At 38.6% G+C, this 61,890-nt stretch overlaps 1 protein-coding gene across 1 annotated transcript; it reads left to right on the forward strand.

Moving 5' to 3' along the window:
• Positions 1–4,694: 4,694 nt before the first annotated feature.
• On the forward strand, positions 4,695–55,092 carry tmem131 (transmembrane protein 131). Its single transcript, XM_042483674.2, has 41 exons — positions 4,695–5,030; positions 10,412–10,473; positions 11,428–11,468; positions 16,450–16,518; positions 19,063–19,183; positions 28,621–28,737; positions 28,828–28,950; positions 29,918–29,998; positions 30,124–30,274; positions 30,369–30,425; positions 30,530–30,591; positions 30,678–30,786; positions 32,691–32,799; positions 32,888–33,041; positions 33,127–33,297; positions 34,428–34,538; positions 35,510–35,644; positions 36,055–36,159; positions 36,953–37,039; positions 37,195–37,347; positions 37,436–37,511; positions 37,595–37,709; positions 38,357–38,495; positions 38,980–39,089; positions 39,178–39,250; positions 39,394–39,545; positions 39,633–39,775; positions 41,999–42,185; positions 46,681–46,866; positions 46,994–47,149; positions 48,155–48,591; positions 48,684–48,868; positions 49,888–50,018; positions 50,108–50,226; positions 50,308–50,460; positions 51,262–51,412; positions 51,847–51,962; positions 52,054–52,135; positions 52,226–52,329; positions 52,436–52,584; positions 54,102–55,092. The coding sequence occupies exons 1-41, from the start codon at positions 4,859–4,861 to the stop codon at positions 54,363–54,365; spliced, it is 5,418 nt and encodes a 1,805-aa protein (XP_042339608.2). The 5' UTR covers positions 4,695–4,858; the 3' UTR covers positions 54,366–55,092.
• The last annotated feature ends 6,798 nt before the right edge of the window (positions 55,093–61,890 follow it).

A 61,890-nucleotide genomic window follows, 5' to 3' on the forward strand; every position in this document is an offset into this window, starting at 1 on the left:
AATATTCAAACCATCTCAACTCACTCTGTTTATGAGTGAAGCAACACTTCTCTAATAAATCAGCTCTGAAATGAGCACCTGTGTGGCGCTCTGATGGATAAATGATGGATGATGGATCGCTTCACTGAAACTTGAATGTTAACATTCCTCTAAAATCTCTCAAATTTTTACTTGAGTGAAGTTATAATAAGGCGGCTGTGACTGTTTCCCCGCCTCGCTGTCAGTCTGGATTCCTGTTTATTTTAGTGCTTCAGCCATCAGACCGGCAGCCGCAGGCTACAGCAACAAGTCAACGATCCTCAGCTAACCTCCTGCGGGGCCCCGGGACCAAAATTAACCCTCTTTACCCCGACTATACACGGCAGTTTCAGTGTTTCCTCAGGCGCCCGCTAAACCAACAAGTGCTCCACAGCTGAAGACATCAGCTGATCAAACAGTCAACTGACACAAAATGTTTCAGTTTTAAGCAAAAATACAAAAAATTTAATGTGATTCGATGGGATTTTTTTGGTAGTTTCCCCAGTTTTCTGTGGCAGTAAACTCACCATCTGTGAGGACTGTTGGTCAGACCAACCGCTCTGTAAAATAAACTACTTGTTTTTACTTATAAAAGCTAGTGTCTGAGCTGCCTTTAATTTTTCTGTTGACTTAAGTTAGTTGATTTATTGCAAAATAACCTCAATGTGTTTTCTCAAATTCAGTCAACTTGTAATTTTAAGGCAGCCTGGACACTGACTTTTTTAAGTTAAAACAATTAGTTTCCTTTTTACGTAAGGTAGTGTTGTAATCAAGCCCATACTAACCAAGACTATATATATATATATATATATATATATATATATATATATATATATAGTATATATATATACTATAGTATATATACTATATACTATAGTATAGTATATAGTATATATGATCAGTTCTGATCATTATGAAGTGAATATATAGTCTTTATCTATCTTTTTTCTTTTTGCCTCAACATTTTCCATAGCTGTTTAAAAATAATTATCTAAATCCACTCATTTCTTGCAATTTGTTGCTCATTGTCATGTTTTTGAACAAAATTGCACCAATTTGTCAGGGGGTCAAAGGTTAAAGTACTTGTGAAAGGCGTCTGAAAGCAGCAAAAGAAAAGCAATGTTGCACCTGTTGGGGTTTGTTATACTGATGATGCAGCTGATGAATCACATATCCAGCTCACAGCTAACTGTGTGGAAAGAGAGCTACGTCATTTTAATATCGTAAATGAAAATCTGATAATCACTCGCGGTTTAGTTACAATAGCTCAAAACTAGAACAAGTTGTCAGGAATCATTCTTGATCCTCGTTTTTCTTGATAAAAGCATAATGATAGTGTCTTTACTGCACTGTAAAATCTGAGGAGTTAATCTTACTTAATTATTTTTATTATAAAAAATCTTGAAAAATTATTGAAAAGGTAAATATATATAAATCTTAATTTATATCTACTCTGTCTTTATGTTAAGTTTACTTGAAATTTTGCTGTATTTACCTAATTTGGTAAAGTTGTTGCTACTTAAAAATGATAAGTGGAATTTCATTGATCTTTTTAAGTTTTACTAACTTAAGTAAACCAAGTTAGTCTGACTTAACTGATAATGACAAAGAGGATTTCACCCATGTTGAAGTTAGGAGATCAGTGAGTGAGTGACTGAAATATTGATTTGATTAAACTTGTCATTTTTTAGTTGCAACATCTTCACAAAATTAAGTACGTTACTAAATCTATGGAAAATTAACAATATGGATATAAAGCAGAATATACATGTTTTAATTAAGTTGTTAAAATTTTGAAAGATTGATTTAATTAAACTTGTCATTTTTAGGTTGCAGCATCTTCACAAAATTAAGTAAATATGACAAAATTTTACATTAACTTAACAATTATATATAAAGTTAACAGAAATTAAGACTAACACTTAAATTTACTTACATTTTTCAAAGCAGAAAGTTTCCTCAATTTGAAAAACAGAAGAAAAATCAACTTGTCATATGTTACAGTGCAAATCAAAGCGTTATTGGGCACATAGTTATAAAGTTTATCAATTCAAATTGTAATTTTGTAATTGTAATTGTAATTTTTAAGTTTCAACAACTTTACAAAATTTAGTAAATATGACTTAATTTTAAGTAATCTTCACAATTAGATATAAAGTAAACATGAATTAGAATTAGTAATATTCACGTACATTTTTCAAGGCAATCTGTTTCCTAGATTCTTTATTAAAGTCAAATTAACTTGTCAGATTTTACAGTGTGAGCATCAGAGGCAGCGTCACACCCAACAGAAAACAGCCAACCTTTGTCACCCTGTAAATATCAAAACGGTAATAAGTTTGTGATCGTTATCTCATTACGAGCGCTCTCTACTGTTATTACAGTCTGCTGATGTTGGTCACGAATCAGTCCTTCTGACACAAAAACAGCTGGAAAATCTCCCTTCATTGTTTATATTGAATTATCAGCAGCAGGTTAACACGACTCCCGTCAGCATCAGATTACCAAATTACACTCCTGTTTCTATTCATGGTTCACTTCACAGTAAAAGGACGACTTACTGTTTAGCTCGAGGCCAAACAGTAATCTACATGCCCAAATAGTAAACAAGAGTTAATAGAAGAGACAGTTATAGCATTATCTTTAAGAGACGACTCAAAATATCCTTTAAAATAAAAAGAGCAAAGTTTATCGTGCTTTAATGGCTGCTTGCTTGTTATCTTGGTTTATCTGCTATTATCTGGATTTATTGCTGTCAAACATTAACCGTTACCCTGATTTCATTTTCCATCAGCAACCACATGCTTCGTTAATTATCCTTATTTTTAATTTTATTTTCTTGTCTATTTAGTTTTATGGAAATCCTTTGATTTCTCAAGTGGTGGAATTTAAGTTTATTTACTGAAATGCTGTACTTGAGTACAATCTGAGGTATTGTACTTTACTTGTGTATTTTCTTTTACTCCGCTACATTTATCGGACAGCTTTAGTTACTATAGTTACTTTACTCAGTAAAAAAAAAAAAAAAAACATTAGAAGAGGTTATATAAAATATGATGTTTTGTTATAAATTAAATTACCAAACCGTTTATTCAAGTACAGCTGAAATGATCTGTTGATTAATTAATCAGCCACACAGAAAATTCATTACCAACTGTTTTGATATCAATTTAAGTCTAAATATAACTAAATATAAAATATAATATAAAAAACACCCCACAAAAATCAAAAATTTATATATACATTTTTAATACATAAACTACAATTTTTCTTTTTTTTCTTTTTTTTTTTCTTTTGTGGGGGTGGAGACGTGCGTTTCCCACTCAGGGAGGCTCAAGGAAATATATTTGCAGCTCCGGGGAGGGTCATGATGTAAAACAAACAAACAAACAAAAAAAATAAACATACAAAAAAACAGCCATCCCCCTACTCTGATAAATAAACTACAGTCCCTTATTATGTTATCATGGGCCCGTACTTGATATGGAATGCTATTTTAGTCTAAAATAAATAAATATCTAAATATATACATACATACAAGCAGGAAAAAAATAAATATGACTGAAATAAAACCATCAATAAATCAATCAACAAATAAATGGGCAAAGAGATTAAATAAAAAAAGAACTCAACGTATGTATGTTTGTAAATATGTATGTATGTATTTGTATGCATATCAAGTATGGGTTTATAATAACATAATAAGGGACTGTACTTTATTTTTCAGACTGGGGGTAAGAGGATGGTTGTTTGAGTTCGTTTTTTTGTTTTGTTTGTTTGTTTATTTTTTGTTCCACATCATGACACTCCTCGGAGTTGCAAATATTTTTCCTCGAGCCTCGCTGAGTGGGAAGTGCATGTCTCCACCTCCACAAAAAAAAAAACAGAAACATATTAAACAGTCAATAAAAAGTACTAATACCACAATGTGAAAAAAACACATGCACAAGTAAAAGCCTTGTATTGAAAATGTGTGTATATATATATATATACATACATATATATATATACATAATGTAATGTATTGTATGCAATGTATCTTATAAGTAGGCATAGTACTGTTTTTAATTTATTGTAGTGCCCTGACCGGCATATTTACAGTAATGTTCATCATTATTTTAGTTAATTTAATTATATATATATATATACACACACAGAGAGATACAGACATAGAAACTCACACTCAATTTTAAATAATCAATAAAGAAAAACTGACGCTTAATAAACATTTTTTAATACTTTTTCCTTGGAAACTGATTATGGAATGCCTTTGTAGCCAATATCTATTAAATAAATAAATACACACACACACACACACACACACACACAGATATATATATATATATATATATTTTTTTTTAAGAAATATTGACTAAAAAGGCATTCCATAATCTGATTGTTTGCTTGGAAAAAAATATATTATCCTGTACTGTTATATGAAAAACATGTATTATTTGTCAGTTTTATTGATGTATTAATAATCCAGTGTGAGTTTCTGAGTGTGTGTGCATGTGTGTGTGCGCGCGCGTGCATATGTATATGCGCATGTATGTGTGCGTGCGTGTGCGTGCATGCATGTGTGTGTGCGTGCGTGCGCGCGCGCGGCTCCGCTGCAGCAGGCAGCAGTATACACCGCCGTGTGTCAGCCTGTGACGCGTCACCATGGAGCGGAAGAGGAAGAGTAGAAGAAGAAGAGGCAGCAGCAGAAGAAGAAGAAGCGAGGCCGCCGTCCTGCTCGGTAGTTAGCTGCTGCTGCTGCCGCTGCCGCCGCCGCCGCTGCTGCCGCTGCTCAGTTTTTTCACGGCGATGATTGACAGAGTCAGCGGAGGTTTACACGGGCATGTCCGCACACTCGCTCGGTTGTTATCGTAACAGAAAGAAGTGCAGCATGGCGAGCGGAGACGGAGCCCAGAGTCCTCGGCACTCACTCAGCGGAACCAGAACACCGTGTGTCGGATTATTGAGGATGTTATTTATTGCTTTTATTCACACGACGCGGGCCAATAAACAAGGTTTGTAACTTAGCGGGCTACGTCCGCATTAGCTAACTAGCGCTAACTTCCGTAGACATTTGTACGAAGTGTGGATTTGGGTTACCTCCACGGGCCAACTTTAACACAGCTAGCCCGCCGCCTCGTTAACATTTACACCTCTGAAACGCAGCTGAAATGTAGTTTATTATCTTTGCTGTTAAACACTTGTCATTTAGCGGGGGTGCTGGTTTTAAGTGATAGTAAACATAGCGTCAGAGTAAAAGTGGCACCTTTAGCCAACTGTATGTGGCCTTTACAGTGAGTGTTAGCTCAGTTTGTAGCTTGTTGTCATGTTGTCAGCCGTCCATATAAGGCTGAGTTAGGCTAACAGCAAACATTATAAACATAATAATTAATAAATGGCAGAAAGAGCAGCTGGTTAGCATTAGCTACGACTAATCTTAGCTCACTGTATGATGTTAGTGCATTTCAGTTAAGACAATGTTTATGTTTACATTTCATGTTGGAAAGAGGTACTTTATACTATAAATAATAATAATTATTAATATACTAATAACGAGTATTTTATTTACGACTAATCTTAGATCACTGTATGATGTTAGTGCATTTCAATTAAGACGATGTTTATGTTTACATTTAATGTTGGAAAGAGACACTTCATACTATAAATAATAACAATACTAATAATTAGTATTATTATACTCATACCGAGCACTTTAGTTATGACTAATGTTAGCTCACGAAATGATCTGAGTGCATTTTAGTTAAAAGACAATGTTTATGTTTACATTAAATGTTAGAGAGAGACGCTTCATGTCATAGATACTAACAATAATAACAATAATGATTGTAGCTGCAACTAATGTTAAGTCACTATATGACCTAAGTGCATTTCAATTAAAAGACAATGTTTATGTTTACATTTAATTTAAGAAAGAGACACTTAATACTATAAATAATAACAGTAGTACTTATTAATATTCTAATCATGAGCATTTTAGCTACGGCTAATGTTAGCTCACTATCTGATCTTAGTGCATTTGAATTAAAAGACAATGTTTATGTTTACATGTAATGTGAGAAAGAGACACACTTCATACTTTAAATAATAACAATAATTATTATTATACTAATAAGAAGCATTTTAGTTATGACTAATGTAAGCTCACTATATGACCTAAGTGCATTTCAGAATGTTTATGTTTACATTTAATGTTAGAAAGAGACACACTTCATACTATAAATAATAATAATAATAAACTTAAAACTTTTAACATCTTTCATACAAGAAATGCAGCCCAATGTGCTCTACATAAAAGAAATTACATTTGATACTGATTTGATTTTTGATTTGATTCATTAATTTGGAACATGCAAAAAGGGAAATAGAGAAATTATTATACAAAACAGACATACAAAAAAGTAAGTAGTAATCGAGTGAGAATAAGTAAAAATGTATTCAGTCCCACCCCTTCTCCATAAGTCATTGAATTTATTTATAACATTGAATGCACAGAATGCATAACATAAGACGGAAAATAGATAAAAATAAAAAAAACCTATTGACGTTATTAATAAAGAAAATAAGGCTAAAAATAGTGTATAAAATTGAGGAAAATACATAATTTTTACATTATTCATATAATTAATGGACTATGCTGACATTGTTTACTAGAATGGCTCTAAAAATGATATTCACTCTCAACCCTCTGAAACCGAGATCAACATCACTTTTCTTGTGCTGCGTTCAGATACTTTCACAGGAATTTAAACCATCAAAAACTGAGGAGATTGGTTTGATTTCTCTGAAAACAAGAAGAAAAGGGGACATTATGCAACTTGTCAAGAACTGTTTTGCAAATTGCAAGAAATTAGTAGATATGGAAAGTAATTTTTAAAGACACGAGGGACATACTTTAGTGAGCTTACAAACAGGTTTGTCAAAACCATTAAAAAAGTAAATAATATAGAATAAAATCACTTTTTAAAGACTTGTCCTGTTGCAGTCTAATAGCAAAAGTATTCCTCTCCATCCTAAAGTTGTCATATATATATATATATAGTGCCCATGTTTTCATTGTGCTTTGACTGTTTATGTATAGATTTATAGGTAGTTTAATTATTATAGATTTTCTTTTGTACTTTTTTGTGTTTTCTTGAATCTTTTGTTTGTGACCCCTTCAAAACTAAATAATACATTTCTGATGAAACATTAATAGCAGCATTGCCTCTTCGTGGCTGCCAGGGTGCCCTGTACCACTTCCTCAAACTAGAGTCAATGACGGAAATGTCTGAATCAGTCGGGTCAGGTGACTGATTCAGACATTTATTTGAAAACGTGGCTGCCTGATTATGACTCTGCGTTTGGCTCCGGTCGTTTAGGGGCCAAATGACAGCCGCATGTTATTTATCCAGCGGGCTGAAGTGTCCAGCTGTCAAATCTACTGATCATGTCAGGTCACAGTGATAAGTCTGTCCGTCGTGAGTGGACAGCTGCAGTCAACGTCCGAGATAAGCTGTGCCAACCCTGAAACGTGTCTGGTGCCTATAAATTGTTTACATTGGCTCCATGTGTTTGCAACACAATCTGAGCATTTATCCAAAAAGAAATGTACTTGAGCGATAACGGAGGTTATTTGGCAGACATTGTGATGTCACTTTGTCTGCAGACTCAGGAAACAGTGTCTGAGTTAGTTAGATCACTGCTGGTTGTGCTTCACTATTCAAATTATCTGTGCAGATTCACACAGGCCCAAGCCAGGAGAAATGACGTGATTTATGCTTACTTTCAGTTTGACAATCGCTAAAAAACCCACAGTTGCATTTGGCCACCTTTGATTGATGTTTTAGATTTAGCCCCAAAGCTTATTATTGTCGAGAACATTTTGAATTTTGTCCTATTTGTTGTTTTGATAGTAGTTTTGTTATCCACCTGCTGACTAACAAGAAACATAATGATTCAAAGTAACAGAAAAGTTTCATTTTCTGTTGAGCTGCATTAAAGCTGGAGTAATTCAGTGTAACTTTCACTATGACTTTCCTTCACAAAGTCTTGGAAAAGTTATTTCTTTCCACTATATTCCTGCCAAAGAAGTTAAGTTGGACTTGGAGAAATTTACTCCAACTTTCACCAGATGCTTACCCATGGCAGAGTAGCTCTAATGTCAGCTGTGTGTGATGTAGTACTCGTGTCATGTCAGTAATGAAATCTAAAACGGAAATGAAACCGAGTTGTTGCATGAAGTGATTAGATCACCAGGTTCAGCTGATGCAACTTAACCTAAAACACACTTAATAACCAGCAGCAGTTACAGCTGTAGATGGTAACTTTTAGAAAATTACCTTTTTGATATATTTGCTGAAATTCTCATGTTATTGCACAGTGGTACATGAGACAAATCTGTGGAAAAAAACATATACTCTTCCGCCTTCTCTTAGTTCTTCTAACGCTTGCATGTGAACAAAACTACCAATCAGAGCCGAGGAGTCTCTGACGCAGCTGTCAATCATGCCTCACAACTCGTGAGTTGTGGTCAGACTGTCAAACTAGGCACTAGTTACTACACTGTTACTACATTGCCTATTTCTCATCTCAAATATTTTCTGAAATTTTGGTGTACTGTTTAGCTGTAAAATGAGAAAGTTTGTGACCCAGCTGCTTGATATAGTCAACTGAAGTACCAACTTCCCACTAGTGTTGTCATGATTGTGTAATTTCTAACTTTGATACATACTTTGATAAATACCATAGGGAAAAATTGACGCTTTTCTTTTTAAAAATAGTTCGTACTGGTGTATCGATATTCTGGAAGAGAGTATTGGAAATGTTTCAAATAATCAGAATCGATATGTATTGATAAATAGATATTTTTGACAACACTATCCCCACCAGCTGGAGCAAACTTTCTTATTTTACAGCTAAACAGTTCACTAAAATATGTTACTGAAAACATTTGAAGCAGAAAATAGACAATGTAGTTACAGATTTTTGACTCATATTAGATCAGCGCTGCCTAGTTTGACCACAGTTTACAAGTTTATTGACATCATAAGGCGGGTGTCCATTATAGATTTGTGCTAAGCTTGAACGATATGTTCGAAATGTCGATAAAACACAATTGCAAGATGACTATTTCCACTGAGCGATGCTATGCGACTTCTCCTTTGGCGATAACATTTCAGTAACCATGGCGATGGATGTTCAAAACATTAGCAGCTTTATTTTGATTGCAGCCACCACACGAGCCGTCATTATTTCCAATCCAAGGCGACGTAGGCGTGGTATGTGAGTGATATTGGAAAGGCAAGCCCTTATACGTGGGAGTGGCCACGTGTAAGTGGTGATGTTATGAGATGCAATAACGCCTCTTTTGGTGACTCTTCAACTCTTTGTTTCGAATCATGTGACCTATAAAAACAAAAACAAGTGTTTCCATTGCGGTTTTGCAAAATATGTCTTTTTCAAATCGCCCAAAATACCACCCTATGCGAGTGGATAAACGTTTTTGCAATAAAAGGGAGTTTTTTTCAAAGCTGATGTGTTTCCAATAGGCATGTTTTATATTTGAAATTTCATTAAAGATCCAGCTGTTGCTTCAGAGCAACACGACAGTTTAATTGTCAAACTTAATAACAGGTTTCATTGCTAAAAGTGTGCAGCGAACATGATCTGCAAAGGTTGTTGTTGAATTTCATTGGTGTCAGGTGTAAAGCTGCTCACTGAAGTGAAAGCGTTATAAATGCTGAGTATGGAGTTGAATTTTAGGCTCTCCAAGCTTGTCGATTCATTCTTGGAACGAGTCATATGACACCTAATGCAAGAAACATCCAGGCCTTAAAATCCTGTTAATCATACTGAGGATTTACTACCCGTTTAACACACTTCACTAGAGTCAGAGGGTTTACTTTTTTTTTGGCGACAGATACACAATGAAATGCTTCATGGACTTGCGAGTATTTTATGTGTTCATAGATTAAATATTTCTTCCTTGTAGACGCTGACCTTCACCAAGCAGAATGTGAACACAGTTACCAAGGCTGATCTTTTCTCTTGTCTCTGGTCTGCACTGAAAGTACAAGAGATTAAAGTTCACGCAGGGAGTTATCTTAACTAATAATATAACTTTGTGCTGCAGGAAGATATAATGACCGCAAACTGCTGGGTAGATTTAGGAGGAGGAGGAGCTGCTTGCAGAAAGCTATTTTTAGACCCGTCCAATTCTGCTGTAGTTTCACCTTCCAGTGTTCCCACCAGTAATTCAAAAGGGTTAAATGTTCAAAATGCTGCTGTTATTAGAGACAGTTTGTTCTCCTTTTCTGTGTCAATGATGGTGCTAATAATAATAATAATAATAATAATAATAATAATAATGTCTTCTTTTTTTTTTGTTTTTTTACAGCATTCATTCAGTCAGACACAATTCTAGAAGTTTTACATTTTGGTGAGGGAAGCCTTCTACAGGTGAGTACTGTTACCGTCTTCTTGTCTTTGAAATTGAACCATCACTCACTAGAGGTCGACCGATATTGGTTTTTCAGGGCCGATACAAATACCAATTATGAGTAGTTAATGAGACCGATAACCGATGTTTGGAACCGATATACATTTACAATAAACAGGAAAATCTTTCTGTCATTACTCAGAATTTGGAATACGACAAACTCCAACACGAAATGTGACATCCCCATAATCTAAAACATATATAAAAATCTGATTTAACTTTTCTTTTTATGTGAAAAACGAACAGTTGAGGTGAGAGTTTTCTCACCTTCTAAGGCTGCAACGGAAATAGCAACAGCGCTGAATCGAGGTCTATGTAAGAGGCCGGCAGTAGAATAAAATCATAGGCATCATGGGTGTGACGTTTAGATGGCGTGTTATGTTTGCAACCCAGCGTGGGAGGTTTAAAAAGCAGCTGTTAGAAGTTAGCAGCTAATTCAAAGAAGAAGAACAGCAGCTGTAAATGTCCACAAATAAACTGCTGCCATACATATAACAGAGACAGTAAACGATTGTTATTGACATGTCATGCCATTATTGTTAATAAAGCACAGCCGACGCATATGCTATATGTCACACTAGAGGCAGACGCTGTTGTGTTAAATGTCACACCTCTTGTGCTTCTGCGATGCCAGCTTGCTGTCTAAAATCACACACTGGAGTTCTGTGTAAAAATGCAAAGGCGGCATAAAGAAGAGACTTTTTAGTGGCTCTATGGCACGATCTATTTGCAAAAAGGGCTTTTTGTTTCACTCCATATTTTCCCCCCAATTATCCACGTTCAGCCTGCAGTGACTCTATATCTCCCCAGCAGGGACTGTCCCACAGTTTGACAACCACTGTCTTAACGTGGTGATGTAATGTCTGTTTAAAACACATTAAGGTAATTTCTTATGTCTTTGCTCTTTTTTGCAGGCAGAGTCTGACATTGATTTTAGTTTATATCACCAACAAAGGTAAGTTTTTATTTTTCATTTCAGAAATATCCTTCCTTCTCATGTTGCAACTATGTCAAACAATTGTGTGTTTTTGCAGTTAAATGCCATTATAAAAGTTTGGGTGTAGTCCGGTATGTGAGTGTTGTTGTTACCTGTGTCGATGATGTACCTGGATGGTATTCTTTTGTTAGTGTTGCTACAAGCTAAATGAGGTCTGAAGTGAATTGACACAGCAAGTTAAAAAAAAAAAACAAAAAAAAAAACAGCAGCACACTTGAAGTGGAAAAGGTTTTTGTTTTAACTTGTCATTAGGAGGTACTGTAATGGCTTTAAAATAATGACACCATCAGCGTTTAGATTGGTTTCCTATAATCCTCGCTTTCACTCTGCAACTCTGTCTGTCACCGGGTACGATCTCCCAAAAAACAAACGCTTGATTTTCGGCAAATTCGGAAATGCGTCAACCATTGTGCATCCAAATAAAAAAAAAATTGTGCTTTTGTTTTGTAATCTCCAGTTACCAAAGAGCATCAGTGTAAACTCTGTGTAGGTGCTTTCCCCAGAAATAGTAGACAGTGAAACAATTGATACAACAGCTGCGACTGTGGTACCATTAGGTGTTACTAGACTCTAAAGGGAAAACAGAAAAGTATTTTGTTGTCTTTGCAACAGCATCGCCATAAATAATACCACTTGGAAACGTTAGGAGAGGAAAGGTTAAAAATGTTTCCACTTTAATTTTGCTTCCACCTTTAACATGAAGACTGACAAAGTAGAAAACAACAAAGATGCTGCAAACATTTTACTGTAACTAATGCAAAATCAGTCACCGTGTTCATGTGAACAAGCAAGCACAAAAACTTTCTTATCAACAAACCTGGGTCAGCATTTTATTGTATGTGCCAGGCTACAAGGTATCTGTTATATGTACAATATCATAATCATTTACAAGACGACAACAACTTCAAGCCACTCTGACAATTTTGGTTAATAGGATCTTAGGATCATGCTGGTTTTTAGGATCCAGTTTATTGCCAAGTAGGTTTTCACATGCAGGGACTTTTCTTTGGTGTATTGATGCACAATATAAATATAGCAAGGGGAAATGAAAATAAAGCAGGCATTGCACAAAGCTAGAAACATAAATATAAATCAGAAGACATTTATAGTTAGATTAAAAAAAATGTAAAATATTTTCAGTAAAACCGAATTAAAATTAAAGAGGTGCAGTTTTTAGAGTTTGTACGGATCTTTGCAAAATCACTGTGAAAAAATATGAATGCATGAAAGACTGTGTAATGGACAGTGCATCATTTGTATTTAAGCCAGCTACAAAAAATAAAATTAGATTATTTTCACCGCTTTACCCTGCCATCATAAAGCTCTTCCCAATGAGTAACTAAAGCCGTTTCCTGGCCTTTTTCAGAGGCACCAGACTCCATAACAAAAACAGTCATTTTACCTCGCAGCACAAAGGAGTTGCTGGTCTGCCTCGGCCTCGATCATTTACTTTGCTTGTGTTATTATGTGACTTACTCTGTCAAATTTGTGGTATCCACAGCTGAATGTGGGATTACAACATTATGCAGAAACCTACGCCTAGTCCCGTTTTTTAAATTCTTGAGAAGAGTTTTGGAAAAATATGGTATTTAGATGCGTAATTGCGTAATACTTTGACCAAAATTTGAATCAACTACTGGAAAGCTACAGAAGTACAGAAATACTTCAAAAATGAATGTAACTGCCCTTAAATGTTGCAAGAATGCAAAGATGCAAAGAAGTGTTAGTTTTCCTGAGATCTTACGACCCCCTCAGCTCCCTCAAACGTGCTGTTCGTGACACGACTCGTAGGGGAAACTGCTCGCTCTGTGTCACCTGTTGCTGGAGCAGACCGCAGTGCGCCTCTCTGCTGCCACAGCGACTTGGAAAAGCTGAGATCTGGCAGAGCAGACCGCACAGACAGCTCATATGAGAGTCTGACAGTTTGCACCCACAGCGGCGAGGCCGAGAGGAGCAGACAGGCAGATGGTTGTGTGGTTTTTTTTCATACTTCAACCAGCAGAACCGTACCGCTGGTGCTGACAAACGTCCCTGATTGGATCACATTGCCTTCAAGGACTGCCTAAATACCTCGAGACAAACATAGCAATAGTGGCTTCACTGAAATGTTTGGATACAACTCAGATTTTGCAATGCAAGTCTTAGGTGCTGCTGGAAAGGGCTACGTGGCGATGTGTCCAACAGGTAGAACTGCTCAAACAAGTACGCGCTGTGTCCGAGGCAGGAAACATTTACAAGTCAGTTAACTTATTAACATAATGGCCTTCAAGTAAAATCAATACTCTGTCCTTAATTGTCCCCTTACACGTATGTTTTGTCTGAGTGCAGCATACAGCAGCAGGCCGTTACTGTTTGTACAGTATGTTCTAATCCATAAAAGGGTTATCTCTCACAGGCGTAGTAAGACCACTCCCTGTCAGTCAAGGGGGGAGGGCATTTTTCTATTTGACTGTTTTAGAGTTTTTTTAAAAGTTCAGCTTCCCCTTTTCCTCGTTGTGTGTGTCTAGTATGTTTGGAAATGGTTGGTTGGTAGTTATAATCTCGCCGTTATTAGTCACCGTGCTCCTCTTTTGTGGAAACACCTCTCAGCATATTCATCACGACCGCAGGAATTCTTTTCACAGTCTTCATGTTGTCTTTTAATGCGCCGGTTTTAAGGTTAGCCCGACACTGGGCACATGCACATCTGAGGCCAAGAGGCACAGCCTTCCTCATGATCTCCCCAGCTCCTCCAATTACACCCCTGACATTCAACACATTAGCTCTGAAGTGCAGAGCGAAAGGCCGCACAGAATTCACAGCCGTGCGAGTCCTTAATCCCGCAAGAATTTTGTCAGTAGTTGTTATATTAATGGGAGAAGCGCGGACAGGCTGCAGATGTCAGATTATCCGGGAGGAACAGTGCTCGGCTGGGGCTCTGTCTGGATTACCGTGCGCCTCAGGGGATGGAAATCCATCCCGTCTCCTGTGAGCTCTGCTATTGGAGCACGCTGCTGCAGCCATTGTCTGCTCCCCGTACACGTAGGCCTGGTAGTAAATTGGTGAAATTGATCTGTGGTTAATTGTCCGACTCCAGGGTGATATCAGAGTAATCGCATGTGCGTGGTGTGTTAGTGGATGGCATTGATACCACAACATTAATTCTGGTGCAAAAGAGTATAAAAGATTTCTTTTGGGGCTGTCTTAAAGGGACGGTCACCCCAGAATACGCATTTTTCCCCTTACCTGTAGTGTTTTTTATCAGTCTTGATAGTTTTGGTTTGATCTGCAGAGTGTTGGAGATAACAGCTGTTGAGATTTCTGTCTTTTCTCCAATATATTAGTATTAGATGGCACTCGACTTATGGTGCTCAAAGCGCCAAATAATACCTCTGAGAAACTCAACAGCAGTGTTTTTTTTCTAGAAATCATGACCAGGTTACCTAAAATAATCCACAGACCTTCCTCTGAGCAGTTTCATATAGGAACTATTTTCTTTCTATCAAACCACACCTGTCTTGTTGGTGTCTCTGCCGGTGTCCTCTACGCTCATTTTCTCTGCCGGTGTCTCTGCTGCTGTCTCTGCCGGTGTCTCCGAATGTCTGCTGCGCTCTCATTCGCCACTAGTGTCTCTGCTGGTGTCTCCGTCTGTGTCTCTGGATGTCCGCTGCGCTCTCATTTGTCTCCGTCGGTGTCCACTCTGCTCTCGTTCCCCGCCAGTGTCTCAGTTGGTGTTTTTGTCGGTGTCTCCGAATGTCCTCATCGCCGGCAGTGTCCGCTCCCCTGTCATACTTCACTGGCGTGTCCGCTGCTGTCTCCGAATGTCCGCTCACTCTCTGCTGGTGTCCTTGCTGGTGTCCGCTGGACGCGGTGTGAGTTCAGGTGTAGTGAGTTTCCAGCTCGGCTCTGCTGAACAAATAAACTGATATCTGATGTTTGATTCCTTCAACAACAAGCAGAACATGTAAATCTGCAGAGATCACGACAGAGCCGTTATTTAGGGACTGTGCTGTAGCTGCGCTGCTTCAACAGGTTTTTTTTACGTATTTATTATGTTACAGCACTTTTTAAAAGTATCTGTCATATTTTTATTGTATTTTTTCTACGTTATTTTCATGTTCTAAAGTGTTGTAATACCTTATTAATATTCATCTTAATATGTTTAAATGTATGCACCAAAAAACCAAAGCAAATTCCTTTGAAGTGAAAAACCTACGATCCTTTTCTGTTTCATAACCACAAAGTCTGTAGATGATCTTGAGCAACTAGGTCATGATTTTTGGAGAGCAACATCACAGTTGAGTTTCTCAAAAGCTTTTTTTTAACCACTGCAGGCTGAGTGCCACAACTGGTTTTAAATATTCTCGGTTAAAAGAGCATGTGACTTTCAGGTGTTTACTTTTTCAGCCATCAAACGGCATAAAGCTTGATTATGTGCCACACCCGCGTCAATGATGAACTTCTCCCTCCCTGAGATTTACATAAAGGCTCTCATTACACACACTCTGTTGTACATTACAAAGAGGAGTAGCTTCTCTTTATGTACAGCCTTACCTATTGTTAAGATACACCTGTGGTGAAACAGGTTTGGTGAGTTATGACTGTGTCCTCACCAGACGGGTGCAGCCGATGCTCAAAAGTAGTTGCCTTTGTGTGAGAGAAACACCAACACGCCAAAGGCTGCAAAGAGAGGAACGTTTTTTGTTTGGCTTTCTTGTCCGGTTGATTTATTTTTTTTGTACTCTATGGATTTTCATGGCGTGTTTACACATGGAAACAGTGCGCTTTATATGGGAGCGGTCCCATGGCCATCTTAATGTGCTGTTAAAAATGCCAGGGAACAGACGCTGGTGTCTGTGCTTGTGTGTTTAGCCTCTTATTTGTTTGAATTGCACACAAACATGGATACTATTTTCTCTCTCCTGCTGTTGCTGCTGTCACATCTTCATGTCTCTCACAGCACGTCCCCGCACCGTGGGAACTGCCGCCCTATACGATTTGAACCTCCAATGTTGGATTTTCATGAACAGTGAGTGTTTGATACATTCTTACACTTTTTAATTGTTTTATTTTTAAATTATGTGTGTTTCTTATTGCTTTTTGACGTTATTTGAGACTTTAAATTGTCTTTTTTGATATAAAGAGATCCCTTTTACTATAATTATTTGACCCAAAGCAATTTAGATTAACTTTATTAATCCCAAAGGAAATTAAAGCGCCCATTAGCTCACAGTAAAAAAGATTTACACAGCAAGACAATAAAAAACAATTTGAAAACAGCAGATAAAAACAAAGACCGATTTAAAAAAAACACAAGCCTGGAAAGCAATAAAGGACTAAAACCTAAAAATAAATAAAATCAGAGGGCAGAGGGTCAAAAGTAAAAAAAAAAGTGCTTCATTTCTGTGCAAATTGGCCTCGTTATGTGCAAAGTACGAGGACTTAAACCTTCTTATGTAATATTAAACATTTTCAAAACTCAGTGTGTAGTTTGCAGATTGGTGCCAATGCACTTTAAAATGTATCCGTAAAAGTTTGAGTTACTCTGAGGTGAGAAGCCTCAACCTGACATCACTAATTGAGCATTTAACTCGAACACTTTTAGCTCCACCTGCACAAGATTCATTAGATCACATTCCACTCTGACAGTCGGTGCACACCCATGCAGCGGGACCGTGCCCTAAATGTAGCTAACCCAAACAGGGCGCAGAGTGCGAGCGACTCGGTAGCTCTCAGAGGAGCGGGGGTATCCCAGCTGACCCAGCTGTCTCAGCCTGTCCTCCCCTGTCCTGTGTCCTCCATAAACATCCACTTATCAGCTGTGAATGTTTGCAGAGCATGAAAATAAAACCTTGAGAAATTCTCACCCCGACTCTAATACACTGGACAGGACGGGTTTGATTAGCGGTCTTAATACATCCAAAGAGGCTCAAATTTAGATGTTAATATGACGGACACGTTTAGATCTTCTCTCTTGTGTCGGAGGAACCAGCAGCCTCCTTTTCCACTTTGTTTCAAGGACAATAAAATTGATTTTTCAGGTTAAACGTGGAACAACATCATTTTTCTTGTGCTGTGTTCGGACGCCTTTCGTATCATTTAAACCTTTGAAACTTGTTTTTATAAAATGGCTAAAAAGGCAACAAGCAACTTTGCTAATGATGTCTTACAAATTGAAAGAAATTTTAAAAAGGTGACAAGAAAATTACCTGAAAATTAGTTTTAAAAAACAAGATAAAGAAATTATTTAGAAGTTAATAATGATGGACATAAAGGCAAAATGTGCAAAAAAAATTATTATTTTTATTTGTTATTATTATTTGCTGTTTATCTATATGTTTATATGTGTATTTATTTCATTTTTATTTTAATTTTACTTTTTTGTGCCAAATTTCAGGTAATTTTCTTGAAACTTCTTGAAATCAAGCCCATTTACGCAGGTTTCAAAGGGTTAATGAGCTGACCTAGAGGTAGTCCATCATAGCATCTTTTCTTCTTAAGCCAAACGTACTTTTTTATTGCAGTCGAGCAGAGAAAATCATAAAAACTCCCCAAGTTTCAAGTCCCTTGGAGCTGATTTTCTTGCCTTATGAAATGAAAGAAAGCACAGGCTAAAAGTTTATTATTTGCTTTGGATGTAAACTTAAAGGGCAGCTTTTACAACAAATGGTTTTTAAGATGCAGAGCTACTTGTACCAGTCTTTACAAAAAGTTAATAATTTGGGGACGGTAACCTGAAGGAATGTCAAATACTGATTGGCTACAAATGAATCAGAATCAGAAATACTTTATTGATCAGTGATTTCATTGTGAAAAAAACAAACCAGAGTTCTCTAACAGCATGTTTAAAGAAGGCACAGTTTAATAAGTTACCAGTTGTAAAAAAGAACAAATACTATAAGATAGGATTGTAAAAGTTGAAAAAATATTAGAAAATGAGAAAGAATGACTTCAGCAGACTGCGTGCACTAATGTAGGGACATTAAATCTGAGTTTCTGTTCACATTTTCACTATTGAGCGTATATAAAGATGGATTTACTTAATCTCACTGTACAAAAATGAAGCTAAAATATCCCGGATATCTACATATATATATATCTATCATGCGCTAGTGATACAGGAATGTTTAGGGGAGACCGGGGACAATTGTAACAACTTTTGTTTTTGATGTCACCCTTAAAAAAACCTCTTGAACTAATTGGAGACAGTTTTCATGTAGGCAGCTTTTCTCTGTTTTACTTGTTAATAGTCATTTATTGTTTTTTTAAAAGCAATGTTAGGTGTCTATTGTTACATCTTCATGTGCCGGAGCGACTTTAACATCACCTGGAATATAGGAAGCATTTAATAAAACGTAATTTGACATCTACGCATCTGCAGCTGTGTACAAATATGTGTGTAAAGCCCCTCTCTTGTCAGTGGATGTTCTACACAACTTCCACCACAACTGGGACTTTTTTAGGGGAAATACTGTACAGTGCATCCATATGTTCTTTTACATTAAGGTTTTAATTTCTGTATATATATTGTTGTTTACATATATTATATTGTTGTTCTTTTCTTTGTTTGCAGGCCCGTTGGAATGCCAAAAATGGAGAAAGTTTATTTACATAATCCTAGCTCAGAAGAAATTAGTTTGATATCAATATCAGCAACAACAGCACATTTTCACGCATCCTTTTTCCAGAATAGGGTAAGTACTCATCGCTCGGGAAATCACCTTGCAAACATTTGTTTTTGTCTCAAAAGACAAGAACTTTGAAAATGCTATTTTTATTATTTATTTATTTGTTATGTGTTATTGTTAAAGAAAGAGGTGGTTCCTGTCGTCTGTGTAACATGGCTGTGATGATCTCACAGTGTTTGATTATCGTGCTTCATGCAGCATTTTTAAGCATTGATAAATCAATGTGATGACGTGTTTTGATTATTGTAAATAAGGGACTAACCTGAAAACACAATTTACTGTATCTTTCTGTCTCCTACATGCCATTTGCTGTCTTTTTTTCTGCTTAGACTCGAGTAGACTCTTGTAGTCATGCACATTGTTAAAGCTGTAAACTGCAGCATGTAGACACTAAGAAATAGGGAAGTCCTGACGCAATTCATGAGTCATTCGAACATGTGACCACACCAAAGAAATGAATGATAGCACAAAAAGAGGCAGTCCAAACGGACAAGGCAGAGTAAAGGACAATATAATTAAGTTACAGTGCACACAGTCTTTAAAAATGACGCATACTCTTCACTGGCTTCATGAGAAAATACTTAAATCCTGACTTAAATGTACAGGATACAGTTTAACAACAGGATGAGTCAAAAATAACCGACATTGTAGTTGTTGAAGTAATACAGCTCTCCTTTTTATTCATTCCCTCCATTTAGTCTCTAATGCTGCGTTCATGTGATGCCAGAATAATCGTAATGACGACTTTCCCGTTGGTGAAATTCACTTAAATGGGCTCTCATGTTGGAAAAACAACTCTGAGATAATTTTATAACACGAGTTGCCGACTTGATGTCATAAATACTCAAACATGGCCGGCAAAAGTCGATATTTGGTCAGTGATAAGAAAAAATATTATTATATATTTTTTATATAATAAGAATTAAATATCAATTATTTGATCACAAAATATAAATGTATAACTATAACTATATAATATATACGTAAATATATAAATATAAAACATAAAATAATATGGAAAAATATAAATAATGTAAAAACAGCTATTAACCCCCTTTTTTTAAAAATGCTCTTAGCATTAAAATGCAACCCACCTTCTTTGTTCCCACTGAACGACCTCCGAAAAAGTCGGACATCACATGAACGCAGCATAAACCTCCACTTTCTGTTGCCAGCTATTGTAAAATACAAGTAAAAAATTCTGATCAGTTCACACAACCTACTATTTCCCAGCGCTGAGGACACGTCCATATTTATGAAGACACGACCACTTCTACCGCAAATATCTGTTTAAAAAATATGATTTTTGGCACCCATCGACTATCAGTCTGATGGAAATTTAGCCTCTGAGGTCTCTGGCCATTATTTTTTGGGGATCCAGTGAAGCCAGGTGTGTAGCTGCAGTAATCGATCAATGATTATTATAATAGCCAACTCATTTGATATTTGCTTTATTGGTTTGATTCGTTTTTTAAGGAAAAAAAAGTCAAAATTCTCTGACTGCAGCTCCTTAAATGTAAATATTTTCTTATTTCTCCTCTTCATTGTGACAGTAATCTGAATACCTTTGGGTCGAGAATAAAAAAACATATCTAGACATCATCTACGGCTTTTGGCCCAAACCACTTATCGATTTATCAAGACAATTATCGACAGGTTAATGGAAAACTAAAATAATCCTCAGCTGCAACTCTAGTCGGCGGATATCCAAAAAACAAACATTCAGACCAAGACTTCCTCCTCTGTGCGCATGCCGGTTATTGTTCACTGTCAGATTAGCAACTGCTACTGATACAGCTTTATTATCCCCAATTTATTATTTATTTATTACAATTATTCTTGCCAGAAATTCCTTAAAAATTACATCAACATCAGGACAGAAACTGCAAAATAAAATAAATAAAGCTAACACAAGTGCCTGATAGAATACCAATTAAGAAAAGATACATTTAGTAAAATAAATCAACTAAAATTGATTAAAAGTAATTTTTTGTAGGTGTTTAAAGCTACATTTTGCTTAAACCTTAACAGGTATCAGACTCTAAATTAAAGGGAAGCTAATGAATGTTGTCAATAATGAGTCGTTTTAGTGGAAACTGGACTGTGCAGTGTAGCACTCAGCATGTTTACATGCACGTTTTAGTTGAGCTGCAGTCATAATTGTCTTTGTCGCAGTAGATATGTCCTCTTTCAGCCAGTTTCTATAAACCTGTATTATTTATACAGTCCAAGATATAGACAATCAATCAATCATAACTGTTTATTTACAATAACTTTGGGTTAAAAAACCACCACGTCATTTACACATAAACAGCGCTGAGCGAACTTGGCCTTCATTGATTAGTCTTAGGTTTATGCTATATTTAGAATATTTGCAAGGTAAAGCAGCCAGCTTTACCTTGCCGTAAGGCAGCCCTTAGCGACGGGGGTTTGAAGCCGTTGTGTCAAAAACAAACTGAGATTTTACTCCACTGAACGGCGCAGCTGCTGCTCTACCGCTGCCTCCATCAGCTGCTGTGGGAGGTTCAAAGGAGAAAGTATTCAGATATAGGGAACATTTAAACTCTGGTATTGATTTTTTCAGGCGGCTAAAACATGTTTTGCTGTGTCTACAGCACGACATCGCTTCGCCTCTGTGTTGTGGATCTGCACTTTATTTATCAGAGGAGGGGCGCGGCTGGTGTAACTTTTTTTATTTAAAATAAATATAAAATACTTCCTTTTCAGAAGTTGTAAGTCCCTCACCTGAGCCAAAATTAAAAACACCAGTCCCTCCTCAGCGCTTACATTTTTGATAAAACGCCTGACCCATTTTTCAACCGTCCCTCTCTCTAACCGCAGAGGGAGGCCAATGTGGTGACCAAAAAACACCAAGTCCAGTCAAAGTCTGACTGAGGTGTTTACATGACAGAATAACTCGACTACCAGTCAAATTATCTGGGTGTGTTAGTCTGACTCAGAGAAATGATATTTAGTTGGATTTCAGTCAGTCTAACATGTTTACGTGTATTTTAAAAGTCCAGTTTTAGTCAGATTAACACAATAATTCAACTTTTTCTGACATTATTTAAACATACTGACTGTTACGAATCAAATGAGTGTGAAAACGCTCAGACAGCTTTTCTTATGATGTCACAGTTTTACAAGCACATAATGAAGCAGAAATACCATCTGACCAGTCACCGTGGCTGGGATAACAGTAAGACGACCAGCTGATCCCAGAGCGGTGCGGGGGAACTGATCTTATCAGCGCCGACGCGTAAATAACAGTCTGTTTGTCAGACTCAGAACGTCTCATTTTCCTGCAGCTGCCCTTCACATTGGATGTTACTAAATGGTCAAATATTTGCTAAAATTCAGGTTCAAAGTGATCACAGGCTGCAGATGTCAATCTGTGCAACACATTCCCACTATCAAAAATTAAAAGACGAAATAGCAGATGTGATGCTTGCATAAAGTCAGCAGGATAGAGAACTTCATTTGTTTGTTGTTAGCAGTAATGTGACTCTTTCCAACATGTATCTTCTCACATGCACATGTTAGCAAATACATCATGTCTTCTTTTCTGCATGTGGAGACTCCCGTTACAGGAAAAACCAGTTCTGTGGCTGTTTTCCTGCACTCATAATTTAGTTGTTTGAGAACTCTGTGTAGTTTTAGTCAATGTATAGCCGTGAGACACTGATTATAGAAGTTAACTGAAGAGATGGGTTTTTGTTGTTGTTCTTTTTTTTTTTTTTAAACGGCATGTGCCTCAAGTGTTTTTAATGGTACGCTCGTGTCTGTAGGGCGGTAACGCGCATATCAGCGGTGAAAAATGAACTCAACCTCAGGACACGACAGTCTAGTTTACAGAGACGTTCAGTCAGGAGGAATTCAGAGCGGGTTTGAAGATAACAACCTGAGGCCTCGACTCCTGTCATGAGACACGTCTGCATAAAGACTTTCCACATTTCAGTAGATAAAACAATACCTCCAGGGTGCGTCTTCATTTCACAGATTTTGTTTTATTAACATCATCGGTCGTGTTTAATTTGAGGTCTTTAGGTGTACAGTTTCGTGTTGTAATTATTATGATTTTATGGGGAAGCTTGCAGACGACAGAGCAGGATTAAAGGTTGTTTGCAGTTAAGAGAGTGTGTCTGCAGGTCCTTAAAAAGTCGTAAAAGTCTCGATTCAGTTTTTGTCTCTAAATAGTCTTAAATTTTAAATTTTTTTGTTGAAATTAGTCAAGCTCTTCTGTGTGAAAGTCTGCATATCTGATATTAAGACCTTCACTGAAACTGATAGTTTCTTTTTTAATTAATAATCACACTTGTGTGTTTGAGTTTGTCTTTTCATTTATTCTTTTATTCTTTCTATTCTTGGTACTATTATTTCTGTTTTTACTGCTAATACTCTTTGAATTCTACTTACTCTTATTGGTGTGGGTTGTTATTGTTTTTGGTTTTGGTAATTTCTTTCTCTCTTGTGTAATTGTACTTTAAATTTTGGCTGGCCTTAGTTCAGCATTATTGTTTGGCTCTTATAGTTATGTTACTTCTGCAGGAAACCCTTGTGCTTCTGCTTTGCCTTGTTTGTCAAAGCACTTTATAAACTCTGTTTTTAAAGATAAAGTTATTATTATTATCATTATTATCATCATCATCTGTTGGCAAAATGTAGATTAATAGATTAATACAGTTTACTCTGAAAAGCCATCTTCCTGCAAACATCTGCACAGGACTGCATATATACTACTGACCTTTAAACGTATTGCAGGGCATGAATAAGAAAAGATGATTTTTCCAAATATCAGTCTTAAATTTAGTTAAAATTTATCTTTAAGATGTCTTAAAAAGCGTTAAATTGAACTGTCTGATAGCTGTAGACACCCTGGAAAGTCTCAAACTTTGCAAATTCTTCCTGCTCTAAAGCACAGAGCCGATTTCCCAGCCTAAAAAAACCTGACAGGAGAACATACTGTACGTGAAAGCTTTATTTTGGACCCGTCCTCTTGAGACACGCCATGTTTTCATTTAACATTTGTGTTTTTCTTTAAAGAGAGCCACATACATTTATCTTAAATAACTGCATGGAACCGATGCATATCTCTGAATCTATTTGTGTTTATTTTGCAGTTTTATTTTGCAGTAACATTCTTCTCAGCGCTCAGGTCCATATATAGTTAGAGCGAAAAATCCCCAGAGATCTCTGCTGTGGGCGCGTGTTCAAATTACACATGCATCCGAATTTGCCAAGTGACTGTTGGCGTTTTTTATGCTTTGTCCCAAATTCAGGATTTGTTCTAATACTCAGGAGAATACACCCCAAGTATATATTTATTTATTTACCATTGTTACCACTGCAGAGTTTGGAAACTCAGAAATAAAGCAAAGCGTATTCCTAAGATACTTTTTCCTCCCAAAATATTCCCAGAGCTGTCTCTTTTCTTCATTTCCTGTGTGCATCGTGCTGGCACTAATTGGGGCTTAAATTAAGTATTTCACCTCCTGTGTATATTAATAATAAAAATAACCCTTATTATTGAATCTGTCATTTTTAGCCTTATTCATACTATAATTTAGAGGCCTTTTGTATTTTGTAATAACTGCAGAGGCTGTCTGTGATCTTTCCCGTGTGAATGTGCCGTTTCAGTAATTTCTGCAGTAAAAATTCCTTCGCAAATGACCTACCGTACTCTGCCAAACACTGAGGGTATGTGATCATATTTATCCCCTGTGAACTGGCGTCACTATGATATGGGGTCGTAATCAAGTTTTTTTGTTTTCCCCACGCCTTATTTCTGCCTCGGAAATAGAAAGGCTGTGTTGGCAACAAGGAGGGAAAGTTTTGATCTGATTTTGGTCGTAGGAGGCTCATCTTGCCACACAGCATCGCGGTGCATTCGTAAAAGAGCAAACTCAAATCCATAAGAAGAGCGAAATCTGAAAAAGATGATGAGATATGAGATAATGTGTGGCAGAGTAGATTCTGTCTGTGCAGAGTCTAGTGTGTAGGATTTAGGGGGGATATATATTCCCTGTTGGTTTTCGAATTGATTTTGAGATTTTACTGATTAAATCTCGTGTGATTCTGGCCCCAAGCTACATAACAGAAATGTTGACCTCTTATGAACCCGTTTGCAGGCTTAGATCCTCAGGTGGGGCCCCTCTGGCCGCTCCAAAGTCGAGGTTTAAATCTAAAGGTGACCGTGTCTTTGCCATCAGGGCCCCTCGGCTTTGGAAAGACCTGCCTGAGGAGATAAGGCTCGCAGAAACAGTCACTTCTTTTAAATCACCTGTTAAAACCCATTTTTATAGGCTTCTTTTATGCGGTCGTCTTTTGAGTTAGTCTTTTTATGTATTTTCTTTAAAATCTATTTTATCTTTTTATTTTATGTGCTTTCCCTTTTATTTCCTTTTATTGTGGTTTTATTGATTATATTGTGTCTGTTGTTGTTTTTGGTCTATTTTTTGTATTATTTTAAACTGACAGTTTATGTCCTGCATTTTGCATTATTTGGCCTCTGCTTTTAATTTATACTATATTAATAATAATATTAATAATAATTATTATTATTTAGGCAAAAATATAGAATATGATATTTATGTTTGTAAGATTTTTTAAGTGTATAATCACCTAAAAAAAAAAAGTTGTGTTTTCGCTACCAATATAGATATATAGATATAGAAAGCCATTTAGACATAGGGAGCAGGTACTCTTGAATGGAGTCTGTCATGTTGTTTCTACAGTAGCTCAGAACAGAAAAATTAAATTAGATGGGTCCATTTGTGTTTTCACTGTAGTTCTTGGCAAACAGGAGAAAACACTACACAAAGCACAACAAATCCTACACACTCGACCTTTAAACCACTTTTTAAAAAAAAACACACACACAAGGACAAAACCAGTACATCACTGTTTTTGTGTTGTGGAATTACAAGTGACAGTATGTATCATATCCAGGAGATCGTGTCAGTAAATTTGAATAAATTACAGATTTGGCTTATCGTGTTTGAAATGCACAGCAGGAAACATAGATGTGGAGATTAATCTCTAAATAACATGAAGTCTCCTTTTAATACTAGTCACAAAACAGTCACACCAGAGCAGAGTCGGTATGACTTTAAAGCTGTAATTGAGCCGTAAATAATCATCCGTGTGTGTCTGACTGTGGATGGTGGAGCAAATTTGCACAATTCTCTTACAACAGATGGTTGTGGAGAAAATAATTTCATCCTTGAAAATAAAAGTGCTTGAAAAAGTCCTTGAATTGAACCTGCCAATAGATGGGTTTCCAGTACAGATTTGCACAAAACGTAAGCAATATTTTCGAAATGCGATTGCGAGATGACTGCGTTTCCACTAAGTGATGTTTTGCGACTTCTTCTTTCGCGATAACACTCCAGTAACCATGGCGATGGATGTTCGAAACATTAGCAGGTTTATTTGTATTGCAGCCACCACACTAGCGGTCACATAGGCGTGTTATGCGAGCGATAATGGAAAGGCGAGCCCCTGGGGGAGCGGCCGCGTGTGAGGGGTTTCTTGGTGGTGGTAGTCCACGATTTCACAGAGGAATTGTGAATTTAAAACTTCAGGATGATGCGAGATATGTGATGCAATAACGGCTCTTGTAGCGCCTGCTGCATCACGAGGGAACCAGTTCCTACCGTAAAGCGCATAACCATAGCATCATGTGACGTATAAAAGCCAAAAAATGGTTTCCATTGCAGTTTTGCAAAATATGGGTTTTTTTAATCGCCTGAAATACCACCTCATGCAAGAGTAAAAACTTTTTTGCGATGAATGGGAGTTTGTCGTAAATTGGCGTGTTTCCATTAGGCGTGTTTTGTATTTGCATTTTCAATGTGAGGGTTAATGGAAACCCGCCTGCTGTGTTTACAAACCCTGTTTCTAAGTGAAGCGCGGGCTGCGCTCTGTGTAGTGAAGATGCAAATACAGGATTGTGTATCAGCTCTATCAAGGAAACTAAATGTGGTGTGAAGTCGTGTTAGTGCATTAACACCGCACCGCAGGATTTTATTATTTTTCTATAAGCTTTTATTGAAAGTGTGATAACTGACCGATAACCTACAACATATTTCTCTTTTATCCAAAACACATGCAGAGGAAGAGGAAGTGGATTGTTGTGTGTGTATAAATGCCGGATATATGCTATGTATACTTCTGAAGCCAAACCCATGCCCTTGGGATGCAGTTAAAAAAAAAAGGAGCAACTTATATAGTTTCCTGACTGAAAAAGTTTCCTTGATAAATGAATAATGCTCAGGTTAGAGTGTATGTTTCCTATTAGCCTTTATCTTTTTGCTGCTGCACTTCCACCATGACTGTATCTGCTGAGCCGTAACTTTCTCACACCGAAGTGGATGTTAAAAATGTTTTTTAAATCTCTCTGCCCTTTTACGCCTTCTTCTATCTGCATTTTTGAGACTCTGAATGTTATGAAATAGAAGAAATGACACGAGACGATCTGTTGTGTTGCATTAGTGCGCTCATGTTACAGAGTTCCCGCAAATCCTTAAAAAGACTTAAAAGGCAGTCAATTTATTTATCTAAAAATAAGGCCTTAATTAGCGTTAAAATGTCTTAAACCAGTCTTTCAAAAGGTTTAACTCTTTGATACCTGAGCAAATTGGCTTTCCTCAAAATAATGAATGCATTTTAAAAAAGGAAACAAAAAATCATAAACAAAAACAGGAAATAACCTTACAGAGTGCTAAAATAAAATTTAAATATACATAAATAATAACAGTAATTTTGTTTATGTAACTTTTATTACTTAGTTCTAATTTTTTTTAAAAAAATATATTTTCCTAGTTATTTGATCATTTTCTAATGATTTTCCCTCTCTATCCCTCTTTTTTATCTGAGGTCATTTTGCCGCCTTAAATAATAATAATTTCATGCCAAGTTGCTGAATTTTTTTCCCCATGTTACCAATTTTCTCGTGTTTCAAAGGTTTAAAATTTGGGTTTGGGTAAAATTGTCCCTGATCTTTGGTAATTTATGTCAGTTTATGTTTTTTTTATTCATTTTTGTAAAATTGCTCCTTAATTTTAATTCTGAGTGGTATTAAAATGTTTAAAAAAAACCTTAAATCTAACTTGCCTTAAGCTGTAGGAACCTTGTGTTAAAATAAACAGGAGTGGATTCAGGAAGCCAAAAACCCACCAGACAGTCACAGTTTGAAAAAACAGTCACCACCAAAATGCTAAAGTTAGAGCGTAGCTGAGATGTTTTCGTAGCAGCTGATCTTTAAGGTCAGGTGTTTTGGCAGCGACTGTTAACATCTTTCAGGTTATTAACCGGCTCTGATGTGTGGCGGTCATGTGAAGAGCTTCTGAGAAGCTGCGATTTTCTCTGTCAATAAGTGTTTGTTGTGCTGCACATCATGTTTTTATTGTGACAATTTATCTTTTCATGTGCTCTCTCATCAGATAATTCCACCAGGAGGAAACACGTCATTCGATGTCGTGTTTCTCGCTCGAGTAGTTGGGAATGTAGAAAACACTTTATTTATTAATACATCACATCATGGAGTGTTTACATACCAGGTATAAACTGCAATAATCAACGCTTCATTTTTTTCTCATCTGATTAGTTAACGTCAGGACTCATTTTGCTTTTCTGTCTCTGTCCTGAAGGTTTTTGGGGTCGGTATACCGAACCCTTACAGACTTCGGCCCTTCATCGGGGCTCGAGTCCCAGTAAACAGCAGCTTCTCACCTCTAATAAACATCCACAACCCGTACAGCGAACCGCTGCAGGTAAGAGTCTCTAATGGTTATTTATTTATTTTGTTAATACGGAGCAGCTGCTTAAAGTGCGGATCAATCTGTGTTCTTCGACGCGTTTTTCAAATGAAAACATCTGCTCATCCGTTGGCAAAAAGCAGTGACGTATGTTTGAGCGTTGAGTTCTGATTATAGTAATAATGACTGAAAGGGTTAGTTTGGATGTTTTGAAGTTGCCGGTGTTATATTGTCAACATTTAACTTTGCAGTCAGACAGTTTTTTCTGACGGGAAACTGAAGCCTTTTTATTGCTCTCTTAGAAACAGACTGCTTTCACAAAAACAGTAATTTATCTCGCAGAACACGGGAGTGGCTGGTCTACTGCTGCCGTGATCAGCTAGTGTGTTTGTGTTTTTTCAGATCAAAATGTCATCCAGGGGTCGACGTGAGCGATCACTGGGGCCGACATTTGGCATTTTGCAGAATATCTGTTTTTTATTTTAATAATTAACAATAAAATTCATTAAAAAATGCAAGGAAAGTTTCAGCATGGGAGGAACTTTTACTTTGTAAAACCTCAGGGAGCTATTTTTACTTTTTATTTTGTGTTTAAATTTCACTTAAATTACATAAAAAATTGCTGTACATGATGTTGAATGTTTCAGTTTTGATAAAACATTTGTTAAAGGCATTTAAAGAAAGTTTTGTGTTGGACTTTGATATACTCCAAATTAACGAAAATTTTAATTTTTATTTCAAATGCGTATCGGTTCCAGTTATCGGGTATCGGACTCATTAACTACTAAAAATCGGCATCAGCCGAGTCCAGTTGAGTCCACAGCAACATGGTGCTCAGCTTCTGTGCTGGTTTGGGTTTTAGAGGAATATAACTAACTTGGAGGGTCAAAAACTTTTTTTCTAATGTAACAAAAAATAAGCCCAAGTATGCGGGATTAATTTGTTTCTGGGATGTGTCCCTGTTTTCCGTGTGTCGCTGCAGGTTGTTGAGATGTACTCCAGTGGTGGGGATCTTCATCTCGAGCTTCCCACAGGTCAACAAGGAGGCACTGGAAAATTATGGGTTAGTCTCACGTCTTAATATTTTTGTTCCAGTGTTTGTGTCGAGTCTTTTTCCCGATTTAAAGATAAACAACAGTGTCCGTCAGAGTCGAGTCCCACTCACCTATGCTGCCCTTCTCTCTCCAGGAGATTCCTCCTTTTGAGACAAAGGGGGTGATGAGAGCCAGCTTCTCGTCGAGAGATGTCGACAACCACACGGCTTTCATCAGAATCAAAACCAACGCCCCCAACGAGGACCAGTTCATCATCCTCCCAGTAGAGGTGGAAGTCACATCAGGTGGGCGACCAAACCTTTGTGAATATTCATCACCTTCATTACAGAACATTTACTGTCGTACTTACTGTCTTTGTGTTCTCCTTCATGTTTACAGCCCCTGGTATATACTCCTCCACAGAGATGCTTGACTTTGGTACGCTGCGGTCACAAGGTGAGTAATCCAACACAAAATGCAACATTTTACAGCAAAGTAATCTTTATTTAGGCGTCTTTTCTCACACCGGCATTGTCCCTCTCCTCTGCTTTGTCTTTCAGATCGTCCAAAACTGCTCAACCTACACCTTTTAAATTCAGGAACAAAAGATGTTCCAATTACTGTAGGTATCCTCTGCAGCCTTTTTAAATCCTTAAAACTGTCATTTTAAATCTTCAGCTGACTCTTTTATTTATTTATGCCTCACAGAGTGTACGTACAACTCCATCAAATGAAGCAGTCACAGTAGATTTCAAAGCGGTCACTCTGAAAGCTGGAGAGAGCAGATATACCAAAGTTGCAAGTATTAGTTTTGACGGTAAGTTGTGTTTTTGATGAGGTAATATTTGACACCTCTGTTGATGTTATTTATTTATTTATAAGGTGTTTTTTTTAACTTGATGATCACTTTTGAGGGCTGCTGTTTTTGCTGCTGTTGAATTTTATTTTCAGGTGTTTCTATTATTTTGTCCACCCCATTTATAAATTTGAGTGAAGGCAGGAGTTTTCTAATTAGACTGCATCAGTTTTAGCTTAGTGTACTTATTAAACTGGCAAATAATGGGAAAATTCATTAAAGAATTACACAGCTTTACATAAAAGACAAAGAGAAACTATCATTCCCAAAGCACTGCCAAGCTAAATAAATACATAAATAAATCATAATAATCTTTATATATATATATATATATATATATATATATATATATATATCTTTTTAGCTGAGCCACAAAGTACTTCCCAGTTTTAAAAATGTACAGAATAAAAATAAAATATCAGAAAGTACGTAGGGCCGCCCCCACCCCTCTTATGAAGTAACCAAAGTTAATTAAATACAATTTAGAGAAGAGAATTAAGCTCATATAAGCAGATAAAATGAAGAACCACAATGACAAAACAGATATAAAGTAAATGCAAGAGCATAAAATAATCACATGGGGAAAATAAACTAGACCACAAAGAAATGTAATGATACAACAGTGCCTTTTCCAAAGACCAGCGCATCTACAGTGAAATTTGGCATATTTGAGTTTTAATATCATTTCTTTTGTGAATCAGACCTTGAGACGGGGTAGATGGCAGTTGTAAGTGATGCACAGTTCATAAGCAGCTCACAGCAGTCTTATCGTATTCAGCCCAGCGTGTTACATCTCCGTTCATTTCTTAATTCAACTGGAAGCTGTTTTGCTTAATATATTGAACATCCAACTTTGTATTTAATTTTTTTTTCTTCATTTTTTTAAGGAAATTGAATTGCAAATAGCTGAGCTTGTGACATACAATCAATGGAAATCCAATTCAGAACATTAACCCTTTAACATCCGAGCAAATTGATTTGTTTAAAAAAGAAAAACATGAAAATATTAGCAGGGAAATTTGTTAAAAGTACAAAAAAATTACTTGAAAAAACAAAAAACTAAAAGAAAGTTTAAAAAAAAACACAACAAAATAATCTGGTGAAAGCACATTAAAAATTAATTCTGCAACCTAAATTTGAAATATGCAATTGTAAATATATTTTTTCCCAGCTTTTTCAAAATTATTTCCAAAATTCACTTATTTCTTCCAATTTGTGGAACACCTCTTACACAGTTGCCTTTTTTCTCATATTTGTGATAAAATTGCACCAATTTGCTGCAATTTCAAAGACAAAAATATTTGCAAAATGTGTCTGAAAGCAGAAAAGTGATGTTGGTTTAACAATTGTCAAAATTCAAAAAAAGAGCTACCGTACGCCTGTTGCACCATCACTCTGTTTCGCTGTGGGACTGACACATTTTTTAAGTATCTTAAATGAGAAAAGTGCATTTCTTCATAGTCGCTTTAAAATAGCGCAGTCATTTCCACTGAACTCTGATGAGTTACATGATGTCAGCTTCCTCCTCTTAGTCTTAACCTGCCGACGGACACTGAAAAATCATCCTAAAAAGTGAAATTATAGTGTGTTCAGCTTCCTTTTAAAATGCTCTATTTTAGGTTATTCGTATATTTGAGTAAAAACAAAAAATAAAAGGAATCAGAGCGTCTTTTCCTCTTGTTTGTGTCTTATAAAACACATTACTGTTTATTAGTAATAATAATAACATAATTCTTAAGCTGTGACTTTAACATCATGTCCTTACTATCTTTTTTTTTGGTTTGCACAACTTCCTCTTGAGATGCGGTTTGTATTCTTTTGCTGTGCCCTTATCTGCTGTTTCGATCTTGTTTTTTTCGTTGCAGCTTCAAAAGCGAGAAGACCATATCAGTTCTCTGGTAAGATAACTGTCAAAGCGAAAGAAAAGAGTTACTCCAAGCTTGAAATCCCTTACCAGGCAGAAGTTCTCGATGGGTGAGTTGTTTTGTGAGAGACTGGTCGGATTTATGTATTTTTAGGAGAAAACGTTCCTAATAAATGGTATTTTTCTCTGTTCTGGCAGCTACCTGGGCTTCGACCACACAGCCACATTGTTCCACATCAGGGACAGTCCCGTCGACCCAGTGGACAGACCCATCTTCCTCACAAATGCCTTCAGCTTTGCAATCCGAATACACAATGTGTCCCTGCCCGAAGAGGCCAAAACCATGTTTAACGTGAGAAAGGGTTAACGGAGGTTTGCAAAATGTCACGTATGCGCAGAGGTCAACATGACATCACTGTCTCGCCTCTCTGTTTTAGGTGCAGAACTTCAGCGCACCCATCCTCATTCCCCCACATGAGTCGCGTTACATCTTCTCCCTCCTCTTTCGGCCAGTTCGGCCCTCCATTCACATCGACAGCAACATCCTGCTCATCACAAACGCATCCAAGTTCCACCTGCCCGTCCGGGCCTACACAGGCTTCCTGGAGGTACTTACAGTTTATTTAGGAAACAGAAATCCTCTTCATATGTTGCTAATTTACTCAAATCTAAGTTGTACTAAACACAGAGTCAATGCTTCATCTACTGAAGGTTAGGAAAAAAGCCTTTGAAGTTTACAGGATGGCTGACAAACTGCAAAATGTAATAACTTGATTTTATGTATTTTTATGGTGATCATTTAGTCTTAACAGAATGGGAGTGGAAACTGCTATGAAGGACAAAAAATGACATGACAAGTATTAATAAATATATTCGTTTTTATGGCATTAATTAAATATATACATTTTTTTTATATAAAGGCTAAAAAAATGTTTATAAATAAATAAATTGAATAAATATACATTCGGAAATACAGAAATATATTACTGCAGTTGAACAAAATATAGAAATACATTTTAGTTATTTATTTGTGAACTATTTAAATTATAATCTCTTATTTGTGTATATTTCCTCATTTATTTTATTTATTTATTTTTTATTTTTATATTTTATGTATAATATATAATAATATATAACATATATTATTATTATATTTTATATTATATTTTATTTGTATATATTTATTTTAATATTTACATTTGTTTTTTATTTCAGCATTTGTTTATGTATTTTAATTTATTTTCCTACTTTCCTCCCAAATTTTTATCTTTATTTCTTCATTTATACATTTATTTATTTATTTATTTATGGATACTTAAATAATTTTTTCCACCCTACATAAATTGTTGTTCCTTATAACTAATTCTCTCAGAAGATACATTTTATTTTGATTATTTACAATCCAGAGCTTTTAGGAATAAAGTTGATCTTTGTTTTGCTAGGTGTCTGTCATTTTTACTATCAGTATTTAAGCTGAGAATTCAACAGCAGTGTACTGACTGCTCGTGTCTGTAGTTTCAGCAAAATTATACGCTGGCTTTCACACAAGTTACACATTTTTGTGGCATAATGTTTTTCAATAAGGTCAAACAGAGGTCAAAAAGTCAGATTCAGGTCTCAGCTCGATTTGATCAGATATGTAGTCACTGTGGAAAGACAGAGATTGTTGGTGAGTGTGTATCTGTGTAACGTGGTGTGTGTTTTGTCGCCGTGTGTGTGTGTGTGTGTGTGTGAGCAGCCTCTGGTCCTGCCTCCCAGTCTGAAGGAGAACATCCTGGACTTTGGCGTTCGGAGTGCAACAGACACCAGCAGCATCACGTTTGTGGTGGTCAACAGTAACCCCATCGAGGTGAGATCAGGCAGCCGCTGCGTGTATTAATACACATCGAACAGTAGCTGTTTATTTAACGGCCGTCGGGTTTTCTAGATAGTTTTTTTCCTGGAAGGAAAGTTAAACAAAAGAGGAAGAGGTAAGTCATCAAGGCCTCACACAGTGAGGTCCATTGTGTAAGGGACTTTAACATGGTGTTTTAAATATGCTGACTTGTGCTTTTAAATATTTTGAGCAGTAAAACTCGTTGCAACATCAGCCTTCATGCTAACATACTTATTTCCACAGAGGTTTGAAGAATTAAATTACCGTCACAAACTGTTCGGTTAAAGAGCTCCAAGCTGAGTGCAAAGAGTGTCACGCATTAGTCCTTTCTAGGGGGTGAACAATAATGGTTTTTCAGGGCCGATACCGATTGTTAGAACTTAATGTGCCCAAAAAACGATATTTGGAACAGATATGCATTTGGTATAAACACTCAAAGCAGTGCATCTGGGACTTGTGCATGTCTGAATGTTACGGCACCGATGTTACTGTATGACCGTGTCAAATAAACAAGTAAATAAAAATAAAAGTATTTCTGTCGAAATGTAGAATTTGTGATATCTCAAACTCCAACTCAAAACTTTGTTAAAATACCTGAAACTGAAATTTTCAACATCATATACAGCAAGTTCCCTGCAACTTTTTTTTTATAAAGTTCAATGAAAATGTAAATAAGAAAATGAATGAACAGGAAAAAAAGCTCCCTGAGGTTTTTATAAAGTGAAAAGTTCCTCCCATGCTGAGACTTTCTGTGCATGTATTGTATTGCAGACTGCCTTCACTGGTGTTGGCTCGGTGTAATACGCACACTTTTTTATTAAAAAACGTTATCAGCGATCATTAAAATAAAACACGGATAATGCTAAATATTGGCCCCGATAATCGTCCGGACCGATAACCTTTTAGTCTTTTCTGTCCTTATCAAACTTCTCTGTGTCCTCCAGCTGGAGATCAAGTCCTGGCTGGTCACGGGGGACAGTCTGTCCATGGAGCTGCTGAAGACGGAGAAAGGAAACACAACAGTGGCGCTGAGTCGCCTGCGAGAGCTGCAGAACACGTCAGCCTCCCACCATAAAACAGTAAGACCTCCGCAGTGTCGCTCCAAAGCTGCTTTGGGATTTATGTTCTGATTTTTTTGACAGTAAATTTGGTGCAAAGCTGCGTTCCCCAGCCATTCAGAAGTCAGATAATTCTTGTTTTCGGACTTCAGATTTAAAGCCTTCCAGTGAATCTGCTCAGGAAAACATGGATGCCTGCAGCGCAAAGCAGGCAGACATGCTCTATGAGTCTGTCGACAGCAGTATTCGCAGACAAACTTTAGAAAAATAGAAATGTTTTTTAGATCCTACAGTCGGCTACATGCAGATTCATTGATGTAAGTAGCTTACAGAGGCGCGAGGAGTAGGCTGCTACATGCTCACAAAGACTTCTGCACCATGATGCTTTTTGCATGTAAAAAAGAAACTAACACATTTTTGTCTCTTCCAAGGTGATACTAGCATCTGGCTATTATGCAGCATTCAGAGTGACACTCGTGGCCAAAGCGCTGGAGGGCCTGTATGATGGAGCCATACACATAACCACAGACTACGAGGTACGTAGCAGATCTGCTGTTTATGTCTTTTTTTTAAACTCTCCTGTTATGTTTTAAAATTTCATAATCTCTGGAAAATATTTTAACATTTTTTTTAGTCTGGCACTTTTTCTACTGGATGTAATTAGTGTTATCAGCTTTTAAAATAAAAATAGTAACATCACAGAGGTGCTGTTCGGGTCAAATTGACGTGGCATTGAAACACGGGTCAGAAGCGTACAATTTTTTTGTGAAATTTTGCAAATTCTTCATCAGTTCACCTGGCTTTGCTGCACTTCATCCCCTCTCTTAATCTGTCCTATACAATAAAGTCAAAAGTAGAAAAAATAATTTAAATAAAATAAAATGATATATGGTATGGTAACATACATCTAGTGATAAATATAAGTGTCAATTTTTTTTTCTCTGCAAATGTAAGACACAAGCTCCTATCCCAAAGAAAGAAAATGTTAAAAATGTTGTTGTTTTTTTTTTTTTTGATTAAATGTTTTTTTATATCTATGTAATTCAGTTTTCATTAAAAAAATTTTTTTAAATTTAGGCTTTTTTTAAAAAAAAAAAAAGCTGTGGTTTGTGAAAGGTGAATAACGCCACTGCGCCTAATGTTGATTGATTGTTAGTGATTATGTTAGTAATGAGGTGCAAACTATGTTAATTCAGATTTTGTGGTTTCTGACACTTTTTGGGTGATTGAACATGAACCCAGTCACTCAGAAATGTTTTTTTTTTTCCTGTAAAGACAAAATGAACCTAACAGGACTTTTACAGAAACTCCTCTTTTCTCTTTCCGCAGATATTAACCATCCCAGTGAAAGCTCTCATCGCTGTCGGGACGTTAAACAGCTCTCCCAAGCACATCGTTTTACCACCTTCGTTTCCCGTAAGTATCACTAATATCAAGTCAGATTTCACACCTGTGCTGCGGTGGCCACAAGCGGAGGACGAGATAAAGTGTCACCTGCAGAGGATAGATTCCTGTGAAAAGCCCGAGGTGTTGTGACTCTTGACGTGTCTGTATGTTTTTTTTTTCTTCAGGGAAAAGTTGTTCATCAGAGCTTCAGCATACAGAGCTCTTTTACTCAGAAAGTGAGGCTACAGCAAATCCGCTCCCTGACAGAAGATATACGTTTCTATTACAAGCGGCTCCGCAACAACAAAGACGAGCTGGAGCCGAGACGGAAATCGAAGGTAGGCCGCTCATCTCACGGAGCAGCATCAGGGAGCCGCCAGTGTCCTTACAAACATGAACTTATTTTCTTTCCTCCATCTTTTTCAGGTGGCTAATATTTATTTTGACGCCAGCTTGCAGTGTGGTGATCACTGTTATGTGGGGCTGCCATTTGTGCTTAAATGTAAGTTTTGAGTTTTTTTCAGTGTGTGTAACAGTCAGATCTCACAAAACAAGAGTCAAAATTAAAAAGTTGTTTTTTCACAGCTGAGTCTAAGCCTCACGGGCTGGCGCTGCAGGAGGATATCTGGGACGCTGATGTCGATCTCCATCAGAAACTCCTCAGACGATGGAAAGAGCTGAAAGAGCGCTCAGGCCACAAGTAAGCACCTTAAGAGTCACGATTCAGTCATCACCTTATACTGTTAACCCTTAGGGACCGTTTCACGCAATTTAATTTTCACTCTTCAGTTGTTGATAATTTTGGCAAAATGTCTCGGAATTTCCAGCTCAGCTCCTACAATAAGTCCAAAATACACCGTGGAAGCAAAATTGTTATATTCATACTATTAAGTGCAAAAAATGCTCCATTGAAACCCATTCAAACGGCAGTTATTGATCCCACGGCCATCAAAGCATAAAAACATGCATCATATTTCTGGGTGTCATTCTCCGTTTTGTCGTGGACTTTGTCATTTTTACTGTTTTCCACCTGATGACGTCATTTTAACCATATTTGGCATGTGGAGAAAAAATATGCTATTTCCACTAGGTGAACTGTCACTCACTCATATCCTGTGATAATTTTTAAAAAAAATCTACTTTTCATGTAGTATATTGAAAATAATTCTTTGGCATCATGACAAAAACCTGGCGTTTAAAGGGTTAAAATTCAGAAGAAGAATGCATATTTTGTATTTATGATTAGGACTGATGTTGGTTAAAAAAAAGTACAGATTGTTGCCAAATGTTCTCTCTTCATATGTTGATGTTTTGCTGATGCTGATGTTTTTCTTTTCCTCACTGAAGGATTGAAGCCGTCTTTGAAGTCAACACGGACCTTCAGAAAAATGTGCAAGCTAAAATAACGGCGCACTTGACCTGGCCCTCACTGGTCAACTCCTCACAACGAATTACGTTTCCTCTGACCAACACAAACAGCTCCTCCGTGAGTACAAACCACCAGCCTCGTTAGGACAAGTGTACTAACACACACAGTAATCTCTGAAACCCCATTAAACCGGAGCAAATTGACTTGATTTCTTTCAAAAACACGAGAAGGGAAGAAGAAATGACAAAAATGTGAGCATAAGATTTGTAAAAAGTACCAGATCTACAAAACTTTATTGTCCAGCAGCAGCTGGAAAATCCACAAATAACGTTAGGTGGCTATAATCGATTATTTGCTGTCACTACAGCGATGTATAATCGACCACGTCCACATCACGATGCATCTTTAAAATGATTAATTTCAACACCTTTAACCCGTGCTACTGCCCGAGAGGGAGAGCTGATATTTGGGGTAAAGAAACACGGGTTAGATTTGGGCGATCTTTTGTACCTGTCTGATTACAGTTTGTTGAAAGATATCTTGAAGACAGTGATGCTGACAGACTCCAGTAACGATGGGACGTCATTCTGTGTCTTTGCAGGAAGAGGAGGTGATTCTTCATAATCCAGCCGACGTCCTCGTCTACGTCCAAGTCCTCCCTTTGGCCCTGTTACCCAGCCCCTCCGTGTTTACCGGAAAGTTGGCTGACAGGTGAGAAATCTCCACCAGCTCTGCACGTTCTGGTCCTTTATTGCCTCGTATTTCTCCGACAATAATCTCCTCTGTTTTTTTTTTCCAGGCTGCCATTAGCAAATTTGTCCAACATCAACATTGACACGAACACCTTCGAGTTTCAGGTTCACAGAAATCAAGTGAGTGCTACACGAGACACGATCGACCTAATTGTGGAATTCGGAGAATCAGCTGGTTGACGTGTAATCGCAGTCCTCCTGTCGGTGACGGAGGCAGCATGTGGAAGCTGTTTGTGTCTAACAGGCCTCTGTTTGTTTGGCAGACGTCCCTAATGAAGAGCAGTACAGGCTTCGTAGAGGGATCAACCAGACCCTTTGTGTACAACCTCCTCCTGCTGCCCGGAGAGGTCAAGTCGTTCAGCGTGAGGTTCACTCCCATCAGCAACCACAGCGTCTCCTCCCTCCTCATAGTCAGGTAACGTCCGCTTTTTAATGGATCTCAAGCAGCGCCTTCAAGAAATTTCCCCTCTAAAATTCTGTGTTTTATTTGGATTTTGTTCAGGAATAATCTCACTGTGATCGACACAATCGTACTTCAAGGCCGAGGTACGACGGAGAGCCTGAAGGTTGCGGGGAAGCCTCCGGGACAGGGCAGCTCGCTGAGGTTCAAGATGACCGAGGCGCTGCTGAAAGACTGCACAGAGAGTGAGTTTGCTGTGATTCACATCAGTGTGATCATCAGCTCCGTTTAAAAATTTGCCATCCAGTGGTCCAAATGAATATCCAAATAAAACCCAGATGTGATTTAATACACTTTCACTCACACAAAGCCACGTAATTCAGGATCAGAAATACTTGATTGATCCTCGGGGGAACTGTGGTTCGTTACAGACACTCTGATCAAGTCAGTGCAAATATGTAAAAATATAAGTATAAAAATAGAAATACAGTAATAGTAAATATGTAGCACAGTATTTAGATATTTAAAAATAAGTATGTATAGTATGTTGAGTATGCAAAGTGTGCAAAAATATAAATGTAAGAAATACAGTAATAGCCAATTAGCACTAATATGTGAATATTAAAATTATATGGATAATGTGCTGAGTGTGCAAATTGCTTAATGCAATAAATAAAACTAGTATGTAAGTTAAAATATAAAATAAATATGTGCAAAGATGCAACAATGAACAACAAAGATAAACATAAGAATAACAATACGAAACAATTCTGAAACAGATCACATACCCATCTGCATATGTGCTCGTTTGTAACATTTTTTCTATTGTCTATGGAGTTCTTGACTTAATACACGATAACAACACTATTTTAATAATAACAATAATCTTACTTGTGAAGAAACTTTCATACAAGAAATGCAACTCAATGTGCTTTACAACAGAGAAGTTATATGCACCGAGTACTTCACATCAAAACACAGAGAAGACATAAAGACATAATATAACCTGCATGTAAAAATACAATAAAGTCAGAAAAGAATACATAGAAAGTACGGATGGGTGATATGTCGAGTTTAAAGGTTCCCTTTTACTCCTACGTGAGATATGAAGATATTAAGGTTCATTTTGGTTTAAATGTTTATTTTCTGTCAGACATTGAACATGACAAATATACTGCAGAACAGGCATCACCAACTGGAGGACCTATTCTACTAAAATTCAAAGAGGTCCAGTTACTAAAATCTCCTCCCAGCAAAGGTCCGAACCTCATACCTTAAATCAATATCACCATTAACTGAACAATTTACTTCAATTCTGATTAATGAACTTGAATTTGAGTTGTTCAGAGTTATTTACTAATATTTCCAGTATGTCTGACACCACAGGGATGACATAAACATTTTGGAAACATGCATAGTTCTCCTTTAACTGTTAGTAATAACAGTTGGCAAGCTGATAACTATTCATGAACGAACACAAACCCACAGATGAATATCACTCTGATTCACAGAGGTTATTCAGTGGTTGAACTTTTGGTCACCTTTTGTTTGATCGTGCGTGTAGAAACACTGGAGCCACTTTTCCCACCGTTTAAATCATCATCTGAGCAGCAGCTTATTTCACTGTAACTCGGCCTCATTATCATGTAAGTGGCTACTTCCACAAACTGCTCACTGATGCGGTTACTCCAGGGAGGAGTGAAGATTAGGATGGATGATATGACTGAATGTGAACTCTCAGAGTCTGTTTACAATAACAGAAACATCTACCGGTACTGCCATGAAGTATTATGATGACGTTTTAATCACTTGAACACATAGTAAGACACATTAAGCATAATTTAAAATATTGCATATATATCACTTCTTTAAAAAACGTTTGCACACTCAGAGTATCATATAGTATACTAGTAGAATAAAAGCCGTTTTCAAAAGACCGTTTCTCTTCATGTCTCCATAGAACAAAGCAAATGTTAATTTAGTTGTAATTTATTGTATTAGCTTCGGTGGTGAGTTATTTCTTTAAGCCCTTTTGGGTTTCTAACCTCTCCGGTACCTGTTTTCCTGTTTTCCTTTTTGACCTGTTTTCTATTACTGTTTTTAATGGTGCAAATAAATAGATAAAAAGAAATCTTAGCTCATCAATATTGTTAAAAAGTACAATATTTTCAACTTAATGCAGTCCTATCTTTTGTTAAAAGCCATATTAATGAAAGAAAAACCACATAAAGGATTAAAACAAATGCATACTTTTGATTTTCTATGTTATCCTAAACAATTTCACTTCACTTTTAGTCTCTATTTCCACATAAAATACAGTTATAAAATTAAAATATTATGTTTTGTCAAAAAGAAAGGTTAGAAAACCACTGATGTGCAGCAAACAACAGCTATTATTATTATAGACTTTCTGTCCTGTTTGCGACATATTCAGTGTTCATTGATTTTTATTGCTTCATTTATTTCAGAGACAAAAGTCAAGGAGCCAAATTTCACCCTCAAAAGGATCTTCAGAGTGGAGAACACGGGCCTGCTCCCCATCACCATCCGGTCAGCAGAAATCAACGGGCAGCCGTGTGAGGGATATGGATTCAAAGTTCTCAACTGTCAAGAGTTTGCACTTAAGCCAAATGCTTCAAAAGACCTCATCATACTGTGAGTGAACAAACGTGTGTGTGTGTGTGTGTGTGTGTGTGTGTGTGTGTGTGTGTGTGTGTGTGTGTGTGTGTGTGTGTGTGTGTGTGTGTGTGTGTGTGTGTGTGTGTTCTCCCCGGCACCCAGAAACTCTATTAATACTTGTCCTGAGCCTCTCCGGCTGAGTAAGCCTTCAGTGAGAGGATGAATTGGCTCTCTGTGTCTCTGCAGCCTCGGCTCGCTCCCCTCAGGTCTTATTTTTCTTCTTCGCTTAAAGTCAACTCTAAAAATGAACAAATATTCACTTATCTCTTTGCAAATGCAAAAACATACTCAAATGTTTGCTGGGAAACCTTAAATATTCAAGTCGGGACAGTTTGCCTCAAGTTTTAATCTAAAGTAAGAGTGACGGCAGCTCTGGGTATAAATTATTAAAGCGTATCTACTTTCTCAGAGTCCTGCGTTCCCCGGTTTATTGTTTTTCTAGCACACATTATCGCTCTCATTGTGTTCAGGTCAAATTTGACCCGTTTCATGGTAAAATATTTCTTTGCTGCTCACACCGACACAGAATTGGCTCATCTTAGTCAATAAACACGTTAATAACTGTTTGGTAGATAAATCATTCAGCAGCAGCAGCAGTATCACAAACACTGAAATAGCATTCGTCCTCTGCAAAAAATAAAAATAAAAATATTATATCCTACGCTGAGAACTGAATACCTTTGCAATTAACAAATACCCAAATAACTGAATATTTGGGTCCAGCCCTAAGTTAATTGTTATTATCTATTTAACTGTACCTCTAACATGTGTCATATGACATGAAAACAGAGCTGAGGAACACGGGACCGTGGGAACACAGGGAAAGAGAAAATAGACCCTGGGAACATCGGACTGGCCTTGAAATGGTCCTCAGCCTCTCTGGCTAAACCTTCTGATGCAATGGTTTTTTATCCAAATTTAGAAAATAAAAAAAGTATCCTAAATGAAAGGCACCGCTGTGGTTGTATCTTCTATTTATATCTTTAAAAACATCCCCTACCAGGTATTCTGACGCGAGTGTCACTGTGTGGCTGTCGCCTGCTGGTTTCCTGTGAGAAAAGTCGACACCAAAGGTGTCATTCTAAAAAAAAATTTAAAAAGTCACCATAGAGCACAACCACCAAATGTTACCAGTTTAACATTCATTTCTGCTACTATTTTTTACGCTGTGAAACTACTGTAAATTCCCAATAATTAAACTGTAATTGAAATTATAAATTTGCTCTTTAAAGTTGAACGTCAGTGTCACGTTTTTAAAGACCGTACGCACCGATGGCACATGTAGACCTCGTCAGGACAAACTGAACTCGTATTTATTTGTTGCTTACAAACAGGAGTCTCCTGAAGTAGAATTGGTTACATATAGCACCTTATATTGGAAAATCTTTTTTCCCCAAACTGTTTCTATTAGTAAAGGCAGGACAGGTGCAGCATAACACAGAAGTTTTCCTTCACAACAACATCCCCCCGCCCGAAAAAAGAGACCGTCCAGCAATTCTACATTGTTGGAGTAAATTGACTTATTATAGATTACAGTTTTTTAGAGACGCCAAGATACTCAAATATCAAATTAGGTTGTACAAATTAAAAATACATGACAATGGCAGGTCAGGCGGTACAGATTAAAAATACATGACAATATTCAATATTAAATTTGTGACAATGTTCAAAAAATGAATATCACATAAACTGAAAAGCGCCGTGTCCCATGTCTCCATCTGCTGGTGGGCCGCCACGACAAGAGCACACACAGTATGACGTCATCTCCACCATAGGAGAGACTCAGCGATCGCTAAAATCATATATACATATAATGGCATATTTGATATTGGCAAAAAATAAAAAAATCCAATATCTTGCATCCATAGTACAGATTATACATGAATAAAACAGAATGAGGATTTGAGTTCTAATCTCGAGGAATGACTGACAGGTTATTAAAACATCCAATAAATGGTCTCCAGCAACTTCCACTTGAATATCATTATTTGTTACAAACAGGTGTTTGTCAGTAAAGTCGTAGCTCAGACTAAAGCCTCCCTGACCCTCCTCCTAATGGACTGCTGTTTCCCAAAACTCTCTCAGACTTTTCTCAGGGCAGATAGTTTGTCTTGTCATTGCAAGAAAATCACAGGTGAAAATAATTATCATTTTATTCTATTTATAGCGTCACATTCAGCCAATCATGATGAGGCACTTCTGAATGGAATGTGGCCTTTATTAGTGCTTTTAATTGCACTTTTGTTCCTTCCTGGTTTCATAAAATGCCTTTATATGTGTCCTCCAACTTCACACAAATTATGTTTTACCAAAATTTACATGTGCATGTACTGGAATTTTCCCCGTATCAGTGCTTTAAAATAATATTAATAATTATCATAATTCTATATTTATGTTTTTTTCAAGGATTATTTGTATTTTTAAGCACCTTTGGGGGTCATTAATTGTATTTTTTTGGTTGGTTTTTGTTTGTTTTGTTTGGTTTTTTCTTTGGTAATTTTCTTGTACTTTTCCCTTATTTTTATTTGCTAATTTTTGGGTAATTTCTTCTTAGGCTGCTCATTCCTTTTTACCAATTCTATTTATAGCGTCACATTCAGTAAATCACGCCAAAGCACATCTGAATGGAATGCAGCCTTTATTTATGCTATTAATTGCACCTTTGTTCCTCCCTGGTTTCATAAAATGCCTGAAAAGTCTCATTAGCAAATGTATTTGTGTCCTCCAACTTCAAACTTACTAGAGAATTACCAAAGTGCACATGTGCGTGTTTAAATTCGCCTGTATCAGTGTCGAGAGAGAGTGAACATCCTTTCTGAAAGATGATCACTTCCTCCAGTGTGTGACTAATGCATGTTTACAAAATGACAGCATTGGAAGAAAATGCGGCAGCCTCATCTCAGGAGAATTCATCATAACAATCAAAAGACAAAAGGCGCTGAAAGCAACCACACACTCACTCCTCACTGGCGAGTTCATTTAACAGGTCAATATTGTCATTTACACAATGAATTTGCATCTAACTGGCTCACAGATTCCTAAATTACAGACCGTCTGGTCTCTCAGTCTTCACCAGCAACAGTTGACATGCAGTTGAAATGCAAAATCGGTATTTTTACAGCAGTGTCTTGATTTCCCAGAAACAGAGAGAAAAGTCTAACGCTTCACCAGGCGAACATAGTTTCATAACAGTTTCGTGACAGTCACTCCTAAGTTACATTTCATTCGATTCTGGCAGCACACAAGTATTTAACACGTTTCTTATGAAACCTTTTCTCAGAGGTGTGCGGGTGTGAACGGACTGTTTACTTAGACTTGTTTGACGGGGAGTTTACACCGCTGTCATTCTTAGCGGTACATGAGGTTTGGTTGCCTCTCATGATGAGCCGTCTGCCGTGACAGACAGCAGTGAAAGCACAGGGGAAAACATTTTATCATGCAAACGTTTGCAGTTTCTTGTTTACCTGGTTTACAAGCAAGCGTCACATTTAGGATGAGCTTTACAGTAACAGCATAAATGTATGCAAACTAAAAAGCTGTATTTGGCACAAAAAAAAGGATCCGGTTTAATTTTGGAGGTGATGACTCACTCAGTTAGTTCTCTGGGGTCCAAAACAGTCTAGACCGTATTTTACTTCCCATTATTTAGTTATGTTGAACACATAAAAAGACATTTTTTCCTCTCAGTTGTAAATTGACCCACATTTTTTTGCTTAACACAGAGTTCAGTCTTGTTGAATTTTGAGTACCGGCGGTGGAATTCTTCGCTTATTCGTGGGCCGCATACGTAACCTTTTTTTCGAGTGTTTGAGTTTCACATTAGGCGGGTTTCCATTAACCCTCAAATTGCGCACATTTAAATTGTGAATATAAAATAAACCCAATGGAAACACGTCAGTTTTGAAAAAACTTCCATTTATCGCAAAAAAACTATTTTTCGCCCACATGAGGTGGTACTCCTGGTAATTTGAAAAAGCCATATTTCGCAAAACTGCAATGGCACATTTTGCTTTTATAGATCGTAAGACGTACAACAAAGAGGAGCTTTACTTCAAAAGCTGAGCGGATCAGGCAGGAGTTTGAAATCCACAATCGAAATCGTTGACCATCACCTCCCAAAAATCCCTCATACATGGCCGCTCCTACGAATAAGGGGTTCGCCTTCCATTATCTTCTTAACTTACTCATTCCCTTTTACCAATGTTTTTGAATGGCATCAAGACCAATCTGCTTAGGTCGCAAAGGGTTAAAAAACAAAATGGCTCACAGATTCCTAAATCACAAAGTCTGTCCTCAAAGTCTGTCCTCAAAGTCTGTCCTCAATGTCTGTCCTCAAAGTCTGTCCTCAAAGTCTGTCCTCAAAGTCTGTCCTCAATGTCTGTCCTCAAAGTCTGTCCTCAAAGTCTGTCCTGTAGTGATGTTTCTGTATTGTTGAGAACAGCTTTTTAACATTTCCTTTCTTTCTTCGCAGGTTTACACCCGACTTCACTTCATCTCGAGTGATCCGGGAGCTAAAATTGGTTACATGTGGAGGCTCTGAGTTTGTGTTTGTCCTGAACGCCTCGTTGCCCTACCACATGTTAGCTGCATGTGCAGAGACCCTGCCCAGACCGAGCTGGGAGCTGGAGCTCTACATCATAGTGTCTCTCATCATGAGGTGAGCGCCGCTCTGTGCTCGCAGTGTAGGATTACGACCGCGCAACAAGCAGCTAATCGTCACTTTGTCACTTTTTGTTTTGTGTCCCAACGAAGCTAACAGTTTGTTTTTGTTTACGTCTCTTCAGTTCCATGTTTCTGTTGGTGATCGCCACAGCCTACCTGGAGGCTCAGAGCATTTGGGAGCCTTTCAAGAGACGTGTGTCTGTGGAGTCCAACTCCACCATGGAGACCGGGAGACCATTTAATCTCAGGGACATTGTGCAAATTCACAGTGATTCAAAGTAAGTGTAACACGGAGACGGCTCATCAAACCACACAATGTCATCGATGTACTGTAATATAGAGAAAAATCGATCGAACATTAAGTAATAGCGAGTACTAAAAAGTGCTGCCTCATCATTTGATTTTCTCTGAAACTGTCTGATCATTACTGTTGTTGAAATGGCTCTAAAAATCTTTAAATAATGTTCCATCATTCTGATTGACGACGCTTGTTTTAAAGATATGTGACACACAGAACAGACACTCGGTATGTTTACATGCACAGTTTAGTCGAGCTACGGTCACAGTATGATCAGGCCATTTAATGATCGGACTACCGTCCTCGTGCCGGTATACAGACATTGAGGGAGAGTCCATTTATTGACAGCAGATTATCCAACTGCAAAAACCTATTCATTTGTACAGTCTATGAGATGGACTGCATCACAACTGTTTTATTTACAGTAACTTCGGGGCAGAAAACGGCCGCGTCACGTACATATAATCAAACTGTGCTGAGCAAACTCTGCCTTCATTGGTTAGCTTGAAGCCCCCTAAAAAAATCAACATCAGTTTAAGTGTACGAGAAAGACAAAAGGCACTGAGAGACCCCTGCATCTTCTGTCGGTGTGCATTACGTCGCCAGTGCGAAAACCGAATTTTCAAAGACGAGCGGACAGTCCTTTGGTTTAAGCAAACAATTACAGTCAAACAGCTGCATATTTTTTCCCGAGGCTTTGATGTGTTTTGTCTCAGACAGCCTTAAACTTGAATGTACGTTGCTTATAAGTTAAAAGTAAGATTGATGAAAGTCATTTGCTTATTGCCAATCGATCCAGACGTTTGGCCTTAAATAGAAATCAGATTCAGACCTTTAAATATTAGCTTTTAGAGCTCCACGTCAATACCACACACTACAGCGGTGAAAGATCAAAACAACGTTTTTTAAGCAGCAGATCATGTAACAGCAGAGCAGAAGGGCAGCAACTTCAGTGTAAATCAACAGAAATTTTCTTTCACCTCAGGTTGAACGATTATGGCGACTCCTCCCAGAACTCCAGAGGAGTATATGCGTCCACCAACGGAGCAGCTCGGGGTGGAGGCCGACAGGGCAACAGCCGCACCTTATCCGACTCGGACAGCCAAGATAAGAGGTCCAGAATCGGTTTCGGACGCTCATCTATGCAAGCTACTTCCTCGCAGCTGTCGAAAGGAAGTACAACCTCAGGCCAAGACGGCCCCCCAGCTGCCTGCCAGCTCACCAACCGGAAGGCTCGGAGCACCAAACAACTGGACCTCCAGAGTCAAAGTTTAGCCGGGTCGTCGCTGCCTCACAGAGGCCTCTGTCCTGAGGACGCAGAATATGCCAACCTGATAGGAGCCATGGACAACGACCTCGACCGTCCAGATTCACTCAGCGGTGAGACGCTACAGGAACAGACTCAGTCGATACAAAACAAAGGTACACTCATTGTATCACAGTGGAGCAGACGAGCGTTTAGACCTCCGTAATCATTTACAGATGTTTGAGGTGTGTGTTCATGTTGTTTGCAGTGTTGGAATCCAAAGGGAAGCTGCGAGGCAAAACAAAAGCCCAGAAGAAGAAGGAAGAAAAAGAGAAGAAATCAACGGTAAAGACTCAGGGAGACGAGCTGAAAGATAACCTGGCCGACAACGACGACAGCTCCTCCACCACCACAGAGACCTCCAACCCAGATGTGGAGACAAACATCAAAGAGGTACCTCCTGCGTCTACGTCTGTTTTCTGGCAACTTTCTCTCCTTGCATTTAGTCTTTTAGTCTTTTAGTCATTTAGCCAGAGATTTGTAACTTAAAATAGTGATAATAACAATTTTAACAAAAACTATAGCAATAGAAGCTAAACGATAACGCCAAACTCAGGTCAGACAGAAATTAGGGAGGGATTAAACAAGAAACTAGACACAAGAACATATTAGAAAGAAGAGTGATGATGATGAGAAATAGAGATAAAAACAATAAAAAAACATACCAAAAAAGAAAATAATGAAAAGAAAAAAAATTAAACACAAAGACTGGAGACTTAAAGGCAAAAAGCTGAAGAGGCTTCATTTGATGATGAGAGATGATTCGAGAACCACTTTTTCTTTCTTCATTTCTGAGCTTGAGTATTGATACAATACCATTGTTTAAAGAAAAAAGATTTAATAGCTGTATACTATCATTGTTTTATGGCATGGCTCATGTTAAACTGTAAAACATGAACAATTACATGGAGAGAATGAACGCCGTATGTATTATGTGCCACCTAAAGGCGGGAGATTTAAAAAGCAGCAGTTAGAAGCCAACTCAAAGGCCAAAAATGTCTACAAATTGGGGAGATAATGAGGTTTGGGTCTCCTTACCCAACAAGCGAAGGATGAGAACAACTGCCATGTAACAGGGACACTAAATGGCTGTTATTGTCATGCTATGCCGTTGTTGTTGTTTATGCCGATGCTGTTGTGTCACATGTCATGCGTATTGTGGTGTTTTTTATCTGTAGTGCCGGCATGCTTTCTAAAAGAACACACTGGGGCAGCATGATGCTTTCATTGTTTGCTTTTCTGTACTAAAGCAATGCCGGTGTGATGAAGGGTTGCGACCCCGTTAAGGGATCTGAGACTCAAACTTGGTCCAAAAGACTTAAATAACAACTGTGGCAACTACTGCTATGGAGATCACATAATAATAATAATAATAATAAAAATAAGCATTCTGTTATTCTAATTTCTCTTAGGAACCTGTGAAAAAGAAAGGAAGAACAGTAACAACAGCAAAAGTGAAAGAAGAGACTTCAAATTTCCTCGTCAAACCCAAAACCAAGAAACAAACATCCACAAAGAAAGAGAGCCCCGTAGAAAAATCCAGGTCTGTATTTTTAAGGCAATGTCATCTTTTTGTTTGTCGCTTTTAAAAAACAAAAAATCATTTTTACGACAAATCTCTGTTGTTCTCAGTTCTCTGGAGCTGCCATATGTAACACCGCTGGAGAACAAACAGCGCAAGAGCTTCACATCCAAAGCTCTGCACCCTCTCACCAACATCCCAAAGACCAGACCGCTGCAGAAACAGAGATGTGAGTCATTTCACTGAAATATCCTCACTCTGCCGTTTGCTTCAGTACTCACACACGTTAATGACATGTTTGTTTTGACAGTTGATGGGAAACTGGACGAAGGGCGCCCCTCTCTGTTGGCCAAACTGTTGTCCAGCGGCCCCGTGCCGGAGCTGGGCCACAGCAGCAGCTCTGAGGGGGAGAAGGAGTCTGCTTCTCCAGAGTGGGACGTGCCACTTTCCAAAAACAGCATCCGTAAGCCAAGATTTTATTTTATTTTATGTGTTGATCAAATATTTATTTTTTAATGCTGGCTGTTAGGTTATATATCAGTATATCATATTATCAGTATTGGTTGTTTTATATATCTGCTTACCAGAAATCAGCAAAAAAATCCACTATCCTGCATCCCTATTTCCCGACAATTTCTTATATATGTCTCTCCAGTCTTTAAATTTCTCCCCCTCCCTTCCCCCAGACAATCCAAAAACAAGACTGAAAAATAAAAAGTAAAAAAAACATTACATTTGTCTATTCATCAGTAAAATAACATTAAGAAAAACATCCTGTTAAGGGTCACTCGGGGACTGAAGCCTACCCAACTGTTTTTGGGTGAGAGGCGGGATACAACATGGACCGGTCACCAGACTATCACAGGGCTGACACATACAGACAACCATTCACGCTCACGTTCACACCTACAGGCAATTTAGTGACTTAACTGAACCTGCATGTCTGTGGACTTTGGGAGGAAGCTGGAGAACCTGAACCAAAGCCACACTGATAGAGGAAGACCATGCAACGTGCTGCCCCTAATAAATAAAATACAATAAATAAAGTTAACAAAATATCAGTTATTATATAGTCTAAAACTCGCAAAGTAAAACAATGTAGACCATATCTTTGTAATGGTTTGAACGTTTGTGTACAGTCGTAGATGTTATTTCACAGTATGGGTTATGGACCTTTTACATTAAGATCTGAAACCGTAATTTCGTGTTTGTGTCCTTCTCCGAACTCTCACTGATGTGATTTTCTCCTGTCCTCCACATACAGAAGCAGACAGTCTTCAGCAGATCTCCCTTCAGACGATAAACGCAGATCCTTTCCTAAAGAGATCCGTCACAGCAGGGACCTGCTCCCCTCCGCCGACCTCCCCCAGCCTACTGTCCCGAGGCACCTACAGCAGTGTGCTCAACAGTAACAGGTAGCCACTCGGTCAAACGTTCAGCTGATAAAATGAAACATTTCCTTCCTGTGTTGTTTTAAATTCTGGACGAACCAATGTCCACTCACCTAAAAAGCTATAAAAGAAACCAGCTCCTACTGCTCTTTTCTAATTGCACATAAAGCATCTCTGACGTCAGCTATCGCTATCCAAGGTTTCCAAAATTTACATGAGGGCACAAGCCCATAAACATCCTGAACACAGAAAATAAGAAGATACAGGCAGAGGGCAGAGGCTCTGCAAATAAATACACACTTCTAGTAAATCATAAATGGTGATTGAGAGAGTTTAGGTCTGTCTATATAGTTTTGTTTTGTTTCGTTTTTTTAGGAAAATCATTGTATATCTTTAATTATACAATGTATTATCATAATAAAGTATGTTATTTTGGCTGTTTTCTGGCATGCCTGCAGTGAGGTAAACCAAAAGAAGGCCCCAGGAAATAAACTGTCTGCAGCCACTCCTCTCCCAGGCAAAAATGGCAACCCCACCTTTGCTGCTGTAGCTGCAGGTTATGATAAAAGTCCAGGTAAGTGTGTATCCTTAAACTACCACTCGATCGGTGTACTTTGTTGGTGGATTGTTTATGAGACAACAGTGATGTTTTATGTTGTCGTCAGGTGGCTCTGGCCCAGGTAAAACTGACAGCCAGGGAAAGAGTCTGGCACACATGACATCTGTGGAAAGTGACAGCTCTGACAGGTAATGTGAGAAAGTGACAAAATTTAAATCCAGACATCACATCAAGATGTTATCTGGTTTAAAACATATGCATTTTTTTTCCTTCCATAGCTCTGGATTGTGGAGTCCCATTGACACAGCCAGCAGTCCAAACTTCCATTCTACCAACTCATTCTCTGCTTTCGGACCCAACAATTCGTTCAACCTGACAGGAGGTAACTTGTCTTGTCTGTTTACGGTCAAACAGAGCAATGTAGAGTAAGTGGCGTAACAGTTCAGGGTTGACCAGCTGCATTGAAACTGAGGTGTGTGTGTTTTTAGTTTTCAGTGGCATGAATCTTCCAAAGTCATCAGAGCCTCAGCAAAGCTGGCCGGAGTTCACCTCTGCCTCTTCCATCTGGGACATACCAAGCAGTGACTCTCTGCACTCTTGGCCCAGCAGCTCCAGCTCACCGACTGTCCCAACTGCAGTAAGATCCTGAATTTGTTTTCATTGTTTTCTGGCTCAGGTTGTCCGTCCATTCGTCTCATACTAGTGAATGCAATATCTTATATCCTTATCTATAACAACTTGAGGGTATTTCTTCAATTTTGCCACAAATGTCCACTTGGATACAATGATGAACTGATTCAATTTGGTGCTCAAAGGTCAAAACTCAAGGTTTCTGTGCCCTTGTCTATCTCATCGTTGTGAATGTGATATCTCAAGAGCACCTTGAGGGAATTTTTTCAAATTTGGCACAAGGGTTGACTCAACAATGAACTGAGTAGATTTGGTGATCGGGGCCCAAGGTCAAGTTGAATTTTTATCTGTCTTATTTTTGGAAATGCAATGTCTCAAGAACGCCTTGAGGGGATTTCTTTAGATGTGGCTCATATGTCCAATCTGATTTAAGAATGAACTAATTACTTTTGATGGTTATAGGTCAAGGGTAAAGGCAAAGTCACCTTGCACTCTTCCCTTTCTTGTGATTGCAATTTCTCAAGAACATCTTGACGGAATTCTTTAATTTTGGCACAAACATCGACTCTGACACAACAATGAATGGGGTAGATGTTGGTGGTCAAAGGTCACAATGACGTTGCATCCATCTAATTTTTGTGAATGCGATATCCTAAAAACACCGTGAGAGAAATTCTCAAATTTTGCAAAAAGATCCAGATGGATTCAAGAATGATCTTATTAGAATTTGGTGACCAAAGGTCACTGTGGCCTTGTGTTTGTCTCTGTGATATCTCAAGAAAATCTTGAGGGAATTTCCTAAAATTTGGCACAAACATCCACCAGGACTTAATGATGAATTTTGTAGATTTTGGCAATCTTGAATGCATCTCATGCTTGTGAACACAATACTGAATAATACCTTCAGGGAATTTCTTACATTTTGACACAAATGACCACTTGGACTCAAGAAAGAAGTGATTAGATTTTGGTGATGAAAGGTCAGAGTTGAACGATCAGTGTGACCTTGTCTATCTCATTGTTAACGCAGTGTCTCATGAACACTTTGAGGGAAATGATTTGATTTTGATGGACTAAGGTCACTGTGACACCACAAAAATGTGTTTTTGGCCATAACGCAAGAATTTATATGCTTATTTTGATAAATTTCACACAAATGTCTTGTGGGATATAATGATGAAGTTTCTGACATTTTATAATCAAAAGGTCAGAATCACTGTGAAAAGATGTTCTGCAAAAGCACTTTTCATTATTCAGCGCCATAACTCAGGAACAGAAGGACATTTGGTCAGATACTGAATGGTGACACTAATCTTGGGTGTCCACCTTGAAACTGATTGTTCATATCTTCTGTGCTACAGGGGGGAAGATGTGTGTGAAGCATCCTTGCTTTCGCTTACATGGATTTAAACTAATTACAACTTAACTGGTTCACGGAAGCATACAACCATTTGGTAATTTTAGTGAATGTAACTCTTCCTGCTCATGAAAGTATTGTGAAGCTTCTCTCCTTTTTTTTTTTAGTCACTCCTGGGAAATGCCCGCAATCCCTGGTCTGCAACCGCACCCTTCGGCAGCTCCATTTGGTCAACAAGTGCAGATTCAGCCTTACACCCTTTTCCTCCAACGTCCAATTCAACAACGCTGACTGATCTGGTCAACAGTCCCGCCCCATCGCCACCAGCTTCAACCGAGATGAGTCGGACCTACAATCCATGGAGCATGTGGCGCCCTACCCTAAGGCGCAGTTCTGAGCCCTGGCCCAGCTCCTCCGACAATGGCAATTAAACTGCACATGACTGCACTTAACAGAAGCACGTCATGGATTTGATGTACTCTGTACGCTAAATCTAATTATTTTATGATCAGAGAGTCCCAACAGAAAGCAACGTTACCTGAAGTGTAATGGGTTTGGTAGCCCAGTGCTGTCGGTTACCAACCCCGCAATTTAGTTTTCTGCAGCTTTTTATTCAGGGGGGCAGAACTTTTTATTTGGATTTGTTTTAACAGGCGCCCCTAAATTAAAAATGGTAATGGCACGGTATGCTAATGCCAGTGCAGACAGTTTTGCTGTTATAGAAAGGCTGGTAATGCTGCATTCCTTCTCAAAATTTGGTACATGGCACAAAGTCTCTGATGTTCAGTATTAATGTTTGAACTGACATCTTATTTTAAGCCATGTGTCTTGTTTTCACAATCATTTTGGTTCTTATTGGTTTCTTATAAAAGTTGGTTTGAAAAAGTCAAATTTGCATATATTTGCATTTAAATCATTGCACCAGGCTTTTATTTGGCAGCAGGGATCTTTCATAATTTGAAATGTGATTCTTCAGAACACCAATGGCCCAAAAAGCTTCACGAACACCCATGTTCCCATTTTAAAGTGGGCTCTGCCCTGATAAAATCAAAGCCTTCTGTGAGAATAAATTGGTGATCAAAGAACACTTACGTTTGAGGTTTGTATTGTACATTGCCTCTATTTGTCAGCAAATTTAAATAAAGGATTTCAGCAGAACATCTTGTTTTTGATGTTATTTCATTCATTTAAGGCCTGGAATAATGGGGGGGGCTGACTGACTGACTGACTGACTGACTGACTGACCACTGCTTACAACAATCTGCAGAGATGTTTTTGCAAAGGGGACAGGTGAGGGTGGTTGTTGATAAAAAATGCATCCAACAACAGAGCATACAATAGCAAAATTCAATTGCAATAGTCAAGATATGAACCTTCAGAGGGCAGTCACTGCATATTTTTAACACAACATGTAGGATTCCATGCTTTTGTACTAAAATGTCAAGATTTTTATCCTGAATCAATCAACAACACTACAAAATACCCATAATCTTAAATATGTCACTGTAAGTTGATGTGCAAAACTTGTTAGTTCGTTATTTGCATGGCTGTAGTAGAGCAACATTATCATTCACTTTGGAGTTGTGCTTGTGTCAACCCTAATTCAAGTCTAATATTCTCTCTTTTACCTTTGTTTTTGATCTTTTCAAACTCCACAGGAAGACACCTTGTTTTTTAAGCAGCTAAATACTCCACTTTGTGTGCCAGCTTGTTGTTAATGGTGTTTAGTTGCAACTGACAAGTAAACACTGAGCTGATACAAACTGCAAAGCTCTGTAAAGCCGAGAAAACCAGGAAATTCAGGTGATAATTATCTAGGTTCAACACCAAGAGTAATACTTTAAGTATCATTATAGCTGCTTTTGGTTAAATCTGTCATTATTATTAGTGAATTCAGAGAAAAATGCAATTAAAAATTGGCAAACACAAGACAGCGCTGATGTGTTTTTCTTTACACTGCCATGTTATGTTTAATGCTGTGAATATGTAGTATGTTCAATGTAGTGACATTTAGAGCTGTAATCAAGAAAAAGTAGAATTTCCATTCAATTAAAATTTGTTTTTTAATTTGTTTGTTTTTTTTTATTTTATTTTATTTATTCCAATTATTTTTTACTGTCATAATAAAAACACTAAAGATGTCTTTGTAAGTGGGAGGAAACCGGAGCACCCGGGGAAAACCCACGCAAGCATGGGGAGAGTGTTACCCACCATGCTGCCCTTGATGGTACTAATGTGGTTGTTGCTAGAATGGATCGTCTGGAGGGAGGGGGAGGGAAATCCGCTGCACGTCATTCAGTGCACACAGCAGAATCAACCAAGCAGTGTATACTGTCTGGCAGACGTTTCAGATTACCCTCACCATTACCCTAACCTTAACCTCCCTCCAGACGATCCATTCTAGCATCAGCATTGGGGGGAGGATGGGAAGGAGGGTTGGGGGAGGGGGTGAGAACGTCTGAGCAGATTCTGGTGTAGGGGGGCAGAGAAGGTCTGAGCAGAGCATTGAGGTCGCTCAAGTTCATTTTAAGAGCTGATGGAATCTCCTTCATACAGAACGCCTCTTGGACTTCTTGACGGTCTCAAGAGCCTGTTTCTCAAGATCAGCAATTCTGTCCATGATGGTCCTCCTCTGCCTGGACCAGCTCAACCACCAACCTGGCTTTCTCCTCCCTTTGATGGGCTAGGGATGTTGCAAGTTCGCTTCTTTTTTTTTTTTTGCATGACGCTGAAGATGTTTGTCTTTTTGTGTGGGAGGAAACCGGAGCACCCGGGGAAAACCCACGCAAGCATGAGGGAGAACACGCCACAAAGGTGTTAGGGGAGGAGTGTTACCCAGGAGAGGAGGGTTGGGGTAAAGGAGGCGGGAGGGGAGGAGGTAAGGGGGCAGAGAAGGTCTGAATAGAGTGTTGAGATCCCAACACTTCATTGTTCATTTGAAGAGCTGACGGAATCTCTTCCACAGAGAACGCTTCTTGGGCTTACTGACGATCTCGCTCAACCTTTGCTCGAGATCAGCAATTCTGTCAGACATGGTAGATGTATTCAGATCCATGGCTTGCTGTTTTTCATTTATAGTTGCAAGGACACTGGACCTCTCCTCTTCCCACTGAAGTTTTTCCTTTAGGCCCTCTTCTGCCTGGGCCAGCTGAGCAATTAACCCGGCTTTTTCTTCCCTTAGATGAGCAAGGGAAGTCTCCAGCTCTCTTTGACGATTCTTTTCTTTTTCTAGGTCTTTTTCCAGATTTCTCAGTTTGCAGAGAGCCTCATTTTCTTTGGTCTTTCTGTCATGTAAATCAAGCTGAAGGGTCTTGATTGTCATGTCCCACTTCTGTTCTGCCTCAGCATGCAGGCACAACTGAGTTTGGAGCATTCCTTTGAGACACTCCACCTCAGCGAGCAAAGCCACCTGCTCTTTTTTGAGGTTGGATGACTGTTCATCTTCCATAACCTCAAGCTCAGGGAATTCTACCATTTTTACCCCTGTCAGTGGATCACTGGCTACTGCTGGCTGGGGCAGTATGTTCAGCTCTGCTGCTGGCTGAAGCAGGATCTTCTGTTCTGCAACTGGTTCTGGTAGAATCTGCTCTTTCGCTGGCTGAAGCAGCATGTTCTGCCCCATTGCGGGCCAGTGCAGTATCTCAGTAACTGCTGCTGGCTGGGCCAGTATGTTCCGTTCTGCTACTGGTTCAGGCAGTACATTCTGCTCAGCTACCGATTCAGGAAGAATCTTCCGCTCTGTTGTTGGCTGAGCATAAGTCTTGTGCTCTGATGATGACTTTAGCAGTAGGCTTTCCTTTTCTACTGGTTCAGGCAGCATCTTCGGCTCTGTTGCTGATTCAGGCACAATCTGTTCTGCTGCTAATTCTGGCAGAATCTGTTCTGATAATGGCTGAAACAGTATGAGCCACTCCGTTTCTGACTTGGGAAGAATCTTTTGCGCTGTTACTGGTTCAGACAGAGTCTGCTCTGCAGCTGGCTGTGACAGAATCCTCTCCTCTGCTGCAGGTTTGAGCAGCATCTGCTCTGTTGCTGGCTGGGGAAGCACCTTTTGCCCTGTTGTTGGCCGTGGCAATATCTTAATAACGGCTGCTAGCTGAGGCGGTATCATTTGCTTCGTTGTTGACCGTTGCAGTATCTTCTTAATTGTACCTGGCTGGGGCAGTATGTTCAGCTCTTCAGCTGATGGAGACATGATCCTCTGCTCTGCTGTTAGTTCTGGCAGAATCCTCTGCTCTGTTGCTGGCTGAGCATGAATCTCATGCACTGCTGCTTGCTGAGGCACAATCTGCTCTGCTGCTGGCTGAGGCACAATCTGCTCTGCTGCTGGCTGAGGCAGTATCTTCTGCTCCATTGTTGGTCGTGGCAGTATCTCAGTCACTGCTGCTGTCTGGGGCATCATCGTTTGCTCCATTGTTGGCTGGGGCAGTACGCTCATCCCATCTGCTGGCTGAACCACAGCTACTTCTGTTTCTTCGGCAGCCACAACCTGTGTTTCCTTGGGCACCACAGTTGTCTCTGTTTTCTCAGGTGCTATGTCAGGCTGTGGAGCATGAGTGCCATCCCAGGAACTGCCCACCAGGACAATTTGGCTTTTAAACTTGTTCCTGCCTTTTTTGTTTTTGTTTTTATTTTTTTCCACAGCCATGATCTCTTTAACTGCAGCTGGCTGGGCCACAGCTACCTGTTTTTCTACAGGGACCACATTTGGCTGTGGTTCCTCAGAGATCAAAGCTAGCTCTTGCTTTTCAGTTTCCGTCACAGTCATGCAAAAATTTCTTCTGTGCCTTTTAAGTTCAGGAAACTCTGTTGCATCAAGCGTCTTGCAGTAGCCTGGATCTTGCTTCTGAATGTCAGTCCTCGATGATTTCAGCCGGTGGTTTACTGGCTTGGGCATTTTAGCTGGCTGGGCCACAGCTATATCTGCTGCTGGTTTGGGCAGCATCTTATGCCCTGGTGATGACTGGGGAAGCACCTTCTGCCCTGTTGCCAGCTGGGTCAATATCTGTGGTTGTTCAGGTATCACACCTGGCTTTTGGTTTACAGCTTCCATCACAGGTATGCAAAAATTTCTTTTGCTCCCGTTAAGATGTGGATGCTGGATTACATTGAGACCCTGGCAGTAACTCAGATTTTGACCTTGAGGGGCAGCCTGAGTTAAATTCAGCCATGGGTATACTGGCTGGCGCACTTCTGCTGGCTGGGCCACAGCTACATGTGGTTTCCCAGTTGGCTGGGGCAGTATGTTCTGCTGTGCAGCTGGGTGAGGCATAATCTTTTGCTCTGGTGTTGGCTGAGACAGAATATTATAAAATGCTGCTGGCTGGTGCAGCATCATGTGCCCTGCTGATGACTGGAGCAGTATTTTCTGTCCTGTTGCAGCCTGTGACACTGTCTTCGGCCCTGCTTCTGCCTGGGACAGTATCTGTGGTTCTTCAGGAATCTTAGCTGGCTCTTGCTTTTCAGCTTCCATTGCAGGTATGCAAAAATTTCTCCTCTGCCTTTTAAGCTGAGGGAACTCAGTTACATTGAGCTCCTGGCAGTAGCGAAGATTTTGCTTTTGAAGATCAATCCCAGTTGATTTCAGCCAGGGATTAACTGGCTGGAGCACTTTCTTCTCCTCCTCTGCTGGAAAGGCCATAACTACACATGGTTTCTCAGGGGGCTGGGGCAGTCTGTTCTGCTCTGCTGCTGGCTGGGGTAGAATCTTTATCAAAGGTGCTGGTTGTGGCAGCGTTGTATGCCCTCCTGATGACCGGAACACTGTCTTCTGCCCCATTCCTGACCGGGACAGTACCTTTATTGCTGTCGTTGACCAGGGCAGAATGTTTTGGTCTGCTGGTGGCTGGGAATGTCTCCTCTGCCCTGATGTTGACAGAGGCAGCGGCGTTTGTTCTGCTGGTCGCTGAAAAAGTATCTTCTGTCCTGTTGCTGACTGGGGCAGTGCCTTTTGCTCTGTTGGTGGCTGGGAATGTCTCCTCTGCCTTGTTGCTGACTGGGGCAGTGCCTTTTGCTGGGTAAATGTCTTTTTCCCCATTGCTGGCTTTGGCAGTACCTGTGGTTCTTCAGGGATCACTGGTAGGCAAAAATGTCTTTTTTGCCTTTTAAATTTGTGAAACTTGATTGCACCAACCTCTCGGAAGTAGCTCAGAATTTCCTGTCGGAGGTCAGCCCCAGTTAATGTTAGCAAGGAGTTTCCTGGCTGGGACAGTTTCTTCTCCTCTTCTGTAGACAAAGCCACAGCTACAGTTAGCTGGGGCAGTATGTTCTGCTCTGCTGCAGGCTTAGGCATCATCTTCTGCCTTGGTGTTGGCTGGGGCAGAGACTTAATTAAAGCTCCTGGTTGATGGAACACCTTATGCCCTGCTGATGACTGTAGCAGTAGCTTCTGCCTTGTCTCGAGTTGGGACACTGTCTTCTGCCTTGTTCCCGGCTGGGGCAGTACCTGTGGCTGTTTAGGGATCACAGCTGGCTTTTGTTTTTCAGCTTCCGTCACAGGTATGCAAAAATTTCTTCTGTGCCTCTTCAGCTGAGGAAACTCTGCCACATCTAGCGCCTTGTAATAGCCCAGATCTTGCAAATGAAAGTCAATCTCAGTTGATTTTGTTCCGTTAAGTTCGTTCTGCTTTGCTGCTGGCTGAAGCAGATTCTTCCGCTGTGCTGCTTGTTTCTCAGGATCCACAACCTGTGGTTCTTTAGAGGCTGCAACTGGTGGTTTCACAGGAACCACACTCTGAGGTTCCTCATGGGCTACCGCCACTGTTACCTCTGGTGCCACACTTGCTTGTGTTTCCTCTGGGACCACATCAGGCTGTGGTTTCTTGATCTGCTTGCAGCCAGCAGTAGGTCTGTTGTCCCAGGAATTGCCAATCAGGATGATTTTGTCCTGAAGTTTGTTCCTGCCTTTTTTGCTTTGTCTTTTGCCAGTTGTTTCCATTTTAAAAGTTTCTTGACGGTCTGGTGTGATTATGTGTCTTGAAACTTTGTTCTCAGTTGTATTGAGACTTTCTAATAAAGTTTGTCTCTTTGCAGTCTATCCGAAGAATTTCTGTGTCGACAATTTTGAATTCCGTTGACGCTGAAATCTCCTTCACAGATTCGCTGCACTTATCCAACTGCTGATGGATGGCTGTCTGTAGCCCCTATTTGTAACTTCAATAATCCTTCATCACCTAACAACCCTTTATTATGTCAGGAATCCTACATCAGCGTTCTAGAACGGACATACGTCACTCTTTAACGTATCAATGACGTCACTTCGCTCGTCGTTGCAAACGGAGCCCTTTAATCTCTGTTGCCATAACGACGTGACGTCGCGCTAACACCACTGATTAGACACAAAAAAAATGGCGGAAATATAAAAAATAGCTAGACTTGTTTATTATTCTTGTCATTTTCAGCCGTAACTGTAACTTTAACTTTACTAGCGTCTTTAATAAATGCAGCCTACCGACGGAAGCTAAGCAATGAACTGTTGTGGACGGCCGACACGTTTATTTTCACTATTTTGCCTACGTAACTTACCGAGGCAGCGGTAAAACGATTAACTCCCTTTTCTAAAAAAAAACTTTTTTTTCATCAATGGCCTGTGGTGGCTTTGAGATAACTGCGCAATTTCCCCTCGAAAAGGGCTGTCTGAAGGTAAGGAAAAGCGGTGAAAATATTCTATAAATATTATAGGACACCTACAATATACAGTAGATCGACCCTCTAGACCTTAGTACAGGTATTTGGTAATAGAAACACGCGGGCTCGTTCAGGTCCCTTAATCTTGAGAGTAAGTTTTAAATGAATGAATGTTTATCAAAATAATTAACCCGCTTAAAACCATTTTTTTAAATTCCTGAGTGACGATATTTCAATGTTACTTTGACTTTCTGCTGTGCAGTAACCTGGGTCAGTGTACTTTTTGGTCTTTGAATTTTACTTTCAGAAACAGAAGAACACAAACAAACA

The sequence above is a fragment of the Plectropomus leopardus genome, chromosome 5 (genome assembly GCF_026936395.1).
Source record: "Plectropomus leopardus strain MGB_pleo_1.0 chromosome 5, ASM2693639v1, whole genome shotgun sequence".
NCBI classification, from domain to species: Eukaryota; Metazoa; Chordata; class Actinopteri; order Perciformes; family Serranidae; genus Plectropomus; species Plectropomus leopardus.

Coding starts and splice junctions, on each gene's coding strand:
- tmem131 (XM_042483674.2), top strand. CDS start 4,859: ATGTCCGCACACTCGCTCGGTTGTTATCGTAACAGAAAGAAGTGCAGC. Junction 39,546..39,632: donor TCCTCCCTCCTCATAGTCAG/GTAACGTCCGCT, acceptor GATTTTGTTCAG/GAATAATCTCACTGTGATCG. Junction 47,150..48,154: donor CAAATTCACAGTGATTCAAA/GTAAGTGTAACA, acceptor CTTTCACCTCAG/GTTGAACGATTATGGCGACT.